Here is a 72,089-nt window from a genome sequence, read left to right as displayed (position 1 = left end):
TTTCTGAGGTCCTTTTGATCTCTAAATCTGTGGTCCCATCATCACAATACTCATAGTTGGAGGCAAACTGAGAGGTTGTCTAGTCTTCCCTGGTCATTTCACTGAAGACTAACCAGTTCATATTAATTGTACCATTGCTGTTGGCCATTCATTGTGTTTTTATCTATATCTTTGATTTCATCATATCACTTACAATTACACAGTAATTTCATTAATTTACAATAATAGTAATATTTAGTGCTCACTCAGGGAGTGTATTTTTCTTCAGTGGTTTCAGTTGTGTCTGACTCTTTGTGACCCCATTTGGGGTTTCTTGGCAGAGATACTATAAGTGGTTTGCCATTTCCTTCTCCAAATCATTTGATGTATGTGGAAACTGAGGCAAACAGGGTGAAGTGACTTGCCCAGGGTCACACAGTTAGTGAGTATCTAAGACCAAATTTGAACTCAAGGCCCAGAGCTCTATCCACTGTACCACCTAGCTGCCCCTTGGGAGTATAACCAGAACCCTAATTCATATATTTGCTCATTGGTCTTCTCTCAAGAACACATTCTCTAGCATCTAGGCTTTACTTGTGAGACCTCTCTCAAATAGATAGGATCTAATTCAGAGAGGGAATGGTAGCCAATATCTGAATGCTAGGAAGAAGCTGCTAAGAGGATTTTAGATGTCAGGATGGTGTAGGTATTACACCGTTAGCAACATTGTGCAACAGGATGTCTCCTTCAGTTCTTGTACACATTGATTGAAAAATAAACTAGAAAGTCTAGAAAGCAGAATGAATCAAAGATGAAGGTGGCGTTCAGTAGCCAGCCATCCCGCTCACCCCCAGGCTCTAGCTTGCTTCCCTGAAATGAAGTGAAAAATGAGAGGTTTGTGCTAATGAGTCATATTGCTCAAACTGACAAGGGAGAGATGGAATGCTCTGTTGCTTACCCCTGGGTGGTCAAAGTGGGAGACCTGAAGGGTTTCTCTAAGGGATTTAGTGACAGGTGCGCAGCCCTTGGAATCTGGAGATCTGCATTCACATCTTGCCTCAGGCACCAGTTGGAGGACCCAGGCAAGGTCTTCGACTTTGCCAAGCCAGATTTCCTCATCTGTTAAATGGGAATTATATTTGCACTACCCTCCTCCATATGGTTATAGCAAAGAAAACATTTTGTTAACTGAAGTGTTATATAAATTGTCAGCAATTTTCATTACTGCATTCTCATCTTTTTCTATGATGATGAAAATTAATTTCATAATTCATTAGGTGAAGTCATGTGCCCTAGGCAAACAACCCTAGGTCTTGCCACATCTGGGCATTAAGCTGCCCCCTGGGAAAATTACACCACCTGGATTTCATGGTCATTGAACCACAGGCTGCCCTATGTGAAGGTCTATTTCATTCACTACTTCCCTTTTCAAATTTACAGCACACTATTCCAGGAGAGAGCCATATTAGCTTTTGAGCCCCTTAAGCGTTTCTAATGTATTTTCTGTTGCCAATTTACCTTGAGTGGTTCAGAAGACCATGGATTGTCTATGGTGGATTAGCCAGTTTGAAACCTCAGCCTGAATATTGCAACAGCTTTTTTTTTTTTCTGGAAGCTAGAGAATACATTGTTTCTAGCAGGCGTCTTAATTGATAATCTCAGGACATCTACGTCAATAAGATTTCCAGGGGCAGCTAGGTGGTGCAGTGGATAGAGCTCCAGCCTTGGAGTCAGGAAGACACGAGTTCAAATGTGTCCTCAGACACTTGACACTTACTAGCTGTGTAACCCTGGGCAAGTCACTTAACCCCTGATTGCCTAGCCAAAGAAAAAAAAAAACAAGATTTCTAGTAAAAATCTATGTATAGATCTACCTATCTATATAAACACATGCATACACTCAGTATATGTATATATATAATTATATATTATTTTCAAAATATGTGTATATAGTTTTATATAATTCAGTTTGAGATACTTCTTTACATGTTTATAGTTATACATATAATACTTATGTGTGTATTAAGAAACACATAGGTAATATATGCTTGTTAAATACATATGTGTCTACATACACACATGCATATATACAGACACACATATATATGTGTATATATACATATATATGTGTATATAGAATATGTATATATGTGTATATATATATACACACACACATATATATATATATACACACACACACACATATATATGGAGAGAAAGAGAGAGAGAGAGAGAGAGAGAGAGAGAGAGAGAGAGAGAGAGACAGGAGAGAGAGAGAGAGAGAGAGAGAGAGAGAGAGAGAGAGAGAGAGAGAGAGAGAGAGAGAAAGTAGCTACACGGCAGAAAGTACATACCTAGGTGGATAGTGCTGGGCCTGGAGTCAGGAAGAACTGAATCCAAATCTGACCTCAGATATTTGCTAGCTATGTGACCTGGGCAAGTCACTTAACCCTGTTTGCCTCACTTTCCTCATTTATAAAATGAGCAGGAGAAGGAAATTGCAAACCACTGTAGTATCTTTGCTGAGAAAACCCCAAATAGGGTCATAAAGAGTAAAACATCATTGAAAAACAATAGAACAACAATTCTCTCTCTGTCTCTGTCTCTGTCTCTGTCTCTGTCTCTCTTTCTCTCTCTCTCCATATATATATAATTTTATATACACATACATGCACACACTTATACATACATGCATATTCACACATATGTATTACAGTGTAGTTTAGTTGATATCTCTGGCTAATTAATCAGACTTGAATCAAAGATTCATCATTTTTTACACATACTGGTTTTATGATCTCTATTTTGACATTGATTTTGATTATCTTTTAAAAAAAGATAAGAAAAAGTTAGTGAAATTAACAACTAACATTTCTATGACATTTTAATCTTTAGCATCCCAGGTAATTCTCAGATTTTAGGTGGCCAAGTAGTTGAAAATTTGAGTAGCTAAAGGAAGTTCACCAAATAAATGAATTGGATGTCTTGTAGGTATCTGAAACTCAAAATATCTGCGTCTGAAATTATCTTTCCTCCTTAAACCCTGTCTCCTTAAGTCTTTCATTGCTATAAAGTATTTTACGTACACCACAATTTTGTTCCTAGTTAAACTTCCAAGTTGATTTCCTATCATTCCTTGTGTGTGTGTGTGTGTGTGTGTGTGTGTGTGTGAAATGGAGTTAAGTGATTTACCCAGAGTTGTATAGCTAGCAAGTGTTACATGTCTGAGGCTGCATTTGAACTCAGGTCCTCCTGACTCTAGGGCTAGTGCTCTATCCCCTGCACCACCTAGTTGTCCCATATAATTTCTTTTCATACAGTCTATGGTCCAATCAGGGCAGCTAGGTGGTTCCATAATGCCTAGCATCAGGAAGACTCCTCTTCCTGAGTTTCAGTCTGGCCTCAGACACTTACTAGGTGGGTCACCCTGGGCAAGTCATTTAACCCCAATTGTCTCAGTCTCCTCATCTGTAAAATGAGCTGGAGAAGGAAATGGAACACCACCTCAGTATCTCTACCAAGAAAACTGCCGGTGGGGTCACGGTGATTCAGATATGACTGCTCAATGTCTGAACAGCAACAAATTGTCCAATGACGCCATATTACTCATTATCAGAGCATCAAGGAATCAATCATTCTGACTTTTTGTTCATTCTGGCTTCTTATTCTATGTTTGCTAACATGTATCATCCTTTTAACACTTTTTCTAGGATTTTCTCAGGACTCAGTCATACTCATTGACTTTTCATTTTCAGATTCTATTCTTTGTCTATCTGTCTCTTTCTCTCTCCTTTTCTCACTTTTTATGTCTGTCTCTCTCTCCTCCCTCTCTGTGTCTTTGTCTGTCTTTGTGTTTGTCTCCATCTCTGTCTCTCTCTCCATTTCTCTGTCTCTCTTTCTCCTCTCTCTCTGTCTCTTTTCTCCCGACTGTCTCTCTCTCTCTGTCTCTCTTTTTCTATCTTTCCCTCTGTCTGTCTCTGTCTCTGTTTCTCTGTCTCTGTCTCTTTCTCTGTCTCTATTTCCTAGAGGTTTTCTTTCTTTTCTCCTGCTATAACTGACCTCTTCTTCCAGATCATTCAAATACAGTATATCCCCAAAATTTTAAGTTTAATAGGTAAAACTGCATTAAGACTCCCTACGTAACTGATGGAGACTCAGCAATCTCTCGCCAAAGATACATTTTGTTCCAGGACTCCTTGATACTCTTTTTTCTGTCTCCTTAACTTCAGTGTTGGCTTTGTATTATCTTTTTTTATTCTGTCATTTCCATTGAAAAGTTGGTTCTTCTTAACATTATAAATGGAGGCTGGGGAAAGGGAGCAAACATTTATTAAGTGCCTACTACATATCAGACACTATGCTAAGCATTTTATAAATATTATCTTATTTTATCCTCATAACAACTCTGTGAAGTAGGTGTTCTTATCTGCATGTCACATTTGAAGAAACTGAGGGAAGCTGAGGTTGTGAGTTGTCCAGGGTCATACATCTTGTAAGTGTAGGAGGCTGGATTTGAAACTCAAGACTTCCTGATCCCAAATTCAGTATTCTACCCACTGCAACACCAAGGTGCTTCTCTCAGAACTAAAGGTGGAAAGAAAGAGATGAAGAGTGGTAGATAGAGGCAAAGTAAGATTCGAACAGCTTGGTCTTTTCTCTGATGTCAGTTATCATGATCCCATCCACCCCACGCAGCAGTCACATCCTTCTTCTTTTTTTCCCCCACCAAACAACTTCTTCTTGTTGGTAGTGGTGTCCTTAGCTTCCCTCACCAGCTATATCTTATTCTGAGCTATTGTAACCTTGGAATATTTTACACAATCATTCCATGCTCAAATGAATTCTGTTACCTATCCTTGCTTCTATCTACTTGTGTCTCATGAACTTTTAGTTGCTTCAAATTCCATTTTTCTTTCTTTGTTGAAGCTACTCTGTATGATATCCAGTTTGGCTGTTATAGACAGTCAAATTTTCTCCTTCAATCCTTTCTAATTAAAAAAAATATATACTTTTACTAGAAAATCATATCCATCCAGCTTAAATCCCACCTCCCTCATTCAATTCAATTCAATTCAATACATAATTTAGGGCCTATTATGTGTCAAACACAATACTAGATGTTAGGAATTAAAAAAAAAACTTGTCCCCATTTTTAAGACATTTATATTCTGCTGGAGGGATACTGCGTATATGCAGATAAGTATTAAATATATAATTAGTAAATGAAAAGCAATAATAGAAGACTGAATAAGGATGGGTTTCTTGTGAGAGATTACATAAGCTGAACCTTGAAAGTAAGTGTGATTCCAAGAGGCAGAGTTAAGAAGAGAGAGCCTTCTAGGTGTAGCAACCTTCTGAGTGTGAATGTAGCATCCTTTGGGTTACCAAAGGAATATACATCCTGGAGACTAATGCTGGTGGTAAAGATAGAAATTTCCATAGCATCCTTCTTCTTGGGCCCCAAAAGATTGCTTCATGAGTATGGATGATTGATGGCATGGACATGAGAGATGACATACTGTAGATAGTGTAGCAAGTAGGTAGGCCTATTTTTTTAGGGGTGGGACTTAATTATGCTTTAATTAATTAAGATTTTTAAAAAGGAGCCCCATGATCTCCTTAATTACAGGAGAAATATGGTAAGAGCTTTGCTTTAGGACATCAATTTGGTATCTGTGTGAAAGATGGATCAAAGAAGGGAGAGGCTGGATTGAGACTAGTTGTAAGAGTGTTGCAGTAGTCCAGCTGAGAAGTGGTGATGACTTGACCTAGGCTTTGTAAATAGAGAGAAGGTGATAGGTATAAGGGATACATATTCCAAATACTGTGCACTGAATACTGGGAATATAACTAGTAAAGTAGGAGTGTCCTTGCCCTCAGGGAGCTTGTATTCTAATTGAGGAGATCAGAATATAAATGAATGATGAACAGAGAAGCATATTTTGGTCAGGAAACCACGGTGATGATGAGTAGAGTTGCAAAACAATTGAACATGCCTTTCCTGGAGTGGTAGTGTTGATTTGATTATTGTTCCCAGACCCAGAGGTAGAAACAGAGATGGGGATGTTCTAGGTTGTGCACCTAGGGTAGCATAATGTGAAAATGGCGAGTAGTAGGACTCTGGGTGTTTGGGCTAGGCTAGAAATAGTTATGGCTTACTAATTAGAAGCTGAGTGAAGCAAGGCAGTTTAGTGGAGTCAAGAATGCAAGAATGAACCCATGAAGGCTCCCTGATTCCCAAGACCTTCCGACCCTCAGTGAAATTGAGCCTTCTTCTTCCTCAAATGATCTTGGTTACACAATTGCAGAACATTCTCTTTGTATCTCTATTTTATTCTCTATCTTTTGTTAAAGCCATTTGTGTATTTAGAATACCTCTTTTTGGCCAAAGTTTCTTTGTTTTGTTTTCTCTTGGCTCCTAGCACAGTGCTTTATACACAGTGAGAACTTAATAAATATTAGTTAAGTGTGTTTGTTAAATGATACTTGTTATAAGAGAATGTGAAAAGGTTTTTTTTTTTAAGTCATTTCTGGGAAAGGAGGCATAACGCAGGTGGATAGAGTGCAGTTAAAAATTTGTGCAATTATGCCTCCCTATGTTTTAAACTAATTGGATAAATGTGTCAATCTAATTTTGAAAGTAGAGTACTACATTAAGTCTTTTAAAATATTTTATCAATGCCTTTTGTTTTTATATCAGAATAATCTCTGGAAATGCACCCAACCCCCACTCAAAAAAAAAAGCCACCTTGTTGTAAAGAAAAAATCAAATAGTCCCATTCCATGATTATATGAGTAAATGTATAACCCATCTCACCTTGGTTGTCCCCTATTTCCCTTATGAACAAAAGAAGGTTTATTTTGTTATCTGTTCTCTGGAAACATTATTTGTTTTTCCTTGCTCAGAGTCTGACTTCTTTTCAAATGTTCCTTCTATTTATACCATTGTAGTCATTATATACGATTTTCCTTTTTTTCTGCTTATTGCATTCTGCATCAATTCATGGGTTCTTACATAATAGGTCTGAAGGGTAGCATGAAGGCCAACAATATATAGTAGGAAAGAAAACTGGATCATAATCAGCTCTCTGGGTTCCATTTTGTGTAGTGTTGCTTCCTAGTTATGTGGCTTTTAAGCAAGTAATTTACCTGCAAGTTCCCCTGTGAAAAATGGGAATGATTCTACTTGAACCTCCTGCTTTACAGACTTGTGGATCAAATGTTATAAAATATGGCAATGAGTAATGTTGCAAAGCCAAAATAGAAAAGTATTAGAGGCAGCTTCACCAGAACACTGCACTGACTGGGAAGAGACCTAGACAATGGACTTGAATCCCATCCAACTCCTCCATTTTTTTCTCCCCAATCCATTCTCCATATAGCTACCAAATCATCTTATATATAGCTCTGACACTGCTCAGAAAGTATCTTTGGCTCCCCATTACCTCTAGGATAACGTACAAAATTTTCAGTCTGGTCTTTAAATTCCTCCATGATCTGGCTCTCACTTGGCCTTATGATGTATTCCTACCATCCATCTATTCTTCATTACAACCAAACTGACCTGTGAGCTGTTCTACAGAGACTGTGCCCTTGAAGAGGCTCCCTGCATGCCTGAAATACCCTCTCCATTGAATTCAGCCTCTCAAGATCTTTCTCTTCCTTCAATGCTTCTTCTCTTGGAAATTTCTACTCACCTCCTCTGGTTGTTAATGTCTCTTTTTTCCATGTATTTATTTAACTGTGTATATGTTTCTTCCCTTCAGTGGAATGCAAGGTTCTTAATTACAGAGACTATTTCTCATTTCTGTCCTCCTATCCTTAGGGTGTCTACACTGTGTTGTATACTGTTGGCTCTTCTTAATCAATATTTGTTGAACTGAATTGTTGGACTGAATGAGCTTAGCTGGATAAACTCCAGAAAACCGCTTCTATTACTTGCTTACTATGTACTAGGCACTGAGCTTAGGGCTGAGAAACAAAGAAAGGTAAACTCATGATTACTGCCCTCAAGTAGCTCACATTGTTATGGGAGGAGAAACCATACAAATACTTACATATGTGCAAGATGTATATGGTATAAATGGAAAGTAATCTCAGAGGGAAGACACGTAACTATTACATGGCAGAGGTATCTGATTCGCACCTTGTCCCCTATTTTTGAAAGGCATTCCTTCTGTATCTCTGCCTCATATTGTCCTTAGCTTCCTCCAGGGTTTAGTCCTTGGGCCACCTCCTGAAGGTTTTCCTCATTCCCTTAGATAGTTGTCATATCACCCTGCTCCCTAAATTAAGACTTACCTATGTCTCTATTTACATGCTGCTTCTACATAGGTTAACACAATGTCCTTGAGCCCGGAAACTTTTCTTCATTTTATCCTTATATTCCCAGTGTCCATCACAGTTCCTCATACATAGTAGGCACTTTAAATGCTTTTTGGATTGGGTAGACTATTACTGGTTAATGTTGAAATTTTGGGATTAAGTTTCACATGATCATAATATTTTGCATATTTAAAACACAGATTTTGGAGACTACTACTTAATTCTCCCCGAGTGATTGTGAGAATAAAACATTTGTAAAGTACCTTACAAACTTTAAAGTGCTTTGAAACGCTGTTATTAGTATTATTTGTCATTGTCTAGTTGTTGTGGCCATATCCAAGTCTTTGTGATTCCATTTGGGGTTTCCTTAGCAAAGATACTGGAGTGGTTTGCCATTTCCTTCTCCAGCACATTTTGCAGTTAAGGAAACTGAGGCAAACTGGGTTAAGTGGCTTGCCCAGGGTCTCATAGCTAGGAAGTGCCTAGCTTGGAGTCTTCCTGACTCCAAGGCTAGCACTCTATCCTCTCTGCCACCTAGCTATCATCGTCATCATCATCATCACCATTATTATTGTTTATAAAACTACATATACATCTTCCTGGTGAGCTAGAAGCATCACTCTCACTCATAGTCAGCAGAGTATGCACCTTTATTATGGTTACTTTTCTGTAGTCGTGCTAATTTCTTTAAGTAGTTCTCAGTTGACTCCTCCAGTGCCTGGGATTCATAGGTTTGGCTGGTATTTAATATGACTCATTGTTTTCCCATCAGTTTCCTGTATGCCAGCAATACTCAGACTAGGTTCCTAGGAGGTTACACAATCACAGTAGCTAGCTTTTCTTTTGTTCAATTTTTCAATGGATCTGTAAGAGCGTTGATGGTGATCCTCTCACCAACAGTGAGGTCCTAACCCAGCCATACTTTATCAACATTTGCTGCTGCTGCCCATGTTAAATGAGAAGAGTGGGTGGCCTTAATGATTGATTCCCACAATTCCTTCTAGGTCTTGATCCTATAACTCAATAGTTATTTCCCTGAAAGTCACAGTAACACACTGGATGGCTTCCTCTGAATCCTTTATCATTCTGTGGGGAGCAGTACAAAACTGGGGCTGTCCATCTGTTATCCATCACTCATGCTTCCTGACGGGCTTGCCTCCTTTTCCAATCCTATATCTCCTGTATTATATGGCATAAAATTGTTGTTTGTCCTTCCTTCTCGAAGAGGATCATGATATCAGGAAGGTAATGCTGTGACATGTGAGTGAAATGGATTTAAGTGAGGGAGAGCTGTGCAAAGTCACCAGCCTCACTTTCTCCTCCTGAGCCATCTGGGTCTAGTGGCAAGATATAGCTCAGAATGACTGGAGATGGCCCTTGATGAGTATAAAATAAGCTTAATATGGAAGAATGCCAGATGTGGACTCAAAGGAGCTGGGTATAAATTCTAGCTATGCCCCTTACTGGGAGGCCATGAGTAAATCATTTCATATTTAATATCCCCACGTGTCAGTTTTGTGATCTATAAAATGAAGGAGTTGGACAAGATAATCTCTAAATACTGTTCTAGCTCTAAAGCTACGACCCCATCATCATCATCAGTATCATCACCACCACCACCATCATTATCATTATTATCATAGCGATAAAAAAAAAAACTAATGTGTTTTAATTTCATGTCATGTCTGACTTTCTGTCCCCCTTTTTAGGGTTTTCTTGGCAAAGATCCTAAAGTGATTTCCCATTTTCTTTTCCAGCTTATTTTACAGATGAGAAAACTGAGGCAAATAGGGTTAAGCAACTTACCCAGGGTCACACAAGTGTTTGAGTCCAGATTTGAACACACAAAGACGAATCTTCCTGACTTCAGGCCCAGAGATCTTTCCACCAGCTGCCCCAATACTAATAAATAGCTACCATTTGTATAATAAATAAAAACTGAAAATTACTTTACATATCATCTCATTTGATTAATGTAACAGTCCTTCAGAGACAGATGCTATCTCTGTTTCATAGATCTGATGCTCAGAGAGAAGTGACTTTCTTATATTCACATAGCTAGTGTCTGAGGGATAATTCAGACCCACATCTTCCTGATCCTAAGTACCAAGTTCTCTCCACTGTGCAGTCCAGCTGCCCCACAATCATGAATCCCTCTGCTTATATGTAAGCATCTTACTGAATAAAATGCAGGGTGAGGTGGGGCAGAATTACATTCTAGACAGCTTTGAGCAGCGAGTATTATTTTAAATCTTGACAGGGTAAGATGCAAAACTTTGAAAGTAATCAGGGGGTTTAATTAAAAAGAAGTGATGAAAACACATATGAAAATATCAGACTTTATTTAGTGTTTCCATAGCAGAAGTATGTTGAACAAACAGGTATTTTTCCCCAAAACAAAGGACAAAAAGTATGTAAGCAGTTCCTTAATGAGATGCAGACAATGTGCAAAGCTGCACTTAAATGAGTCAGATCTACCCTTTCAGGCCCTGTTTCCAGATGGTTTCATTGTAATGGCACTGAAAGATCACTGGGTGTGTCTATAGGCACAAAGGCTATGGCCTCACAGTCAGGAATTTCTAAATTTGAATCCCACCTATCTGTTTGACCCCCAAAAGAACGTGAGCTCTGTAAAGACAGAGGATGTTTCACTTTTTTCTTTGGATCCCCAGGGCTTAACAGAGTGCCTGGCAAATAGTAGGCACTTAATCAATCCTTGTTGAATAGATGATTGATTGACCCTATGGGAGTCATTTTATTCCTTGGAGTCTCAGTTTCCCTATCAGTAGAAAAAGAATAAATTATCATCTATCTCTTAGCTTGTTGTGAGGGTCAGATGAGATAGTAAAGTTAAAGTGCTTTACAAAAATTAAAACACTATGGAAATGCCAGCTTACAGTTATCATTATTATAATTATAATTGCTATTAGGAAAAGGAGTAGAAAAAAGGAATAGTAATAATAGTAATCATATGGAAAATGTTATCCCCACGCAGAAAAAGAACTATGGAGTCTGAATGCAGATCGAAGCATACTGTTTGCTCTCTCTTTCTCTCTCTCTCTCTCTCTCTCTCTCTCTCTCTCTCTCTCTCTCTCTCTTTCTCTCTCTCTCTCTCTCTTTTGTTTCTTCTTTATCATGGTTCCTCCCATTGGTTCTAATTCTTCTTTACAAAATGACTAATGTGAAAATGTGTTTAATAGGAATGTGTATCTTGCAGGTAGTCTTGGGGAGCAAGGAGGCAAGGAAGGGGGAGAAAATTTGTAACTCAAAATCTTATAGAAGTGAATGTTGAAAAATAAAAAGAATAAATTTAAAAAAAATAATAGGAATCATAGAAGTTGAGATAATATTAGTGCTACTACTTAAAGCCGTGCCACCTTTTATAAATCATATGCTCTGAATTAATCTCAGTTTCCTCATCTGTTAAATGGAGATAATAACACCATGAAGAGTTGTAATGGAGCAAATATTTTGTACACAAATATGAGTCTTTAGGATCAAAGTTATTTCTGCTGTAACGTGGATTGTGTCATTAACTTGATACTGACAGAATCAAGTGCCAGGTTTGATATTTGGCTTAGGTGGTTTCAATGAGCCATTTTCTTTTGTGCCCATGAGTCTCCATTCACCTATTTCAAATCTTTGGACTGAAAGTGGTCAGGTTTTTCCCTTGACTGGGTCTACATTCCCACTTTGAAATGCTGAGGCCTAGTCATAGTTTAAAAAGCAAATGGAGCTCTCCAGATCTCTTTGTAGTTATGGAAACAAATCAGAAATTCCCATAACTTGATCTAGTCCCTTTTCCCCTCCAGGAATCCCAGAATTGCTTCAGGCAACAAAATGCTTCCTGAAAAACAAAGCCACTTGTAAACCCAAAGTCACCTACAAACTTCATTCTCCTGCAGGCTGCACGGCTGACTTACCTCCACAGGACTTTCTTCACCATGCCAAAAAAACTTCACTCTGGAAGTTCACTCCAACCTTGCAATTCTCAAACTAGAAGGAACCTGTGCCCCTATGGAGCCTCCTATTGATTGAATGGCTCCTTCTCAAACCTCTGTTTTTAAGATGCCTAGGTCAGCCATCTTTTCATTCCTCTCCTGGCTACATTATGGACTTTCTCCACCATCCCCTTGTATAGATGCCTGTTCGGTTACCTCCCCTCACCATTTTCAGTTTTCTTTAGTGTGTTATCCTTTCCCATTAGAATATAAAATCCTTGAGGGCAGAGACTATCTTTCTTCCAGTTTTGATTTGTGTTCCCAGGGATTTTCAAAGTGTCTGGCATATACTAAAATGCTTAGTAAATGCTTGTTTAGTTGATGTTAACATATCTTGGTCAGCTTTGATTATCATGCTTCTATGTTCTACCGTTGGCCATATAAATTAAGGCTCAGATCTGGAGTTAGAGGAACTGGGTTCAAATTATAACCTTGTCTCTTGCAGTCTATGTGATCTTGGGCAAGTCAACTTCCCTGTAACTCACTTTGCTCCTCTGAAAAATGAAGGGGTTGAAACCAGATGGCTTCCGAGTTCCACTGAAACTTCAGACCTAGCCCGAATGTATGGAACATCGGAAACTTTGCTAGTGTAGACAACTCTACCTAGAGAGGCAGTTGGTGATGCAGCATTGGCTAATGTGGAATTGATCATGTAGACATTAAGTGACTTGATCACATTCATGTAGCTAACAAATGGCAGAGATAGGTTTTGAGCTGAGATCTTCCTGATGCCAAGCTCATCACTCTATCTATCCTGCCTCTATCAAGACCCATCACTTTGACATTCAACAAGTCTAACTAGAGGGAGAATCCCCATTCATGGCTGAATCTGGTTTGACTGATTCATGTGCTCATCAGCTTCGGTGCTTCCTCCCACAGCACAGGTAGCTACTTATCTGCACTTTCTCATCCTGGATGACTCTTGGTTCTGTCCCCCCATTAAATCCTGCACAGGAAACCCACCTCATATGTAGAGACTCTCTCTTCTAGTGCTCTTGTAAATATGTGAATACCAACAGAGTACATGGAGTTCAAATCATGAAATGTATATAGATTAGGTTGTTTTCAAAAGTACTAACAACAGAGTGGAGTCAAAGACAAGTTCACTTAAAAATTTCCACTTTATCGAATAAAAAGAGGTTCAGTTTAAAAGGAATTGCATTACTGAAAGGAAACGTTAATGGTATTAAGGAACACAAGTAATATGGCTTTACTGACTTAATAGTTTTAAAAAGAATTCAGATTTTGAATTCAATAAAGATATTTTAGAATAAATTTGCTTTTAAATTTGTTAAGCACTGAAATGAACTGTTCTCTGTATGGTTCCTGTCTGTTAATTTGCAAATGGACAAAATTACTCACATTTAGATGATTTCCATATAGGTCCTAATACAATGTGTAATACTATTTGAATTGAATTTCCCTCTGGAGATGCAAAATTTGCTAGAGCTTTAGGACAAGCAAGATAATTAGATATTATTTTGTCCAACCTCCTCATTTTCTCAAATAGAGAAATGAAACTCACAAAGCTAGTATGTAATATAGCCTAGAATAGAGCATAGCGTGAGAGAAAATAAGTGATATAGCAAATGGAACCCTGAATTTGAAGTCAGAATATTTAAGTTAGAATCTTAGACTTGACACTTACTATTTGATCTTGGGTAAAATCATTTCTCTTCTCTTGGCACTTCCTCAATCATAAAATGAAATGTTTGGGGTGGATCTCTGTGTTCGAATCCATTCAATTAAATAAAAAGTTATGAAGTGTCTACTATATGAAAGACCCACATCTGTGTGCTAGGAATATTAAAACAAAAAGAAAATGGAACTTACTGGGTAGAGATGGAGTGGGAACAGGTGGCCACGTATATGAATAAGAAATCCAATGTATATTTAAAGAAATACAAACAATTTCAAGGGAGGTAGAGTAATAACAACCAAGTGGGTGAGAAGCAGAAAAAGTATGGAATAGAAAGGGATGTCTCAGGTGTATTTTATAGGAACCTGGGAATTCTCTTCATGCCCTCTAATTCCTTATCGATGTATTTGCTTTTTCTTAGAGTAGTAGAGGGACCCCAACATCATTAGGAAGGAACCTGTTCCGTTCTATAACTAAGAAGCTAAAAACATACTGCTAGATAACATCATTGAATTTGAGTTGATCTAAAGTGAATGTTTTCGAACTGTTCTATGGCACTCATGCCCGTGAATTTTCCATGACTTTTGTGGATCTTCACAGAGCTGGAGAAAATAGTGAAGTCAGCTCATGAGCCTTTGATTTACTTTGCAGTAAGAGCCATTAAGGAAGCTTCTGTCTGGAATAGTCTTGGCAAACAAATATTTTGAAATAAAGCCAAGGCTGTAGACTTAACCATGCCATAGTCAATCTGCTGGGATCCGCATTCAACTTAAACCAATTAGCTATTAGTAAACACCTATTGTGTAGATCTGGAGATACGAAGTATAGACAAAATATAGACCCTGTTCTCAGGGTACCTATAGTTTATTGGGATGGGGAAGGATAATCAATTCATGCAGACAAGTACATACAAGAAAATTTGAGGAGGGAGAAAATGTCTGGCTTAAACCACTTGGGAGGGGTGAGAAAAGGTATTTCATAGCATAGGGATCCCTGAGCTTAGCCTTGAAAGACACTAAGAATTTTAAGAGGTAAGGAGGGAGTGAATTCCAGTCATGAAGTATAGCCTATTAAAAGGCATGGAGGTAAAAAACAAGAAGGCCGACTTTGAGAAACAAGAAAACAAGTAATCCAGTTGGGCTGAACCATAGAGTGAGGGAAAGGGCTCTGTGCTAGGTAAGTTTGAAGAAGGAGTCAAAGAGCCAAACCCCAAAGGTCTGTACATGCCAACTGAGACGTTTGTATTTTCTCTTCAGCACAGTAAAAAACCATGGAAGATTCTCAAGCTGTGGAATGATATCATCACACTTGTACTTTAGGAAGATTATTCTAGCAATTGTGTGGATAATTGGATTCTGAAGGGGAGAGACTGGAAGCCAGGAGATGAACTGGGATGCTCTTGAAATAGTTCTTCACTTGGGGGTCACAAACTTTTGAAAAGAAAGTTTTGATAACTGTATCTCAATGTAATTGGCTTCCATTACAACCCTATGTATTTTATTTTATGAACTTAAAATCATGATTCTGAGAAGAGGTCTGTCTATTGGCTCATTCAGACTGCCAAATGGGTCCATGAAAAGCAACAGGTGAAAAATCTCTTGCTAGATGAAAGGTTCTAAGTCCAGAACAACAGTGATAGCCACGTGAGTGGAGAGAAGGGGACTGTTTTTAAGAAATCTGATCATATGTTTTAAGACTAACAATGATCATTCCATTAACAGATACCATCGCTTTGAATCCATTGCTTAATCGTGTAGGCCTCAAAGTTACATATACAGGAAAAAAGTGCATTTTTACATGGTTATGAACCTCAGTTTCTCCATCTTTTAAATGTGCAGATAATATTTAGACTATATTGTGCAAAGGGTAGTTGCAAGGAAAATATACTGTTAACAAGTAGAAGCTATTAGTATGATTATTACTACTATCATATTTGGATTGATTGATTTATTTTGGTGGAGTTCAGATAGAAGTAGTCCTGAGACAAATCACTATTTTCTTGTGCATTTTATATTTAATCATCAGTGAATTATTACGGAGGTGCATAAAATAACTGCTTCTTATAATTGAGTAAAAACATATGGACATGGGCTCATTTCATGTAGACTCATTGAAAGTAGTTTCTGGACATTCTAATAGAAGATAGGAGGATGGGGATGATACTTGCCTTATTCTGTTCCCATATCATTTAGAATTCCATAGTTAGGTCTTTTTATTTTGACCTTTCATTTCACATAGCTTGGAGATTATGTGTATTCTGTATGATGAAATCTTTTACAGTTTTGTAGAATTATGTTATGTCTGAGGAATTATAGGCAATGGTTTCATATGTGAAAATAATAGAGTTCTAATAGAATTTGTTCAATTCTTATGGATAATTATAATTGGGATTTGTCATATCTTAGTTTATCATTATACCGCTGTGGAGGGTAGGCACATGGCATACTCGTAATTCTGAACTTGAAGTCAAAAACATTTTGGTTCAAATGTTATTTCTGACACATACTATCTATGTTACTATGGATGAATCTTTTAAGCCTTCTGTGGCTAGGATAGCTCCCTAGGGCCATTAGTTATAGATGGGTTGTCATCTGCATCAGATAGATAAAATTCCCACAGAGATGATGTATTGACCATTTTGAAGCAACCATACCTTCTCATTTGGTTGTTGTTTTTAACCTCCTTCCATGTCACTCTACCCCTCCTCTCCCTCAAGGCCCCAGTCTCTCAAACAGCAGCCTTAACACAAGATATGAGAATAGCACATTTCTGATTCATAATGATGGCATTTTAGAGCACATCTCTCCCATCTGAGATACTTTTAAACGCTGAGATAACCCAGGAGAGGGAATTGTCTTCTACTTCGGGTAGATATGGAAGAAGTCACCAAATGAAGAAAAAAGGGCTTTCCCCAATATTCTTCTCTTTAATTAGAAGAGGTATTTTGGTGGATTGTAAAAGAAAATTGGAATTCTAGTCAGAGCCCTCAGTTAGAAACCTAATTTTCACACTTATTATATATGTCACCTTGGGCAAATCATTCAACATCTCTGGGCCTCAATTTCCTAAAATGTAAAAATGAGGGCTTTAGGCTAGATTATGTTTGAGGTGTCATTCAACTCAAAATCGACCACTCTACCAAACTTAGAGTATGGAGCACATTAGCATGCAGGACTGGGTTTGAAATCTTCCTGGAAAAAAAATATGATATAAATCAAAAGACCTAAATAAATTGAATTAAAAAATCTCACTATGATTCCAAGGAGAGGTATGGAGAGAAAAGATCAAACTACTTGCTACCACAGATCCATAGGAAGCCACTACTATGCTTGAGTTTCTGGATAAGGGTTCTCAGACCTCCTATTTTTGAGCACACAGATAGATAGGAAATTTTGGATTCTAAAGAAGCTCTAATCAAGAGTATTGGTCTCCTTGGAATGCTCATTCACCAAGCGAGTACATGACATCACTGTCCAAAGTTAGAGTCATCAGAATGACTTCAATACCCATAGGAAGCAATCCGTGCATTAACAGCCACCAATATAGAGGCCCTGACTCTATTTTTATTGGAATTTTCATACTCAGGGACATGATTTCCTAGAAAGAGTCATGGCCTAGGTATCAAAATGCTTGTGTTTAGGGTCAGGTTCTGCTTGGGACTTTCTGGATGATTGGGGACAAGTCTCTTCATATCTTTGTGCGACAGTTTTCTTATGTGAAAAATGAAAGGGTTAATCTAGAGGATCTCTAAAATCTTTTCCAATTCTGATTCACAGAATCTCAAAGTTTGAAAGGATCTTTTAAAAAATTACAAACAGAAAATGAACAATAAAACTTCTTGACAGAATTTTGTTGTTCAGGCTTTTCAGTCACGTCTCACTCTGTGATCCCATTTGGGGTTTTCTTGGAAAAGATCACGGAGTAATTTGCCATTTTCTTCTCCATCTCATTTTACAGATGAGGAAACCGAGGCAAAAAGGGTTAAGCGACTTACCCAGGGTCACACAACTAATTAGTGTCTGAGCCTGGATTCGAACTCAGAAAGATGAGTTTTCCTGACTTCAGGTCCAAGGCTCTTTCCACTAAGCCACCTAGCCATCTCTTTATAGAATATTGGTGAGTAATTATACAATTCTTACTGTTCATCTCTTTTAAGGTCCCTTCACTTAGACAGCCCATTATATAAGATCGCTTATGCATCTAATAATCCATTGTCTTTGGTTTTGAAAAATGTTAGAGTAACTTGGCCAACATCAATATTGCAACTGACTCGTTGGTATTGTAGTCTCATGATCCCCAGCAGACAGTGAGGCAGCTAGATGGAACATTAATTAGCATATACTAGACACCGTGCAGAGTACTAAAATATAAGTTTAAGCAAAGCAAACAAAGCCCAAACCAAAACCAAACCCTGCCCTCATGGAACTTACATCAGAACAGAAAATGACAACATATAAAAGGGAGCCAGGAAAGGGGACAGGTAAATGGTACCTGCATGGAGGCAAGGCTCCTGGGAAGGATGTGAAAAAATCAAGAATGAAGAATAGAGGGGAGATGAAGGGAACACGACTTGTGCATGTCATAACGTGGCAGGCCTGGCACTCACAGCCAGAAGAGGGCCACAGAAAGCAGGCATCTCCAGGGTGAGAAGGTAGCTGGCAAGGAAGTAGAAAAGGTCACAAGGTAAGGAGCAGAGGTGGGAGTGAAATGACTATGCCCTAGGCACTCATGAAGTCTCAGAGTTCTCTCCTATTACCTGGATGCCCAGCGGAATGATTCCAGAAGAGTTAGAACATTCTCACTTTATATGTACAATCCTAGGCCATCTGACATATCTTGAGCTTTTCTTGTAAAATTGTGCATGACATCTCTAGCAGCAAGGAGAAAAGCAGTTAGCATTATTTTGGCAAATGTGAAAAATTAACGATTTGCCAGTTATTACAAAGTACTGACACATTCATAAAAGCTTAAAAGAGTCATTGCTGGAATAGGCAGTGAATTTATTATTGGCCTATGCTGATTTGAATTCACTTTTCATCCATTTTTATTTTTTTTTTCTGCTTGGCAAGTTTTCTTTTTCTTTTCCCCCCCTCCCCTGCCGCTTACTTGACAGATATATATGTCTTTTAGAAACATTATTGTGTGTATTGTCAAAAGGTTAATTGTCTTAGTTATCAATTATTTTGAAGTTGTTAAAGGTTTGCAAATACCTTGCCAATGTATAAGTCATAACCTCTTTTAAGGCAGGTGTAAGATCTAGTCTTTATGGCCTAGAAAATTAGAATAGTGTTATGTACTCTGTACTGCCTAATAATGATAATAATTGAAGTAGTAATAATGATAAATGTGAATGCTTATGGATGTACACATGTTTATTTGTGTGTATATGTATGTATTGATGAGAATGTGTCTGTACGATCAGGTGGAGCTTTGCTGGATGCTGTCTAGGAGATGTGATTAGATGAGAAAAAAATACGTGAATTTTCATCTCACTGCTACTGGCTCATTTCATTGTTTAATCGATCTCTGGGATCAAAGAAACAGTCAAGGGTGTGAGTCTCTGGGTTCAAAAATAGTCTAGGGTATAAGTAAATAAATGGATAAAGTGTTTATTAAGCACTGTGTGAAAAGCATTGTGCTAAGTACTAGAGACACAAATTAAAAAAGTGAAACAGTTGCTGCTTGCAGTTAGCTCATATTTTAATGAAAGAGGCAATAAATATGGACGTTTGCAGCTGCAAATCAAATAGATAAAAAAGCCACAAGGGGCAGTGGCAAAGCAGAAGGTAATGCGTCTTCTTTATTGTCATATTCACTAATAAAAATTATATTGGTTTCTAATTTCGAAGCATTTGACAGTGTCAAAGAATTTGGTGCAAGAAATTTCTTTTCTGGGACTTCAGTAGCCATGGCTGCAGTACTTGCCAGGCTACAATAATGCTAACCTTCATCTCCACATGGGAGGATTCCGAGTGTGATGGCTGGGGACACCAGGCTAGAAGCACTGATTTTCCCAAGGCTCGTGGATTCAGGGTACTGGGCTGTTTCCGTCAGGTACAAGGGAAGATGTTGGGTCAAGGTGACAATGTTTATGGTTTGACTTGACCAACATAAATTACCTTTTATCTCTCCCTCAGAGTGTTTCACTGTTTCAGCTAGACTTGCTTGTCTGCCCTATGTGTGGCAGTTGGGTAATGATTAATGGGGTTGAATGATGACCCGTTCTTTATGGGATTCATTTCTCAGATGATGCCTGTAAAGGCTGAGCTGGAAGCAAGACTAGTGATATTGGGCATGCACACATACATTTACATATACATCCATGCATACGTGTATAGATATAAACATACACACACTTACATACATATAGTCAAAAATTTACAGCTCTAAGGATGTGATTATGTGTTTGTGTGAGTGTGTGTGTATATTTTGTGTCATAGCAACTAGTTAATGTTCCTTATTTACTTTCCTAGGAGCCTTTGGTATCACTTTCCAGATGCAAACATGATTATGGCCTAATTCAGAATGTGAGTTCTATATATCAGTGGATATGATTTTTAATTCCAAGAGGTTCAGAATTTTTCTTGGCTAAATTGCCATCTACAGAGCTCTGCCTATGGGTAGACTCAAATAGAAATCTCAGGTAGTCTTTAGCAATCATAATCACAGCAGCAACTTACTGTGATTCTCTGGGGCCAGCTCTTGAAATACGTGCAAGTTTATAAATTACTTTTACATACATGGTCTCATTTGGGCTCTCCAAAATCCTGCAAGGTAGGGATCCTAGGTGATTTTATCTCTGTTTTTTATATAAGGAAACAGATTCAGAGAGGTTAGTTAAATGACTTAACAGATACTATAGAGTCAGAAGCCAGGTTTGAGCTAAAAGTCCAGACACCATCAACTTGTCTGTCTAGGCTAGTCGACTGCTTTATTCTCTTTAGTGTGGGGTGTCGTGTTTTGGGAATTACATTATTGATGCTAGAGAGGGTCCAGAGTAGGAAAACTCATACTTTCTGAGTAGCCTTCCCAATAAGATGCAGAATAATGTGAATTAACCTTGGGAGCAGTCAACACAGCTCTGCATCATTTCAGGTTTACTGGCCCTAGAAGATCTGTAACTTGGGCAGCAGCAAAGAGATTTTCATAGTGCATACTAAAACATCATGATTGAAGGACTAATTTTGCCCAATCTGCTAAAAGCCAGTAAATTGGGCTACTATTCACATATGAGGGTCACAATGGGCAGAATGATAGAAGAGCATCTTGATAGCATGGAGTCCATGGACCCTAAAAGAGTCCATAGATAGACTTCAAGAGTTCTTTGCAGGTTTCAGAGGAATGAATCACAGGCAGTTGTGGCACTTTCCAGACTCCTCAGTCCACGAATGTCAAAGACAACTTAGAAGGTCAGTGGGAAAAGTCTGTTTCTGTGGTGCTGAGAGAGGAGCTAGGTTAGAGCCAGCTCCAGAGCTCAGAGCTCAGAGAGCGGCTCCTGGGCAGTGGTTGCGTTCTGAGCTTCTGGCCCACAGACTTAGGGGGAATCAAGTGGCTGATCAGAGGGGGACTGCAGGGATCTCTTTGCTGGTGCTGAGGCAGGAATCTCTTGCTTTGCCTGTGTCTGGATCTGGGTCACAGTTCAGGGCGGTGGTCCTGGGGTGAGGAGGAGCGCCGGCATGGTAGAGCTTGCAGTGGCGGTGGAGAGAAACCCCCCTCACAATTCCAAGAGAGAAAAGACTGCTTGTGGCCAGTCACTCAAAGACCAGACCACAGTCGAGGAAAAGAGTAAACACCTCGACCCTTATCGTACCACCTTGGAAGAACCGAAAATTTACAGGTCCCTAGAAGTATCTCTGAAAACAGCTGTGTAAACCCCTGAAGCTTGGGACAGTACATTCTTCACATTGGAAGCACACTTCTACCTTAAAATGGGATCATGAGCAGACCTCACAAAAACAGTCATACTATATTATCTTACTTTGGTGACAAAGAAGATGAAAACATACAACCAGAAGAAGACAACAAAGTCAAAGCTCCTACATCCAAAGCCTCCAAGAAAAATATGAATCAGTCCCAGGCCTTGGAAGAGCTCAAAAGGGATTTTGAGAAGCAAGTAAGAGAAGTAGAGGAAAAACTGGGAAGAGAAATGAAAGTGATGCAAGAAAATCATGAAAAACAAGTCAACAGCTTGCTAAATGAGACCCAAAAAAATACTGAAGAAAATAACATCTTAAAAAATAGCTTATCCAAATGGCAAAAGAGGTCAAAAAAGCCAATGAGGAGAAGAATGCCCTAAAAAGCAAAATTGGCCAAATGGAAAAGGAAGTCCAAAAGCTTACTGAAGAAAATACTTCCTTAAAAATTAGAATAGAGCAATTGGAAGATAGTGACTTTATGAGAAATCAAGACACAGTAGAACAAATCCAAAAGAATGAAAAATTAGAAAACAATGTGAAATATCTCATTGGAAAAACAACTGACCTGGAAAATAGATCCAGGAGAGAGAATTTAAAAATTATTGGACTATCTGAAAGCCATGATCAAAAAAAGAGCCTAGACATCATCTTTCAAGAAATTATCAAGGAAAACTGCCCTGATATTTTAGAACCAGAGGGCAAAATAGAAATTGAAAGAATCCACGATCTCCCCTGAAAGAGATCCCCAAAGGAAAACTCCTAGGAATATTGTAGCCAAATTCCAGAGTTCCCAGGTCAAGGAGAAAATATTACAAGCAGCCAGAAAGAAACAATTCAAGTATGGTCAGGATAACACAAGATTTAGCAGCTTCTACATTAAAGGACCACAGGGCATGGAATATAATATTCCGGAGGGCAAAGGAGATAGGATTACAACCAAGAATCACCTACCCAGCAAAACTGAGTATAATCCTTCAGGGGAAAAAATGGTCATTCAGTGAAATAGAGGACTTTCAAGCATTCTTGATGAAAAGACCAGAGCTGAATAGAAAATTTGACTTTCAAATACAAGACTCAAGTGGAACATGAAGAGGTAAACAGGAAAGAGAAATCATAAGAGACTTATTAAGGTTGAACTGTTTACATTCCTGCATGGAAAGATGATATTTATAACTCATGAGACCTTTGTCAGTATTAGGGTAGTGGGAGGGGAAAAAATTATATGTATGTACAGATAGATAGATAGATAGATAGATAGATAGAGGGCACAGGGTGAGTTGAAGATGAAGGGTGATATCTGGAGAATAAAATTAAGGGTGAGAGAGGATATACTAAGGGAGAAAGGGAGAGGTAGAATGGGGTACATTATCTCACACAAAACAGACAATAAGGGGTTCTTACAGTGGAGGGGAAACAGTGGAAGGTGAGAGGAAATGAGGGAATCTTCTTCTCATAGGATTTGACTTAAAGAGGGAATAATATACACATTCAGCTGGGTATGGAAATCTGTCTTTCCCTACAGGAAAATAGGGGAGGAAGGGGACAAGAGAGCAGGGGATGATAGAGAAGGGCAGATTGGGAAAGGGGTAATCAGAAGGAAGTACTTCTGAGGAGGGACAGGGTCAAAAGAAAGAATACGATAGATGGGGGGCAGGATAGGATTAAGGGATATAGAGTTAGTTTTTTACAACATGTCTACTACGTATGGCCTGTATTGAGTTGCTTGCCTTTTCAATGAGGGTGGGTGGGGTGGAAGGAAGGGAGAAAGTTTTGAACCCGGAGTTTTAGAAACACATGTTTAAAAAAAATGTTTCCACATGCAACTGGGAAATAAGAAATACAGGAAATGGGTACAGAAATCTATCCTGCCCTACAGGAAAATAGAAGGGGAAGGGGATAAGAGAAGTGGGGGGAGAGATAGAAGGGAGGGCAGACTGGGGGAAGGGGTATTCAGAATGCATGCCATCTTGGGATGGGGGAGGGGCAAGATGGGTTGAAAATTTGGAATTCAAAATCTTATGGAAGTAAATGTTGAAAACTAAAAAAGAATAAATTTATATAGAAGCAAAAAGAAATTAAATCGGAAATGTAGTCCAACAATAAAGTTTTTTTTTTCAAACCGCATTTACTTTATACTGAGAAATGATCAGGTTATAATTATTCTTGATTATGTTTTGTTGTTCAGTAATTGTTTCCTGTTTAAGGGCAAGTTGAAGTGAATGAGCCAGCTTGTAAAATGAGGAGGTGGGGCAGGGCTACACAATGTATTGGTTGCACATCGAAGAGTGAAGAATAGTAAGAAAATCTTTTGGAATAATATTCCACCCTTGTTGACTAATGTGAGAAAAAGCAAAGGCATAAATGGAGGAAATCAGGCACAGAAACTTAAAAGAAGGTCAACCAAGTTGAAGAATAGGTAGACATATTAGACGAAAGCCAGAAATACACAGGGATGCAATATAATGTCTATTGTTTCAATAGGAAAAAATAAGAAGTGGAATAATTTTGTCGCTCTGCGTATTTCATGTTGTTTGTCCTTTGTTTGCGAAGAGGACCAGTGACATCTCAGCGAGATACCCTGACTCATTCATGAATTGGATTTAAGTGAGGGCATGTTTGATAGTCTCTAAGACATGTGGTAGGACTACTTTGGGCCCTACTGAAAAGAAGTGAGAGCATAGCCAACCTCCTTCTAATTCAGGATTTCAAATTCTGCCAAAGTCTTAGAACACCTTGAAACCAAGAGGTCTCCTTTGATGAGGATGGAGTTGCTCTCTAAGCCCAAATCAGGCAGCGTGCTTTATTTCTATTGCATCTACATAGCACCTTGTACGCCTCCAATACCTAATTCAGTTTCTGAGACATAATACACATTTAATAAATTCAGATCAATTGACTGAAGATACTAAATAATGAAAAAATACTTGTTGAATTGAGTCAAATTCAATTCAGCTGATTTCTTTTCTCTACCCACCCAATATGAGTACATGGCTATTTCTGCCTGTCTTTTTGTGTACTTATGTAGGGGGTGGGAGGCAGGGTGGGAGGGTTTCTTATTTTTATCTCTTTTTTAAATTAATTCAAAGCTTCTTATAGGAAAGGACTGTTTTCTTTTTCTATTTATTGACTCTGCAGTGTCAACGTCTTGTGAGCACTCAAAGATGAACAGATGTTGACAAACTTTCTGAATTAAAATATGCTCGTGCATGCATATGTTTACACTTATAAAACTTTGTAGTCAGGAATCTGCTTTGATTGCTCCCATGCTAATTAAAAATTAATACGCCACTTCATTATACAATCTTAGTTTTTTCAGCTATTTTTCTATTTGCATTTATAATTTTATCCTTTGATGGCTCCATGACTCTTATCAATTTAGGGATTCCCTCTCCCTTAGAGATTATAGCCTTCAAAAGGTTCTCATCTTATATCATTCTCTGTGTGTGTGTGTGCCTCTTTTGATAAATCCTCCTTAGACTACCATCAATAGTTAAATTAATATATGTAATCAGTCTAAGGATTGTGTGATTCTTAGGACCCTCTGTTCCTTTCTCTACTATTTTATCACTCTGAAAAAATAGAAATTGACTACATAGGACCAAGGGTAAATTCATATTTTTTGTCAGCTTCATGGATCACTGTGGTCAAAAAAGAAACAAAAATCATCATCCAGTGGCCAATCTCTTGGTGATTGACAAAAACTGCACGTCCTTTGTAGAAAGCCTCAGGCAGTTCAGAAAACCCCATACTGGGATTGACGCTTTCTGAGATCGATATGCCTGTTTATTGCCAATGTAGCCTTTTTTATAGCTAAGCTGGAGAGATGCAGAAAGATTTTTCAATCACTAAAATGGCAGCATTGAAAGAACCCTAAAGAATACCATTTAGGGAGGTGTTTTCTTGTTTTTAATTCCATTATGTCTTCCCTCCATCCCATCTGCCTGTCACTTAAAGCAATTCAGATATCAACAAAGATTTAATCTTGACTGGGGTTCTCTAAGCAGTTGTTAAGATGAATGAAAGAAATTTAGTTCATTTCAGCCAGGAACTTGAGAATTACTTCAAAGCAACATTATTCTGTTGGAGTTTGCACTATATTTTAAATGATCAACTGTGACCCCCAAAGGGAAGCAGAATGGGAACAGTGGGAAGAGCACATACTGGATTTATGGTCAAGAGGAAATGGGTTCAAATCTTGGCTCTTTACTTTGTATCTGTATAACCAAGTTGTTTCCATGCTCTGAGCCTATTTACTTATGTGTAAAATGAAGAAGGCTCCCTTTACTCCACTCCAGCTACAGGTCTATGGCAATAAGTAATTTTGCCCATCTGGGTCTGTTTTCTCACCTGTCAAATCAAAATGGTTTCATTAGATGTCTTTTAAGGTTCCTTCTGGTTCTAGAACAATGCTGTCATGCTTCGAAGGCTATATGATTATTTTGTTTTCTAGAAATATTCTGACAATATCTTTTAAGCAAGCATTTCAGGCTATTTTAACAATGTCAGTTATTCCTGTCAACTAACCAGAACATTTGAGAAATTATTTGAAATTTATTAGCATCTCTTCTGTACAGGCACCATGATTAAGCATAAAGAATTGTGCAGTGGCATTCAGGAGACCTGACTTCTGAAATCATCTCTGATCACAGGCTGGCGCAGTAAAAGTATGCTGGATTTGAAAGCAGATAAACCATGTTCAAAATGACAACTTAGCTATTATCTATCTGTGTCATGTTATGCAACTAATTTCATTTCTTTAGACCTCAGGTTTCTCACTAATAAAATGTTAGGATTTGGATTAGATGACCTTGAAGGTCCCTGACGGTTATGAATCTAGGGGTCTTCTAAGAGCTACATATTTCTACGATCTTGAGCAAGCAATTCCATTATTTGCTCTGTGCCTCTGTTTCCTGTCCTGTAAGGAGAAGCCTAGGACTAGATGATATCTTAGACAACTTTGACATTCTTTGATTCAATATTTCAATTTGGTTTCATAGAATGTCTTCTTGTATATGTATATGTATATGTATATGTATATGTATATGTATATGTATATGTATATGTATATGTATATGTATATGTATATGTATGTGTATGTGTATGTGTATGTGTATGTGTATGTGTATGTGTATGTTATGTGTATGTGTGTATGTGTATGTGTATGTGCATGTGCATGTGCATGTGCATGTGTATGTGTATGTGTATGTGTATGTGTATGTGTATGTGTATGTGTATATGTATATGTATATGTATATGTATATGTATATGTATGTGTATATGTATGTGTATATGTATATGTATATGTATATGTATATGTATATGTATATGTATATGTATATGTATATGTATATGTATATGTATATGTATATGTATATGTATATGTATATGTATATGTATATGTATAAGTATTTTTCAATCAATGTAATTAAGCCCTTACTTTGGGCTGGACATTTTGTTATGGGCTGGAGATACAACAAAAGACAAAAACAGTAGCTGACCTTGAAGAGATTATATTCAAATGGTAGAGATAGCAGGCATATACATAAAAGCATAATTGGAAGTAAATGGAAGGTAACCATAGAGAGGAAGACTGTAGTAGTTGGGAGAAACTGGGCAAGGCCTCCTGCAGAAAGTGATTTTTATTGAGATTAAAGTCTTGAGAATTTTCTGGGGCATTGAAAAGTTAACTGACTTGGCCAGGATCACAAAATCAATATGTCTCAGGCAAGACTTACACTTACATCTTCTACTCTTTAAATCAGACTCTGTTTATTGTATGACATTTAATTTCTTATGAACCGTATTGGGCCCATTCAAATGTATTGAAAACCATTGAGAAGTAAAGGTAGAATAGAGAATATGTGTAATGTTGACAAAGTCTTCTCGTTTATTACTTTCCAGGTGAATGGCATCGGCAGGCAAAGCACTGGGGTGTGAGCATGGGATGGAATTTTACATTAAAAATATGAGTCTCAGAGTTAGTTTGCTTGCATGTGCTCCACCTTACCCCAATCCAGTAATGCACCATCTCAGTCAAATTTAAACAGTAACCAGAAGCAAATGGGTATGTTTCCAGAGCAATGATACAAACCAGAATATGTGTGTCTTCTGATAAATCCTGGAGGTAATTCAGGAGATTCAATAGAATTAATAAAATTCACAGAATCCTACAACTGAACAGACTGAGGCTTAGAGAGGCAAATGACTTTCCCAAGGTCACACAGCGAATTATTGGTAGAGAAGGGCTGTGAACCTAGGTTTCCTGATTGATAAATTAGTCAATCAGCAATCATTTACTAATCTCCTACTGTGTGCCAGATGTTCTGATATGCAATGAGGATACAGAGAAAAAATAATAACAATGAAGCAGCAAAACTGTCCCATTCCTCATGGAGTTTGTATCTTTTTAGGGAAGACAGTATGGTTGTTGCTGTGCCTATTGTCTGTCCTTTGTTGTAAAAACAAGAGGGTTCAACTTATGGGAGCCCATACATTCGTAAAATCTTATGGTTCTTATGAAATGAGCAATACCCATGGTATACAATTAAAAGAGCAAGAATATTTCTGTGTGGGCAAATGAGAATATGTCATCTGCAAAGACTTAAGTAAATATTGTTTTCTTCTTAGCCCTGGTAAGTTGCTTTTGACTATGCCACAGGAGATACAGACAATTTTCCAAATTTCCGCAGCAAGTGCGAAGGAGAACATATTGATATTTTTCTCTAACTTTGTCCTAAGAATACATGTTGTGGAACTGTTTTTGGTGAACCAATGTTATGACAAGATTGTCAGGTATTTCTAATAATAAAACTTGTTGGATAGGGCCAAAAACAAACTACTTGAGATGGAATTCTGTAGCAACGAGAGAAATCCATTTAGGAAGGTTCCAGTGTAAGTCTAAAACTGTGGGGATTGTGATGATAGATTGTGAAATAGAAATAAATATTATTATGTGCTAAGTCTCATGAAAAGATAAGAATTTGGAGGTGGTGTGGTAGAATGGATAGAACACTGGGCATGGAGTTAGAGCACCTGAGTAAGAGTCTTAGATTTTCTAACTACTACTTTTATGACCTGGGACCAGTCACTTTCTCTGCCATAGGTTCATCATCTATAAATGGACTCAGTGACCCCAGAAGGCCACCTAATGCTTTAAGTTTATAGGTAAAATACCCTGATAATTCATTCTGAATTCATCCAAGATCTTTTATTCAGCGACTGAATCAAATGGGGTGAAATGGGCTATTACTTATTTTAAAAACCAATTTGTATATTCATGAGTGAGTGGTTTTTCTTAGCTTTTTCCAAATACATCCACTCAAGTCCAACTCTGGCACTTTATCACATTTTGGAAGTGACCTTGGGTTTTCCACTCTGCGTCTGCTACCCAGTCTGTTTTCAGAACCGGATGTCCCTCCCAAGATAAGTCCATCACTTCTACATTCACCACCACCCTGCTAACTCAAGCCTTAACTGACTCCATCTCCCTTAGCTTCCTAGCTAGAGAGTAGAGTACTAAATTCCTCCCAATACTTTCCTTTATAAAGGGCAGAAACTGGACTCAGTTCACTCAACTCTGCACATGCTGCCCTGTCTGGTTTCAACTCCACGGAACAAGATAACTGTCCCAGGTATCTTGGTGTCTTATTCCCCACCTTCCATCTCCGGTTTTCCCATCTCCTTTTGTGTGTTCTTTCCACCTCTAGATTATAAGCTCCTTGAAGGCAGAGGCAGGCTTTTTACATTTCTTTTCATTAATTGTATCCCCAGAACTTAGCACAGTGCCTGGCCCAAAGTAGGTGGCTAATAAATGTTTATTGGATTGGAAATGAAGGTTATGAAAGTGGTACTCAAACTCTATTAGGTCTTACTAAGTTGGAAATCATTTGAATGACATATGTCTATCACCTGAAGCTAAATTCAAGATGCTCATCAGCTCTCATAAAGGTGAACTGTTAAGATGAGGACTTGTATTTTTGCATCAGCAGAGGGCCTACTTCCTACAATCAAATCTTGTAGTTTTATTTATTTATTTTTTAAGTATTAAAGTTAGGATTATAATATGACAGACTTATAGCTGAAAGGGAACTTAGAGGTCTTTGACTGAACTTTATTCATTTTACTCAAGAGGAAAACTGAGGACCAGGTCACACTCAACTAGCAAGAGGTGGAGTTGGGATTTGAATTAAGGTCCTGGGTTCAGCACTACTTGCACTATACCACAAGAGGGCCAGACTTACTTAAGAGTCACGGGAGGAGTAAGTGGTGCAGCTGAGATTTCAAGCCAAGTCTTCTGACTCTAAAGCCAATTTGCTTTCCACTTACTGTTCAGTCATTCAGTTGTGTCAGACTCTTCATGATCCCATTGCGGGTTTTCTTGGCAGGGATACAGGAGTGGTTTGCTATTTCATTCTCCAACTCATTTTACAGATGAAGAAACTGGGGCAAACAGGGTGAAGTGACTTGGTCTGGGTCACACAGCTAGCTAGTGTCTGAGGCTGGATTTGAATTCAGAAAGAGGAGTCTTCCTGACTCCAGATCTGACAGTCTCATTGACTGAGCCACCTAGCTGCCCACTTTCCACTACATTATAGTATTACACCAACACATTTATTAATATAATATTTTTGCCTCCCAAAAATCCCCAACAAGGAAAACTTTAAGAATATGTTTATGTCCAGATGAAAAACTTAATATGTATATTATCCTCACATACTGTGATTTATTGTCTATGTACACAAACGTGCATACATTTATACATTCTATACGTATATGTGTTTATGTATGTACAGTATAGTTACGTACCTCATCCATTTGTGAGAGACGATCTGTCAGAAGCGAAGCCTCCTCAAAGGGTCATTAGTTCTTGTTAACGGTTCTGGTATTGTTGCTTTTGAGTGGCACGTGTGGACCAACACTAAGTGAAGACCCCTCAGAATACAAGACCCCCTCCCCTAGCCTTCTCCCTCCGCTGCTCTTAGATAGTGGTTGCAGAAATTCCTGAGCCAAAAGAGCCTTCTGTCTATCTCATCCTCTATCTAGTTATACGACCTTGGGTAAAAGGCTGCTGAGACTGTGAGGCCCTGAAAAGGGGAACATGCTAACATCATTTCTATACCTCTTTGTTCTCTCTGTCACTGGGGTAGTTTTTACTCGAATAGATTGTACACCTCAGGCTCAGCCAACGAGCCGACAGGAGAGGGGTTAGGGTGGGCTGCTGTGTTAGGGTCTACATGATCTTGCCTTAAACAAAGAGCACCCACACTCCTGGGGCAGCTCAGGCATCATGGGGGAGCCCTTTCTCGAGAAAGTCAATGAAAAGATTTATCCTTTTGCAAACTTTTGTCAAGGCTCTGGTTTTTAATTTGGGTAGGTGGTCCCTGTCCCACACACATTCTTCTATCTATCTATCTACCTATGATCTGTTAATTTTTTTTTGTCTGGCCTTCTGTCTATATTACCCTTATCCTTGCTGGTAGATGATAGCATTAAATGGAAAGAAAGCTGAGAAACTTCACCCCCAGTGGGGTCTTCATGGTGTAATTCAGCTTTATTACTTGATCTGCAATTCAGCAGAGTGGCTTTGGGGCTGACTCATAGCGTATGTCACAGGCCGCCTTCACGCAAGCCTGGAGCCCTCCCTGCAGGTTTAGCATAGGGTGTGGGAGGCGTGATATCACTACTGCTGGCTCTGCTCCCTGTATGACCGAGGCTAAGACGATTTCACCTCTTAGTGCTTCAATTTCTTCATCTGTAAAATGATTAGGCTGGATGACAGCAGATAAAAGCACTAGAAATGGTGTCAGGAAGGCCTGGATTCAAATCCTACCTGACACATTTGCTAGCCTTGTGATTTTGGGCAAGTCACGTTAACATAATTGTGCCTCAGTTTGTCTCATGTGTACAATTCAGGAGTTCTTAATCTGGCTTCTGTGCACTTACTGTTTTCTTTACTATTTTGGTAACTAAATGTTGCTATGTTTCCTTGTATATAATTGTAAAATATATATTCATATATATATATATATATATATATATATATATATATACACATATATGTATATATGTATACATATGTATATACACACATATCCATACATATATGCATACATGCATACATATACATATACACACATATTTTATTTAAAAGTATTATTCTGAGAACAAATCTATAGATTTCATGAGACTGCAAAAGGGTCAATAACACTAAAATGTTAAGAACCTCAGGGAGTGGGTTGGGCTAGGTAAGGGTGGAGAACCTGTGGCCTCGAGGCCACATGTGGCCCTGTAGGTCCTCAAGTGTGGCCCTTTAGCTGAATCCAAACTTCACAGAACAAATCTCCTTAATAAAAGGATTTGTTCTGTAAAACTTGGACTCAAAAAAAAAATTGGCCTCTGTCAAAAGGCCTCACTTGAGAATTTAGAAGGCCACATGTGGCCTTGAGAATGAAGGTTCCCCCCCTGGGCTAGACAGTGTTTGCAATTCATTCCAGATCAAAATCGAAGATCCTATGATCCTTCTAGTTCTAAACATCCTAAGATTGAGAGGTTGCACACTATAGAGAGGCCAACGGCCTGCTTGCATTCATACTAGCTATGCAACCGCAAAGATGCCCCCTTTGCAGAATTAGCCCCTCTGAACTTTAGCTTCTTTCTCTGTAAAAAGAGGTCAAGAATATTTGACCAAGGCACCTCAGAGGACTTCTGTAAATTCAGACCTTTTTGAACTATAAAAGGTTATAGGAATGTGACCTATTGTTATTTTTATTACTACTTTAGTTGTTATTTCATAATTAAGTTTTAGCTAATCTTGCTACACTAATTCTGTTTTTTCCCCCAGACAAACTACCAGAAAGGGGGGGATGAAGTAATTTAGGACAAAATGAAAGGGAATAATATACTGCTGATGTGAAAACATTTGCCAGGAATTGGGCAAGTGTGTGCAATCCTTTCCTCTTGGCTTATAGCACAAAATAAGCCTAATTTGGGCCTTCTTTCACTACTGTTGAACATACAGTATTTTTAACCCACAATTGAGAAGTGGTTGAATAGCCAAAATATGACATTTGACCCAACTCCAGGGAGGCTAGGCTGGCTAAAGAGTGTGGGCTCATTATGGGGATTCTCTGATGTCATTGGGCAAAGCAAGACATGTATAGTGGTTGTTTTATACTATTGCTTTTGTGAGATTTCAGATACCAAGGTAATCCATCATTATCACTGAGACATTAGAATCAGCTCTATCACCTACTCTTCCTACACTTTACATTTCTTGACCTGCAGTTCATCACAGAGGCAAAAGAAGACTGCCTTTGGAATCAGTGATCAGTAGGGCTACAACTAAGGTGAGGCAACTGTAACTTTCCTTGTGGAAAATTTAGAGGGGTGCCAATTGGAACATCTTGGAGCATACTTCCTGCCCTCCTCAGTTCTAACTCCATCCCATCAGTGCCCTCCTGAAATCTCACCCTAAGCTACACTAAATATATTATTCCCCAGTCATGGGAAATTTCATGTGGAAAAATTGCTACTTAGAGCTGTGGCTAACAGTTGAAGGAGGTCTATTTCTCTCTCCGTCTCTCAACCTACCCACGACTGCCCATGATGGCTTGCTATCATTTATTTATTCATTTACATATGAATAGTGACTTAGATGGTTATTAGATGGTGATGTCTCCTGTGTAGACAGAAGAAAGAAAGGTCACGCTCTCAGGGAGCTCAGACTGTAACGGAGTAGACATCATGCAAGAAACTAGGTACAAATAAGATATTGGCAGGACAAATGGACATGATCACAGGCTCAGAGATGATAAATGAGTCTCCAAGAGTCACACGACTTGAAAGTGTCAAAGATATGAGTTAAATCCAGGTCTCTATTGGCTTCTAAATCCTGTCGTCTCTTCACCACACCGTGGAGTGAGAAATAGTCTGAGTTTTCAACCATGATCACAATAAATTGATGAGTGTATGTGTTTCCATGAATAATAATAATAATAATGATAGTGAAGATGTATTTAAAGCAGTATTGCTTTAAAGTGTATATAATACGTTACCAATTTTTTCTCATTTTATCATCACATCTACCCTGGGAGATAAGTGCTATTATTATCACCCTCACTTTACTGATGAGGAGGATGAAATAGACAATGGCTAAGTGACTTGCTCATGCTCGCATAGCTAATACGTGTCTGACGTATGAATTGAATCTAGGTCCTCCAGACTCGGGGTGCGTGTTTCTCTAACACATGAAACCATGTCTAAATATAACAGCATTAAAACACATTATATTTGTTGATGACTTGGGTACAAAGCAAGGTATGAAGAACTAAATTGCTATGCATCTTTCTTACTCTTAACTGAGAATCCCTTTTGAAGTAGGTGAAATGCACATTACAGGCATTTTGGATAAGCAGTGACTAGGTGGTAAGGATGGTGGGAGTGAGATAGGAATGGGAAAGGCAGGCTTAATTGTCTCTTGGGTTTTGGAGGTGGGGCAGAGGGGTAGAGACCAGAGTTGGTAGCATAAAACTGTGGCTCTGCCTGGGGGGCTTAGGATTAAGGCATCCTGGTTCGAAGATGCAGTTCTTTCAGTACATCAGCAATGCCCATCAAGGTCCACCTCACCTCATGTCCTGCTAATCTGGTAGAATGAACAGCTCAGGGACCAAAGGATCAAAGAGCCCAATGACCACCACTGGTTGAGAGGTGTATGCGTGGGGGTGGGGGGTGGGAGGAAGTGTTGTACTTTGTATAAGACAAGGCAGATGAAGGAGCTAGTCCCTGAGCCTCTGCTGAAGGTTCATGCATTCCCTGATATTCCTCTCTTTCCAAGATCTCAGTAATCTGTTCTTTCATTGGAATCTTTGACCTCCCAAACTACACACATACTGTTCCCAAGGAAGGGCTGGGATAAACTAATGACCAGGTTAAATTGGGAAGGAACCAAGCTTATCCCTCTCCCACTACCTACCTCCCTTCTCCATGACTATCTGCTGCTTATCCTTAGGTACAAAATCAGGGACAACTACTCTGGAAGGTCCTGCATCCCTGTCAAAGGCCACATCTCAACCACCTGAATGAAAGAGTGCTAGATAAGGAACCAGGAAGCTTTGGTTTCAGTCTATGTACCATGGTGCTAACCTGTCTCTTCTTATAAAATAAGGGCATTACCCAAGGTGATCTCGAACTGTCCTTTCAGCTCTAGTTTGTGAGTCTCAGGGATTTGGTCTCATTTTAGTCACAATTTTAGTGAGAGATGAAAGGACCTTCTCTAGTAACCTTACACACAGGTCACTAACTTTCAAGCCTCATTTTTCTCCTTTGTAAAATGAAAGAGCTGTTGAGAATTACCACCCAATCCATAAAAGTTTATTAACCATCTGTTATGTGTTCAGCATTGTACTAAGTGCTGGGGGTACAAAGAGAGGCAAAAGATAGTCCCTGCCCTTAAGGAGCTTACAATCCAATGGGGGAAACAATACACAAGCAGAAATATATCAAATAAGTGGCATACGGGATGAATAGGAACTAATGAACAGAGGGAAGTCTGTAGAATTTTAATAGTGTATATTTTTTTCCAATTACCTGTAAAGATAGTTTTCAACATTCACTTTTGTAAGATTTTGATTTTCAAATTTTTCTCCCTCCTTCCCTTTCCTCCCCCCTCCCCAAGACAGTAAACAATTTGAAATGGTTTATACATGTACAATCATGGTAAACATATTTCCACATTCGCTGTGTTATAAAAGAAGAATGAGAAGTAAAGGGAAAAAAATGAGAAAGAAAAACAACCCCCTCATGTGAAAAATAATATACTTCGATCTGTATTCAGACTCCATTGTTCTTTCTCTGGACGTGGTTAGCATTTTCCATCACAAATCTTTTGGAATTGTCTTGAATCATTGTATTGCCGAGAAGAGCTAAATCTATCATAGCTGATCGTTGTACAATGTTGCTGTTGTTGCATACAATGTTCTCGTGGTTCTTCTCACTTCATTTAGCATCAGTTCATGCAAAGTCTTTCCAGGTTTTTCTGAAATTTGCTTGCTCATTTCTTTGGTTTAGCACAATGGTATTCCATTACATTCATATACCACAACCTGAGTGATAGATATTCCCTCAATTTTTACTTCTTTGCTACCACAAAAAAGAGCTGCTGTAAGTATTTTTGAATCTATTTCCTTCTTTTATGATATCTTTAGGATGCAGACCTAGCAGTGGTATTGCTGGGTCAAAGGATATGCACAGCTTAATAGCCCTTTTGGCATAATTCCAAATTGCTCTCCAGAATGGTTGGATCAGTTCACAATTCACAATGCATTAGTGTTTCAACTTTCCCACATATTTTTCAACATTTATCATTTTCCTTTGCTGCCATATTAGTCAATGTGATAGGTGTGAGGTGGTACCTCAGACTTGTTTTAATTTGCATTTTTCTGGTCAATAGTGATTTAGAGCATTTTTTCTCATATGAATATAGATAGCTTGAATTTCTACATCTGAAAATTGCCTGTTCATTTCCTTTCACCATTTATCAATTGGAGAATGACTTGTGCTCTAATAAATTTGATTTAGTTAGCTCTCTACATGTTTTAGAAATGAGCCCTTTATCAGAAACCCTGGTTGTAAAAAAACAAAACAAAACAAATGTTTCCCAGTTTTCTGCTTTCCTTCTAATCCTGGTCGCACTGATTTTGTTTGTTCAACACTTTTTTTTAAATTTAGTGTAATCAAAATTATCCATTTTGGATTTCACAATGTTCTCTATTTCTTGTTAAGTCATAAATTCTTTCCTTCTTCATAGATTTGACAGATAAATTATCCCTCGCTCTCCTAATATGCTTATGGTATCACCTATTTGGAATCATGTACCCATTTTGACCTCATCTTAGTGTAGAGTGTGAGATGTTGGTCTATGCCTAGTTTCTGCCATACTATTTTCCAGTTTTCCCAGGAGTTTTTGTTAAATAGCTAATTCTTACCCTAGAAGCTGGAGTCTTTGGATTTACCAAACAGTAGAATACTGTAGTCTTTCACTACTGTATCTTGTGTACCTAACTCCACTGATCTACCACTCTATTTCTTGGCCAGTACCAAATAGTTTTGTTGATTGCCACTTTATAGTATAGTTTTACATCTGGTACAGCTAGGCAATCTTTCTTTGCATTTTTTTTTTCATTAATTCCCTTTATATTCTTAACCTTTTGTTCTTCCATATAAATTTTATTATTTTTTCTAGCTCCATAAAATATTTTTTGGCAATTTGATTGATATGACACTGAATAAGTAAATTAATTTAGGTAGAATTATCATTTTTATTATGTTAGCTCAGCCTACCCATTGACATTTTCCCCATTGTTCAGATCTGATTTTATTTGAATGAGAAGTGTTTTGTAATTGTGTTAATTTAGTTCCTGGGTTTGTCTTGTCAGGTAGATTTTCAAATATTTTATATTGTATACAGTTATTTTAAATGGAATTTCTTTTTCTATCTCTTACTACTGGGCTTTGTGGAAGTCTGTAGAATTAAGAGGGGTCAGGTAAGGCTTCCTGTAGGTGTGGTTTGTTTGGGACTTAAGAGGAGGCCAGAGTTCCCTTAGCAACTGGATTTAGGGCTAGAAATACCAATAAGACATAGGATTTCAGTGGTATAGAGAACTCCAAGAGGAAAAAGCATCCCTTTATCAATGCAGGTTGGAATCTTCTCTGCAATTAAGCTTTGGAGAGTTGCCTAGAGAATTGAAGGATCAAGTGACTTTTCCAGGGTCACAGAGACAGTATGTGGCAGGAGTTGAACTCACAGCTTCTTGGCTTTAAAACAACCTCTCCATTCATATATACCATTCTGCTTCAAAGCAATTAGAAATGACCATTACTGTTAAAGATTTGTACTCTTTTTCAAATGGATTGTGCTATATATTGTAGATCCAGAGTATAGTTTCTCAGGAATGATTCATAAAAGAGATTGTGAATTATAGATAGAACCAATTATTAGCCTGACAGGCTGTGAAGGTATGAAATCGAGGAACTGAGGAAGATTCTGAACCTCCAGCTATTAGTGCCTTCTATTAATTTTACTCTGTAATTACTTTGCCCACTTTATGCGTCTGACAATATTTCATCTTATAGAATAGAAGCACCTTGAGGACAAGAATAGTTTATTTTTGTCTTTGTAACCCAATACCTAGTATATCCTGGCAAATTATAAGCACAATAATTGTTGAATAGTTAACAGTTCATTGATCAAACTTCTCTAGCAGGCTAGCACAAGTGGGATGCCCCAAATGCCACAGATTAGTGTTTTATCCCCTTTGCCTTAAGACTATGATCTGGGTTGAAATTTAAAGAGTATTAGGGAGATGAATTGAACTATTATTAACCATTTAGATGCCAATGTAAATGAAGTCCTGAAATCAAAGTTTTGTTAGAGAAGGAGGTGCAGATGTATAGAATGAGGAGAACATTAAAAGAAAAGAAGACATTCTAAGAGGTAGGTAAATAAAGGGATTAGAACAGAAAGAATAGGGAAAGAGGAAATGTTCATTTTTTGATTTTCTGTTTTTTTGGGGTTTTTTTTTGGGGGGGTAGTTTGCAGAATTTCACCTAGAGCTTTCTCTGGGCAGAACAGAAAAAGAGAAAGCCATTTCAGTGGGTACAGTGCTGACTTTATTGATAGTAAAGAATACAGGGCTCAATGCTTTCCCCCTCTACTAAGTGGGGGTCGACTACCTCGGAGTGAGAACTGTTGTTGTAGGGAAGTGAATTTAGCATAGGAACACCTAGGCTCCAGAACACTTTTGCTTTATCTTGAAGATCCACAGCTTCCTTGAATTATTCCCTGGAGGACATATAGACAATGAGATCCAACATACGGTTACTATAACCAAATTCATTATCATACCAGGCAATAAGCTTGACAAAATAATCATTGAGGGCAATCCCAGCTTCAGCATCAAAAGTGGAGGAGTTGATGTCACCAGTGAAATCAGTGGATACAACTTGGTCCTCTGTGTAGCCAAGGATATTTCTCATATGTCCCTCAGATGCTTGTCTCATAATCCTCTTGATGTCTTCATATTTGGCAGGTCTCGCCAGGCGGCAGGTCAGATCCACCACTGACACATTGGGAACAGGGACTCGAAAGGCCATGCCGGTGAGTTTGCCATTAAGGTCAGGGATGACTTTGCCTACAGCACTGGCAGCCCCTGTGGAAGCAGGAATGATGTTCTGGCCAGCTCCACGACCATCACGCCACTGTTTGCCACTAGGGCCATCTACAGTCTTCTGGGTAGCAGTAGTGGCATGGATTGTAGTCATGAGTCCTTCTACAATGCCAAAGTTTTCATGGATGACCTTGGCTAGAGGGGCCAAGCAGTTGGTGGTACACGAGGCATTACTAACTACTGTATAGGAATTATTATAGCTCTCATGGTTTACTCCCATCACAAACATGGGGGCATCAGCTGAAGGAGCAGAGATGATGACTCGTCTACAGCCCCCTTTCAAGTGAGCCCCAGCCTTCTCCATGGTGGTGAAAATACCGGTAGATTCTATGACATATTCAGCACCAACATTTCCCCATCTGATATTGGCAGGATCCTTTTCCTGGGAGACAGTAATAGCTCTTCCATTTATCACCAGCCTGTCACAGTCAGCTCTGACAGAGCCCTGAAATTTTCCATGAGTAGAATCATATTTGAACAGGTAAACCATATAGTTTATATCAATGAAAGGATCATTAATGGCCACAATATCTACTTTGCCTGTTTGAAACGCAGCCCTGGTTACGAGACGCCCAATGCGGCCAAATCCATTGATTCCAACCCTCACCATCCTGCTTTGGGAACACTTCTACTGGCAGTGAGCTAGGGAGAGAAACAGAGAGACAATTTATTTATAAGCAACCTTTAAACACAAAACTGAGCCAAGGTTTAAAACAAATTTGATTTAGCACATCACAGTAGTCAAAATACAGCATATGATGCTGTTATCATAAATTCTTAGTTTTAGAAGGGACTTCAGAGATTATCTAGTCACAAAGATCATAAAATCACAGAATGAGAGCTGGAAAGGAACTTTGAGGTCATCTAATCCAATCCCCTCATTTTACAGTTGAGGAAACTGAGGACAAGCAAGGTTATGTTATTTGTATAATGAATACACAAGGAAAACAAGGAAGAACTTGTTTGAACCTGGTCCTTTGGCTCCCAATCCAGCAATTATTTATTCCTCTATGTAACCCCGTCTCCACATTCCTAAGTGATTTCGTACAGATGAGAAACCAAGCACCAGTTGCCAAAAGTTGTTCAGTAATATAGTAGCAGAGCACAGATCAGAACTCAGGTCTCTTGACTCCCAGACTAGGGGAGTCTACATACTAGGTAGTCATCCATAATATAGGATAATATGACTATCTATGTAACTGGACTCTTTGAGGTCATTATTGAGCATATGCTATGCCTCTACTACACTCAAATCCTATTCTAATGCCTCATATCTTCATGTGAATTTGGCCCTTGGTTCTCCAAAACTGCAAGTGTGATCTCTGGGCTACTTATGTGGTGATGGTGTATTTGTTATCTGAAGACTATTCTCATCACCAGCAAGAATGACAGAGCGCTGACATTTTTTTTCATTGATCATAAATGCTGAAGCTATAATAGGGCTATGGACTAGTTGGACTGAAGAGAGTACTTACACCAATGGAAGCCTAGGCTTTTGAAACGTTATAATATTGGGGAAGCCTGTATGCTTATCTGTATGCAGAAGAAATATTTGACCATCTTTCTACAGGGCTATGGATTCTTGCTGTTTCCTCTTTTTTTTTTAACCCCAAGTTATTATGTAAGATATAGCCTAGTATGTGTTAAGTACCTTCTGTAATTTCTCTGGGAGAGAGTGAATTATGGTCCATATTTGCCATACCAACTCATAGATGATCATGGATAGAGCTCTAGAACCCTTACATAGGAGGCTGATGAAAAGGAGAAAGGGAGGACAGAGGGGAAAGACTGGGATAAGTGAAACTTTCCTTGACCAATCTAATTTTACCCTGGATAAAATGTTGTGTTTTGAGGGGGAGAGGAGAGAAATGATAGTTTCCTGTGTTTGAGGGCACAACTATGGAAGAGTGATTAGCTTTGTTCTATTTGGTCTCAGAGAAGAGAATTTGGATCAATGGGTTAAAGTGACAGAGGCACATTTCAGCTCAGTATAACAAAGATTTTCCAGCAATTAGAGACAGAGGTAGCTAGGTGGTGCAGTAGATAGAGCACTGGGCCCTGAGTTCAAATCTGTTCTCAGATACTTACTAGCTGTGTGACACTGGGCAAGTCACTTAACCTTTTTTTGCCTCAATTTCCCCAATTGGTAATAATAGCACCTATGTTCTAGTATTGTCATGAGGATCAAATGAAGATCACGGTGCTTAGTATAATGCCTGGCACATGGTAGATGCTTAATAAATGTTTCCGTCCTTCCCAAAGTCAAAGAGGTAACTCTGGAGGTTCAGTGTTCCTCCTCTTTGGACATCATGGGTCAAAAGGGCTACTTCATGTGAAGTGTTTAAAACATAATTTTTCTTCCAATATAGATTAGATGAGACAGCCAAGGAAATTCAGTCCAACTCTGAAAACTTTCAGGTCTGTAACTGAAGAAAATCCCTTGACCAAAGCTCTGTATTTCAAGACAAGAGGGGAAATGTAGCTGAGCAATTGGCATATATGAGCCCCCAAGTATATTGAGGAGTTGGTTAGACTCCATGTGGGCTAGGAAATCCTAGGACAGTGAAATTTGTTGCTGAGGATAATAGCACATTAGGGAACTAGGATGAGTTAGTTAAGCCAAGATGGGTCAAGGAGAAACTTATCTCTCTTCAGAGATAAACATTTAGATGTATCTTTTTATTTGACCTAATTATTCTTACCATGTGTTGTTTCTTAGTTGTTTCTAGACTAATAAAGGACAGCAAGTGCTGTCAGCACCCTTTAAATTTAATTGTCCTTGATCACAGGCCTGAAGCTACCCTTCCTCCAATCCCTTGCTGCACCCAACTATAGCTATTACCTTAACAGATTTTTGAGAAGAATTTCCTTTCCACACAAGAAAGAGGAAAATAATCAGAGTATCGTAAATTCAGTTGTAGTGGGGGCCCTTAGAGGTAAACATTTATTTCTGTGTTTCAGGTACTTCATTACAATCTGGGTTGACATGGATTCCCTAAAAAGGAATTTCTGACCTTGAAGAAGTTTCCATTGTGCCACATGAGGAAACTGAAGACCAAAGAGATTGATCTTCTTAAGGTCTAATTGGAACTTGGAAAACCAGACTCTCTGTTCACTCCACTTTACATCTGCTCCCCTGCCTGATTTGAATTCCAGGGACCAAGATGCCCCTCCCAGGATAAGCTCATCATCTCTACATTCACCACCATGCTGCTAAAGCTCTAGTCTTGATTGATAACACCTCCCTCAGCTTCCTCTCCCATCTGATTGGAGGGCTGGAGGGACGAGGACCAAACTTTTCCCAGTGCCTTCCTTTACGTAGGGCAGAAAGTAGACTTAGCTCACACCACTGAGCATCTGCTGCTCTTCCATGTTTCATCTTCATGGAACAAGATGCCCTTGAGCCAGGTACACCCCTCCCTGTTTCCTGCCTTCTTTTGTGTTTTGCCTCTCCCCTTAGACTGTAAGCTTCATGAGGACAAGGACTGCCTTTATTTGTATTAATTGTATCCCCAGTCCTTAGAGCAGCAAGGTGGAGCCACAGTGCACAGAGTGCCATGTCTAGAGGCAGAAAGACTCATCTTCCCGTGTTTAAATCTGGCCTCAGACACTTACTAGCTGTGTGTCCCAGGGGAAGTCATTTCACCCTGTTTCCTCAGTTTCCTTATCTGTCAAATGAGCTGGAGAAGGAAATGGCAAACCACTCCAGTGTCTCTGCCATGAAAACCCCAAATGGGGTCACAAACAGTCAGACAGGACTGAAAAATCCCCAACTTTTAGCACAGTGCCTGGCATATAATGAATACTTAATGCATATTTATTGGAATATTGGTCTAACAGGTAGAAGGTTGCAAGCTGAGTTTTGAATCCAGGTCACATGAGCACTAAGTATATTCTCATTCTTCTTCTTCCTTAATCTTGGTTATATAAAACCTGAGTATGGCCTATAATTAACATTTTATTTTGCTATTTGCTGACAAGCAGGTAGCTGGTATCTATAGGCTTTGACAAAAATAACTTTTATGGCCGGGATGTGTTATATTTAAATGAGAGGAAGCAGAAAGCCTCCAAAGTGATTGCTGCAAAGAAAGAGGGTGAATTGTAGCCCAGCTTGTAGTCTGCTGACACCACCATTCTCTCTGAAGTCAGAAGGAGTTTATTCGGATCAGAGATTAGAGACAGAAGGGACGATAGACGTTGCCTGGTTCAGTGGTTCCCAATGTTTTTGTGTTCTGTCAACCCCTAACAACATCAGCATCAACATCAGCCACCACCACCACATTGTGAACTTCTAGGGCAATTTAATATAATATTATTTACAATTCAATTGATTGTTTTTGGTTCAACTAAATAATTTTTCCACAAACTCTTTGGATTATTGTCATGAATCACCAAGTGTTTTGTGAACCAAATAACCATCAATTAATCAATAAACATCTATTAAACTCCTACTATGTGCCAGGCACTGTGCTAAATTAGTACACAAAAAAAGACAAAGACGGGTTCTGACCTCAAGGAGCTTTCAATCTAATGGAAAAGACAACATGCAAAGACACATACATATATGTTATACACAAATATATATATAATAGACTAAATGCACTTGAATTAAGAGGGGTTGGGGAAGGCTAGGGATGGGACAGCTAGGTGGAATAGTAGATAAATTGCATGACCTAGAGTCAGGAAGACTCATTTTTTGAATTCAAATCTAGCTTCAGATACTTATTAACTGTGTGACCCTAGGCAAGTCCATTAGCCATGTTTATCTCAGTTCCTCATCTGTAAATGAGAAGGAAGAGAAAATGGCAAACCACTTCAGTATCTTGGCCAAGAAAACCTTGAGTGAGGTCACAAAGAGTTGGACACAACTGAAATGAACTGAACGTAGAAAAGAGCATTTTACGCAAAATGAGTAATTCTGATTACATTAAATTGAAAAGTTTTTGCACAAACAAAGCCAATATAACCAAAATTAGAAGGAAAGTAGAAAATTAGGAATTTTTACAACCAGTGTCTCTGATAAGGGCCTCATTTCTAAAATATATAGAGAATTAAGTCAAATTTATAAGAATATAAGTCATTCCCCAATTCATAAATGGTCAAAGAATATGACTAGGCACTTTTCAGATGAAGAAATTAAAGCCATCTACAGTCATATGAAAAAATGCTCTACATCACTATTGATCAGAGAAATGCAAATCAAAACAACTCTGAGGTACCACATCACACCTATTAGTTTGGCCAACATGACAAAACAGGAAAATGACAAATGTTGGAAGATGTGGGAAAATTGGAACACGAATGCATTGTTGGTGGAGTTGTGAATGTCCAACCATTTGGAGAACAATTTGGAACTATGCCCAAAAGGCTATAAATATGTGCATACCCTTTGACCTAAGCAATAGCACTTCTAGGGCCATATCCCAAAGAGATCATACAAATGGGAAAAAGACCCACATGTACAAAAATATTTATAGCAGCTCTTTTTGTGGTGGCAAAGAATTGGAAATGAGAGCCCATCCATTGGGGAATGGCTGAACAAGTTGTGGTATATGAATGTAATGGAATACCATTGTGCTATGAGAAATGATGAACAGGCAAACTTCAGAAAAATCTAGAAAGACTTGTATGGACTGATGCTGAGTGAAGTGAGCAGAACCAGAAAAACATTGTACACAGTAACAGCCACGTTGTACAATGACTAATATTGATAGACTTAGCCCTTCTCAGCGATGCAAGGATCCAAGACATCTCAAAGGTCCCATGATGGAAAATGCTATCCATATCCAAAGAAAGAACTATGGAGTTTGAATGCAGATGGAAGCATTCTATTTACTATTTTTTTCCTTCTGTTCTGTTTTCTCTTTCTTGTGGTTCCTCCTGTTGGTTCTAATTCTTCCTTACACTAATGTGAAAATATGTTTAATAGGAATGTATATCTATAGCTTATATCAGATTGTGCATCATCTTGGGGAGGGAGGCGGGGAGGAAAGGGGAGAAAAATTTAAAACTGAAAAGCTTATAGCAGTGATTGTTGATAAATCAAAAAAATTAATAATTTTTTTTTAAAAGAGTAGGAAAAAAGCATTTTAGTTGAGATTTAAAAGAAAGCCAGGAAGGTCAATAGTCAGAGTTGAGGAGGGAGAACTTTCCAGGCCTGGGGGTGGGGCAGCCAGAGAAAATGTCCATAGCCAAGGGATACAGTGTTTTGTTTGCAGAACAGCCAGGAGGCCAATGTGTTGGATCAAAGAATATGTGTCAGGCAGTAAGGTGTAAGAAGACTAGAAAGGTAGCAGGGGCCTGGCTTACAAAGGGCCTTGGTTAGAAGAGCATTTTTTTATTTGATCCTGGAGGCAATAGGGAGCCATTGGAGTTTATCGACTAGAGCCATGTGTGACATGGTCAGACCTGCACTTTAGGAAAATCACTTTAGTGGCTGAATGGGGGATGGATTAGAGTGGGAAAAGACTTGATGCTGGCAGACCCACCAGCGGCTATTGCAATGGCCAGGTGAGAGGGGGTAAGTACCTTCACTGGGCTAAGGGCACTATCAGAGGAGAGTAGGAGACATATTCAAGAGATGGCGCACAGGTGAACGACAGGACTTGGCAGCCACTTGGATATGGAAGGTGAATAATAGTGAAGAGTCCAGGATGACTCCTAGCTTGTGAGCCTGAGGGACTCGGAGGATGGTAGTATCCTCTACGGTAATAGGGAAAGTAGAAGGGGGCAAAAGTGTATAGAGAAAGATAATGAGTTCTATTTTGCACATATTGAGTTTAAGAGTTCTAAAAGGCAATTGGAGATGTACCACTTCATCGGAACCAACAATCTAATCCAACTCCCTCATTATATAATTGAAGAAATTAAGGCCCAGAGGGGTTAAGTCACCAAGATTATAAAGTAACAAATTTAGAGCAAGAACTCAAACCTCTTTGTTTACCTCTTTTGGTTATGAATGGAAACTCTGAGGCCAAGAGATTTTAAGTAAATCAACCAATGTTACACACAGAATGGCAGGGTCAGAATTTGAATCTAGGTCTTGTGACTCCAATTCAGGACTCATTCAACCAAACTTTCTGCTTCCAAGGGATATCACTTCTCCTTCTCCTCCTCTCTTTCTCCTGCTCCTCTTTTCCTGCTCCTTCTCTCTTTGTCCTTCTTTTTCTCTATTTCTCCTTCTCTCTTCCTTCTCTCCTCCTCTTCCTCCTCTTCCTCTTCTCCTCTTCCTCCTCTTCCTCTTTTTCTTTTCTCCTCTTTCTCTTTTTCTTTTTAATTTGGAAATGATTAGTATTGGTGGGTCCCTATGTACATCTATTTTCCTCATTTCTTTATATCAGTTTTTAGGTGAGGAAGTTTGTGATACAGAATCAGCTCAAACCAAAGACTACCCAAAGCCTTTAAAAATAATAATAAAATAAAAGCCTAAGATGATAAACAAGATAGTGTAATATAAAGCTATCACTGTAGCAATATTTTCTGGGGGGTGTGTTGCAGTAATGGTGATGGACCATGATGGTGGGGAATGCTGATCTGGGATAGAAAGGAAACACACACTGGTATGCTCAGAGGATTCTATCCTGCGGAATGTTTGACCATCTGAGGGAAGAAGTGCTGCTTCCATTCCAGGAGGAGTTGGGTAGCGTGAGAAAGGGAAGAATTTTAGGTTAACCAAAAGTAATCATGCTATCACTTCCTGGAGTAGAACAGGCAGAGGAGAAAGAGATCCACAGTAAAAAAGACTGCTTTTGCCTCTATGGATAGGGTCTTTGTGGCAAGGAAGTTCTAGGCAGGAAGGTGGTAACCCAGAGCCCTCAACATTTTCTGCCCTAAGACAGAGATCTGTCTTCCCTGACCTAGTTGGGGATCTGGGGAGGAGGTTATAAATTAAACAAAAAGGTTCTAGAGTCTACAGCTAAAATAATTTTTCAGCTTCCAACTATAGCAGGGTTGCTGTTTATCTCATTTGTCTGAGTCTAGCATTGCAACATTACAACTTCCTCTACCACTTCTTCTCCGAGAAAGAAAAGAACTAACAAGGAAGATCACCTGATAGCTTGAGGCATAAGTAAATGCATTTTAAAGCTGCGGTTAAACCACTGTGACAAGTGTTATGTGCAGAGGAGACACTGCCAGGGAATCCAGCTGGGGAAATTAAATGTTTAGTGTAGCCAGCACTCAGTCACCTCTTTGCTATGGTTGATGGAAATGATTAATTTATCCTCCCTGGAAGTGGGCTGTGCTTTGGAATCCTTCACTCTATGGAAAGTGTAGAAATCCATATTCTGGCAATTCCAGCTGAGTGGGCAGCAGGAAACATAAGACGTGCCTTTATAGCAACTGGAAATAAATAAACGCATTAGTAGAACAGTTGTCCATAGTGGGCTGACCTTGAGTCATGGCGGCAAATTCAAATTCACCCAAAATACACAATCTATGAAACAGTAGACCAAACAAAGTGAGAAAAAAATAAAGCATATGCTCTACCTCTGGTTTGAATCCCTCGTTATTATTATTATTTTGGCTTTCCCCATGACCCCTTTCTTTGTGACTCTGGGATCCAACCTTCTTGGTTTCTAAACCTTGGTTTCCTTCTTCCCTTCTTTTGACTCTCAGGATTAAGACTTTAGTTCAGGTGCGCATCACTTGCACCCAGCTTGTTGCAAAAAATTCTTCATGTTTAGTCTCTCCTCATTAAAATTCATCCTCCATAGAACTATCAAAGTGATTTTCTTGGAGTGCAGATCTGATCAGGTCACTCCTACACTCAGTAAGCTTCGGGGCTCCCAATTGCCTCCATGCTAAAAAAAAAAATACTCCTCTGTTTAGTTACTTAAAACTCTTCACAACCTGGGTCCAGTCCACTTTCCAGACTTGTTACACTTCACACACACTCCACACCAGTCAAATTCACTTTCTTGATGTCCCTCAAACATGATGCTACATCCCACAGCACAGGCCAACTGTCTGTGCTTGAAATGCTCTTTCATCTTCATTTGCCTCTTAGAAGCCTTTGCTTTCTTTCAAATTGATTTCTTGAAGGACATATTCATTCATTTTAGTTCAGTAAACACTTATTAAGACCCTACTGTGAGCCAGATCCTCTAGTGGGCTCTGGGGATACACAGAAAATGAAAGTAATTCTTGCCCCATAGGTAACCTACACTCCAGTGGAGAATATAGCATTGCTTATACCTAAGGATATAATGTAGAGTTAAGTAAAATATTGTTATGGCCATCACACCCTGACTCTCCCCTCCCCCCAGTACCTTCTCATCTAAGGCAGTTCGTTCTCCATTTTTGCCTCAATCCTCCAAAGAGAAGTTCAATGACAACTTGGTGGCTTTCCTCTCCTTTGGTCTTTTTGTGGAAACCAGTAACAAGATGGCTAGAGGAGAACAGGACCTCTAACAGCAAGTTCAGTGAGGAAAGGCTTCACAACAAGAGGAAGTCTCACTCTGTGCTGAGCCTTGAAAGAAGCTAACTAGGCTTACAGAAAAAAAAATAACTTTTGTAGGTGAGATTTTTTCTTGTTGTTTAGTCATTTTTCAGTTGCATTCAACTCTTCATGACCTCATTTTTTTTTTTTTTGCCAGAGATCCTGGAGTGGTTTGTCATTTCCTTCTCCAGTTCATTTTAAAGATAAGGAAATTGAGGCAAACAGGGTTAAAACACTTGCCAGGGTCACCCAGCTAGTAAGTGTCTAAGGCCACATTTGAACTCAGGAAGATAAGTCTGCTGGACCCCGAACCCAAGACTCTCTCCACTGCACCACCTAGGTTTCTCTGTTGATGAGATTACATGTTTATCAGTTGATGCTTTCTAAAGAATTTTTTAAAAAAAGGTTAATAACAATGAGGAAAAAGTAACTTAAATGCTTCCAGAGGACCTCAAAATTATATCAATGTATCAGTTTTTGTTTACCTTAACCTTATACTTTTTTTTTTGGCTAGGCAATGGGGTTAAGTGACTTGCCCAGGGTCACACTGCTAGTTAAGTGCTATGTGCCTGAGGCCGGATTTGAACTCGGGTCCTCCTGAATCCTAGGCCAGTGCTCTATCCACTCTGCCACCTTATACTTGTGAATGCTGTACTGTGCCCAGCTCAGTGTCTGGCACAAGTATATGGAAATACTTATTGTTCATCAGGGTACTTCTTACATTCTAGTTGCTGATGAAATCAGGTGATAAGCAAGCACTCCCTAGGGATGGGGATGGCACCACTATGGGGTGCTAAGAACAATGCCGTAGGCTGAAGTGGTGTGTTTGGCATTGGAAATCCCAGGTGCAAGTCTTGGGTCTGCCATTCACTACTGAGAGAAGCATGGGGAGATTCCTCAGCTCCTTCGTACTTCTTCATCTATAAATTGACAGATAGGGTGGACTAGATTGATTGCAAAAGGTCTCTTCTAGGTCAAAATCCTGTGGTTTTCTCTGTCCAGTACTAGATTCTGTCTTTCACCCAGGCTCCTTAGTGCAGATTGCAATCCTTCCCCCAACCCTGACTTCTACCCTACACTTCACTTCTAAAACAGTTCTTTCTAAATTTTCAATAAATGCTTTACAGAGAAGCTCACTGACCAGTTAGGAGTCTTCCTTTCCTTTGATCTTTGTGTGGAAATTTGTTGGGTCCCCAGATTTGCCCTTATGATGGCATCCTCCTTAAGATTATATGACCAGCCTACCACTGGAATCCTGTGTCTGGAATTCAAGCTCCCTTATCTAGTGCTACCCCTCCATTTTCACCCTCTTTCCATGCTACCACTCCCTCCAGGTGCCCCAGGCTTTGGCAAAATTGGTCTATTCCTTGACTCTCCAAATCCCTTGTACTTGGGCACAAGTATGATAGAAGGGGGAATAGAAGAGGTCAGCTTTGAGGTTAGGAAGACTTGAGTTCAATTTCTGACTCTGATATGCACTAGCGACATGATGCTAAAGGGCTGGATCTCCCAGTGCTGCCAGGAGATTTTCTGAGACTATGAGTTGCACAGAAGGTGTTGGTCACCACATAGAGGAAATTCCTCATTAGAAGCTCTCCATGATGATGAAGCAAACAAACAAACAAAAAAAACCATGCATACACGTATGTATACACATGTATATTTTAAGTGTGTACGTATCTATACATTTGTGTGTATACCTATTTCTCTCCATATAATACATGTCAGCTAATATTTCACTCTTTTCTCAAAGTACATGGTTTCCAACCCAGCAGTCTACCCCTCATCTCTGTGCTTATTTTTTTCTTTTTCTCTCCAGCTGGCCCCTGTAACTGGAATGGGCGCCTTCCTCAGGCCAGCATTTTAGAAACCATAGCTTCCTTCAAAACTTAGTGTAAATGTTACCTCTCATATACGGTGTTTTCAGTGTATTCCCTCCCATTCTCATTCTCCCCACCGTCTCCCTGGCTGGTGCCTTTCTAAAAACTTTAATTGGATTTACTTTGTCCATAATTCACATACTTTTGAATATACACATGTTTCTTCTTATAGAATGTAAGTTCATTGAGGGAAATTTCATTTCATTGAGGGTTTCATTTTTTTTTCTTTTAATCCTCAAGGCCTAAAAGTACCTGGTACAAAGTAGGTACTTTGCAGATTCAATGTTTAGTGATTCACTGATTGGTTGTGTTCTCACGTGGTATTAGTACAGCATTTTGTAAGAAAGAGGTTGGAGAAGATTTAAATGAAAGGTCAGTAATGGGTTCACTCTGCCTCAAATATTTAATAATTTGTGTTCTCAGAAAACAAAACAAAACTGATAAACTGATCTTATTTTTGGATCTTGACAGGCAATGGCTTTAAGTGAATTTAACCTCATAGTCACCCTTAAGTACAGTATATTTACCAAGCATCTCAAGTACACACACACACACACACACACACACACACACACACACACACACATCACACTCACACACTCTCACACACTTGACAATAATCATTTCCGTTCCCTTCCCCCCACCTGCAGGTCATTAGTCTAAGTCTTGTAGAGACCAATTATGACATGAAAGTTTTTGCCTAAGCTTGTCCAATGAATGAACAGCTTATGGCGATCATACTATTTGGGGAACACTTCCCTCTCTTTAATTGCTGTTAGGAAAAAGAACCTGGAAAACAACGGACTTTGAAATGCCCTTTTGATGTCATGTTTCACTAAGTCAACATTCTGACAGTTCAGGATTACTTTAAGTGCAAGGAAAGCTATTTCTTTGCTATCATCCATGAAGATTCATGGGACAGCTAGGTGGCATAGTCGATAGAGTGCTGGGCTTGCAATCAGAAAGATTCATTCTCCTGAGTTCAAATCTGCCCTCAGATACTTACTAGGTGTGGACCCTGGGCAAGGCACTTAAGCTTGTTTGCTTCAGTTTCCTCATCTGTAAAATGATCTGGAGAAGGAAATGACAAGCTACTCCAGTATCTCTGCCAAGAAAACTCCAAATGGGGTCACGAAGAGTCAGACATGACTTGTCCAGGATGGAGGAAGTTATGGTCTCACTGGTCTCTGGTGTTGTCTTCAAGATGCCATTCAGAGTACTGTCTTCAGTTCTCAATGCCTCAGTTTAAGAAAGGAATTCTATTGCATTGAACACTACTGAGAGAAGAAAGCATACTCAATATTCCAAGCCCATTGCTTCCTACCTCTGTATAAAAGGGAGAGAGATCAGGACAACACATTAGAAAGGCCACTGATTAATCAGGGTATATCCAGAATAGGATGACTAAGAATAAAGATATGCATAAAGACTGGAGCTGTGAATTCCTGTATGAAAAACTCTCTCAAGGCAGACTGGCAACTTTTCTTCAACTTCATATTAGAGAGTTGCCTTAGAAATCTCACATACTTTTCACAATGGAAAGGAGCCTTGAAGCCACCTTTTCGCACTTCTTCACAAGGGGAGAAAACAATCTCTTTATAATCCGCCAACAGGGTTTGTTTCAAGACCTCAGGAGAAGGAACCCACTACATGCAGAGACAATACACTCTACTTAGGGAAAACTCAAATTGTTGTTTCCTAAAACCTGACTTGCCCTCTTTACAGCTTATATTCACAGCCCCAGATTTTTTTTCCCTCTTGGATCAATCCAAACAAAGATAATTTCCTCTTTTCATGTGAGAGTCCTTCAAACATTTGAACATGCTTATCTTGTCCCATCAAAGACTTTTCTCCTCCAGGCTAAACACTGTCAAATCTTCCACATGATCCTATGTGGTCTATGATCTTGAGATTGCCCTTACCTGCAAGATGTGACCACCTTTGTCACTCACCACTGGACAACTTCTTATCAATGTCTTTCCTATAATATTCACAACTAAATACAACACTTCACATGTGGACTGATCAGACATAAGTTATAGTGTTATATGCATCCTAAATTTACATCAATTTTTAAAAAATGTTGTTCAATCATGTCTAACTTTTCACAACCCTATTTGGGGTTTTCTTGGCAGAGATACTGGAGTAGTTTGACATTTCCTTCTCCAGATCATTTTACAAATAAGGAAACTGAGGCAAACAGAGTTAAGTGACTTGCCTAAGCTCGAGTAAGTACCTGAAATCAGATTTTAACTCGGATCCTTTTGATTACAGGCCTGGCATTCTATCCACTGTGCCACCTAGCTAGCCTGTATCACATAATAATATCACCTTATACCTTGATTTTGGTCTTCTTAAAAAAAAGAAAAATCATCTTTTTTTCCTTATAAAACTGTTACTTAGCCATATACTCCTCATCTTTTAATTGTAAAGGTATCCAAAGCCTTTGCGTTGGCCAGTATTGAATTTAATCTAGTTAGATTCAGCCCAATGCCCTAGCTGGCCCAGCATCCTTTTAGATCCTGCCACTTGTGAGCCATTGTGTTAGCTGCCCTTTCCTAACATCTATAGATTAGATAACCATTCCATCCAAGATTTTTAAAAAGTTGTAGATTTCAAAAATTCAAAAAACATCTATTTTTTCCTTTCAATTAAGTCCCAGTTCTCACAATTAGTTTCTTTTCATGAGCCAAGATGCAATTGGACATGTCTTTTCCTCTTCTTTTCTCTCAATTTTCATCTCCTTTTCCAAATGTCTTCTCCTGTAATTGATCTCCGTGCCCACTGATAATAGTACCTATGTCGTTTTCTTCTGCGCATATCTTCTTCACATGCATAGTATTCATTTTTACTGTAGAGTATGTCCCATGAAGAAGGCCAAAGACATCTATCTATCTATACATTTTTTATTTTCCTGGGCTGTACAAACTTCTACATAACCCTCATTTATAAATGAAACTCTTATGTGGAATAATCTCTTCTCTTTACTGATTCAGATGCCATTTTTAATGAGCATTCTGATTTGGTCAAGGCTATGGAATTCATGGTGGACCTGCATTATCAGGAACAAAGGGACAAAGGTGCATGAAGTTTAAAATATGATTAAGAACACTCAACAGCTAGCCAGCCTGATCCATCTACCAGTTGATGATCTCAAGAACAATGACAACCTGTCTTCACCAATAGGGTTTTTTTTTCTTGTTTTGTATATTAACTATCAAGTATTTTTAAGGGAATGGAATCTGATACTCACCCTGAAGCAGTGAGCAACTCTACCAAAGGATTGGTAGTTTACAATCACTTTTTTTAGGTGACCAGCTTGAACCTCATACAGCTCAATTATGACACAAATGTCTGGTCAAAGTTTGTTGTCCAATAAATGAAGAGATCATAAAAACCTTGGCAACAGAGAGAAGTTAATCCTCCCCCCTCCCCCATTTTAATTGCATTTAGCAAAAAAGCTCTTGGAAAGAGAGAGATCTTAGAGAAATTGTTAGGATGACATTTTCTAGCTAAGGTAATCTGTGTTATGCAAAGTGTGAGGGAAGCCTTTTTACTGCTGCTATACATAATGAGTCATAAATTCTCAGTCAGTCAGTCAACACACATTTATCAAACACTCATTATCGGCCAAGAAATTGTGCCAAGCACCGGGAGTACACAGAAAGGCAAAAACATGGTTTCTGCCCTCAAGGTACTCATACTTTAATGGGGCAGACAATATGTGAATTGTTATGTATATAGGAGGTATAGCCAATATAAATTTAAGGGGCTTTCAGAGGGGTGGCAGAGGATAGGGCAAGGGCAATGTCTCTTACAGAAGATAGGATTTAAGTTGACTTTTTTCCCCTTAGGCAATGGGGCTAAGTGACTTGCCCAAGGTCATACAGCTAGTAGGTGTTATATGTCTGAAGCCGGATTTGAACTCAGGTCCTCCTGGATCCAGGGTCGCTGCTCTATCTACTGCACCACCTAGTTGCCCTTTTAAGTTGAGTTTTGAAGGAAGCAAGGGAAGCCAAGAGTTGGAGCAGGTGAAGAGAGGAAACATTCCAGGCATGTAGGTCAGACAGCGACAAAGTCCAGAGATGGAGTGTCAACTGTGAAGGACAGTTAAGTAGGCAAGTGTGGTTGAATCATAGAGTGTGCGAAAGGAATGAAGTATTCATTAGGCTGAAAAGGCAGGAAAAGGCCGGATTGTGGAAGTCTTTAAATGCCTAAACAGAAGATTTTATATTTGGTCAAGGATGTAATAGGGAGTTTACTGGGGGGAAAGGGAAAAAGGATCCGTTTGGCTCTTTAGGAAAATCACTCTGGCAGCTGAGGGAAAGACAGCTTGATTTGGAAGGGGGAAAAATGAGGTGGGGAGAGCAATTAAAATGATAGACCAGGAAAGAGGCAATGAAGGTTTGTACTTGGTAAGGGGCTGTGTGAGTGAAGAGCTGAGGATATATATGAAATCTGTCGGTTAGGTAGAAATGATGAAATCTGAAAATGGATTAGATAGATGTATGAGATGACTTTGAATAAGGAGTCAAGATTGTAAGCCTGTGTGACTGGTTTGCTGCTGTTCGCTAGTGTCTGACCTTTTGTGTCCCCATATGGGGCTTTCTTGACAGGTACTAGAGTGGTTTGCCATTTCTTTCTCCAGCTTATTTTACAGATGAGGAAACTGAGGCAAACAGTGTTAAATGACTTGTTCAGGGTCACACCACTAGTAAGTATCTGAGGGCAGATTTGAACACAGAAAGATGATAAGCCCTCCTGACTCTGAGCCCCATACTCTATTCCCTGTGCCACCAACTCACTGGTAGAAATGGTAATTCTTTCGACAGTGCTAGGAAAGTTGGGAAGAGGGGAACATTTAAAAGAAATAACAATATTTTTGTTTTATTTTATTTATTTTTTTTTATCATGCTGAGTTTAAGATGCCTATGGGACATCCAATTCAGTATGTCTTTAAAGCTGTTGGTGAATCAAGGCTGGAGCTCAGGAGAGAGAGATTAAGCCTGAGTATTTAGGTCTGGGACCCATAAGCATAGAAATGACAATCGGTTGGAAGGGATGTTACTGGCTATTAAAACAGACTTTGGAGAGATGGTTTTCTTTGAGGACAAAGGAGCTGATAGCCCCAGTGTGCTCTGACCTATATAGTATGTCATATCTGCAATAATGTATTGAAATCTTAGGACCATAGTTAAAATCGAACATTAATTTTATTAGCATATTGTCTTTTAAAATCACCTTAATAATAGATATTTGTTATAAAAATATTAATAAAAGCCTCATTTCTCCAACATATAGAGAACTGAGTCAAATTTATAGGAACAGGAGTCATTCCACAATTGATAGATGGTCAAAGGGTATGAACAGGCAGTTTTCCGAGTTCAAATCTGAACTCTGATTTGAGTTTCCTCAGTTTCCTCATCTGTAAAATGAGCTGGAGAAGGAAATGTCAAACTGCTCCAGTGTCTTTGCCAAGAAAACCCCCAGCAGGGTCACGGTGAGTTGTACACAACACAACAGCAACGATAGAGGCACTCGTAGAGCTCTGCATCCACTAAGAGAGGGAGGATTAAGTGAGACATATTGTCCAGGATGGAAGCATCTAGGTGGCTCAGTGGATAGGGAGTTGGGCCTGGAGTCAGGAAGACCCGAGTTAAACTCAGACACTTACTGGCTGTGTGACCCTGGGTAAGTCACTTAACCTGTATTTGCCGCAGTTGCCTCATGTGTAAAATGAGCTGGAGAAGGAAATGGTAAAGCACTCCAGTATCTTTGGCAAGAAAACCCCAAATGGAGTCATGAGGAGTCAGACACGACTGAACAGCAAAACAAAATTTTTAAAAATTTCTCATTTTAGATAAAGAAAGCTACCAGATTTGTTGAGAAAAACGCCATAACTGAAGTACTTCTTCTTTATGTAACTAATTAGAGGAAGATATATATAGATTTTCTTCGGGGGGGGGAGCAAGAGAGGTTATGGGAATGAAGATCATTTCATTGGTTTACCAAACAGAATTAATGCAGTGTCTCAAAGAGCATAACACGCTTCAGGAGCAGAACATGCTTTAGAAACATTTAACGCTGAGTTAAGATGCTTTGGCATCGAGTTTGCAGGCCTAGATGACACCATTCTGCATCTCCTTTTGAGAGCCCTGTACCCTGGAAAGTTTCCACTCTTCCATGTAAATTCTTTATTTTCTCCTTTAAAGACACTGTTCTTTTTGGCTTTCCCTGCCTTCAACTTGGATAGACTTAATTTCTCAATTGATTTTAATTAAAGTGCTCCTACATTCCCCAACTGTGTCTAATTTAATTCGTCAATGTATTTATTTTGTCAAAAAGGTTAACTTTTCCATCCTGTTGTTGTTATATGCATCTACAGAATTGATACATATAAAACCAAGGACTCTTGGTTGCAGATGAAATGACATTTAAAAGGCCTGAGTCCCTCTCACTGTAATCATCTATGCCTACAAATGTTCCTATGAGTAGGATGACCACCACAGAAGATGATTTAGGCATATTAAAATTTTCCTTTAGTCCACGATGGCAAATACCAAAAAATGCCCCTTTTAAGGAAAACAATAATGAAATTGATTTCTATGTTTGAAAACATCACTGAATCCTATTTAAATGTGATTTTGCATCTTATGATATAATCTGAGATTTTTGTAATTTCTTTTTTTTTTTCTTTTAAGAAAACAGTTTGTATCTAAACTTGAGCTAGTTGCTATGGTAATGAGTAAATGTAAATTTTGCTTCACACAACACTCAGCTGAAGTATTCATGAGAGGCAGTGGGAGAAGCTTAGAACAACTTAGCAAAGCAGTTGATAAGTCCTTTTCTGGATGGGGAAAACACAAAACTTAAGGGCTAGTGTTATTATATGACCAAATAACTAGTTTTACTCTTTGGCAGCTTGGTGGACAGAGAAGCAAGGAAAATAATGAGTTGGGTGCCAGACAGCAGAGAACATTTTTATCTTCTGGAATAGCTGTAAGTTATTCACATTAACAAGGCAGCTTGTGGCTCAGCAGATAGAGCACTGGGCCAGGAGTGAAGAAGACCTGGGTTCAAATCCAGCCTCAAACACTTCCTAACTGTGTGATTCCAGGTAAGTCACTTAACCTCTGATTGCCTGACAAAATGGATCCACTGAAGAAGGAAATTGCAAACCATTCTGGTATCTTTGCCATGAAAATCCCAAATAAGGTCACAAAGAGTTGGACATGATTGAAACTACTGAGCAATGACAACATTCATGTAAGCTGTTATAAGGAAAGAACAGGATTTAGAAAAAGCAAAGTAACATTTAACTTTTGTTTAAGTGTTATTTCCCTTTCACTAAATTGAAGGACATTTGTTTTTTAGGCATAAACTGAAGTGTCACGTGCATAACACGAGAAGATTTTGTTTGAAAGTTATATAAGGTATTTGAAAATGACATTTTCTCCTCAAGCCATATGGCCAAATCAGTGCTAGATTAATCAGTGATTCAACATGCAGTAGTTATAGCTAAGGAATGGTGAGTAAGGTACCAAAGTATATGTGTATGTGTGTGTGTGTGTGTGTGTGTATGTGTGTACACACACATACATATATGTCTATATATGTATGTGTATGTAGATGTAGATGTATACGTACATATATATATATATACATATGTAGATCTATTTGCATTAAAATTCAATTACAAAAATATGCTTCTCAATTTATTCTTATGATATGTCATTCTAATGGCCTCTTTTCATTTAAAAAAATGGATAGGAAAAAAAAGAAGCTGTGGTTTTCTTTCTTTTTCATTTCTATAGACACTAGCTGTCTGATGATGATATCAGGAAGGATTTGTCAGGGTTCTGGTATTATCATATCCTGACTGCCATTCAAGTATCAAAAAGATAAAGAAAAATCTTGTTTCCGACTTTTTGCTCGGTGGTTTCAGTCATGTCTGACTCTTTGTGACCCCATGTGGAGACTCTTGGGCAAAGATCCTTGAGTGGTTTGCCATTTCTTTTTCTAGCTCATTTTACAGTTGAGGAAACTGAGGCAAAAAAAGTTAAGTGCCTTTCCCAGGCTCAGACAGCTACTAAGTGTCTGAGGCCAGGTTTGGACTCGGGAAGAGGAGTCTTCTTGACTCCACACCCAAAGCTCTATCTATTGTGTCACCTAACTACCCCCTATTTTGGTTTTCGACTCACTAAATCTTTAAAATGAAGTAGTTCCATAATGTCTGAGCCCTTATGTTTATGTTAAGCCATTTGGGTAATGAGAAACGTGAGATGTTTCATAGGGCATGATATTTTTGCCAACAAGATGGAGAGATAATTAGAAGATTAGCCTCAGATAATAATGATAAGTTGATTAGAAATACGAATTAATTTCAATTGACTATTGATGGGAAATTCATTGAGTATATCAGAGCTATGGAGCAATTATAGCTCATGAAAATTCTTGAGTTCACATAATATGAGTACCATTTGTAGAAAGTAGGGATATGTAGACTAAAGATGATAGTAGACATGATTGCTGTCTTCAAACATTTGGAAAAAGAAGGTTTGGACTTGTGTTGGAACTCAGAGGGCAGAACTATGAGCAACTGGGAAAAAAAAATGAAAAGAAGAAAACCTAGGTTTTATGCCTAGTGGAGGAAAATGGGGTGGGGAGGGAGGAAATCTTCCCAACAATTAGAACTTCTCAAACATGGAATGGGATGCTTCAGGAAGTTATGTGTCTTCTCTTATTGGAAGGACTTGGACCCAAGCTACATGGCCATTTCTCAGGCAGTTGTGGAAGGGGACGACGTTTCTGAAGGGCTAAGTTCGACTGGGTTGTCTCATATATTCATGGTACTCTTCAGACTCTGAAATTCCATGATTTTTATTCTTCTGTGAAATATCTGAAAGATTTTCATGTTCCCCAGCTATTGGTGGGATGAAATGAACAGATGATATTATGGGGCTACTCTGAAAATTTCAATATTGCTTTCTAGAATAATTCAATGTGGTTTCTACCTTCCCTCTAGGTTAGGAAGATTGTCTTTAGTACTGGCTTTAAGTTGTGTCTGCTTGATCTAGGACTATAAAACTGAAATATCTTGAGTTGTGGTGTTTAAAAAGTTTCAAAAGACATAATTAGTAATTTAATCATTTTGTTAATAAGGCCAGCATGTTTATTATTAAAAAGGATGGTTATTTTGTCATCTCTGTCAGACCAAAGACCCTTAATTTTGTTGGGCTCACAATTTATATGCCCTTGGAAAAAGAGGTGTTCCTGAGGATAGCAATCATCTCTGATTGGTTAACAATTATTGAGAGAATGAATATTACAATGAGAGGGTGGGATATATTACAATGATGGTCTTGGTGTACAATGATTTGGATCACCAAGATCTTGGTCAAAGAGAGTTATCCAATTCCATGATCACTTGTCTGACAAAAGGGACAATCTACATTTTCCCAGACCTGTCTGAGTAAATGCAATGAGTAGAAATGCACCCATTAGTTCAAACTAAGAATTTATTTTACTGTCTTTGATTAGATCTTAGCCATCCTGGCTGGGTATGTGTTAGAAAGATTTCCCCACCCCAGGTGATTTCTTGATGAGGAAGGAGAAAAGAGGAAAAACTTTGGTTCACATTCAATAATTAATCATTAATCAAGAGAGAAAAAATCATTTATTACAGAATAGAATTTCATAATTCAATATATTATCCCCCCAACTAAATGGCCAATTTCATGCCTGCATTTGATTCAGTATTGTTTTCATTAAAAAAAAATAATTAAGAATTTAGCAATGATCAACAGACACAAACATTTCGATATACCCCCCCCTAAAAAAATTAAAAGGAATAAGAGAGAGGCTAATATGTATAAGAAAACATAAATGTCTTTTATGTACACTTTGAATTTTGATGAAAGATTTAATGTTCTTACTTAGTTGACATGCAACATGGTATAGTGGATAAAGAGCTGGCATCAGAGTCAGGAAGACCCTGGGTTCAAGTCACTTCTGATCCTTCTAGCTGTGTGACATTTTAAGGTCTCAAGGTTCTAGGGAACTCTCTAAGATTAGAAGTCACAGAAAAGAAACACATCTGCTAATGATCTCATAACTGCCATTTCCAATGGCTTTTTCTTGATCCTCATTCTCCTTGACCTCTTTATAGCTTTTGATGCTGGTGATCACTCTCTCCTCCTTTAAACTTTCTTCTCTCTTGTTTTTTGGGACACCACTCTCTCCTACCTATCTAATCACTCTTTATGTTTTCTTAGCTGAATCTTCCTGCAGATCACACCCTCTAACTGTAGGTATCCCTCAGGGTTCTGTCCTGGGCCCTGTTCTGTTCTCCTTCTATAGAACTTTACTTGGTGATCTCATCAGCCACCATAGATTTCATTACTATCTCAATTCTGATGATTCTCTCAGCTGTGGACGTTTCCTCTGGCCACCCCTTATGCCTGGAACATTCTCCCTGCTCCACTCTGACTACTGACCTTTCTGGCTTCCTTTAAGTTCCAACTAAAATTTCACCTTTTACAGGAAGCCTTCTCAAATTCTTAAGTCCAGTGCCTTCCCTCTGTCTTATCCTATTTTTTTTTGTATATAGTTTACTTTGTATATATTTTGATGTTGTCTCTCTTATCACACTGTAAGCTCCATGGAGGTAGAGACCGTCTTGTCTCTTTTTGTATCCTTACTTAGCACAGTGCCTGGTACATAGTAAGCACTTAGTAAATATTGATTGATTGATTGTAAGTTCCCTGGACCAATGGAATACAGATCCAGTCCATATCTATTATTCAAGAAACTAAATGTAATAGAGTAGTACCAGCAATATTCTATTCGTGTGCCATTCTATTTTTTTTGTTTATATTTGTGCATTGCTTAACATAGATTTTTGAAATTTTCTTTATCTATCATTAGCCATTAAACTTAGCCCCTACTCCCTACTTTCTTAAGTAGAAACCTTCTCTTCTAACAAAGATATAAATTTAAAAAATAATAAATCAATGCATTGGCCAGCCTGTTGAATCTGTTATCTCTCGAGCAGGTACATTTTATCTCGGGTCTTAAAATTACTGTTGTTTGCTACTTTGACCAGAATTCTGAGGTCTTTCAGAGCTATTTTTCTTCCTCTTATTCCTATTGTCATAATATAAATTGTTATCTTTGTCTTGTTTATTTTATGTTGCATTAGTTTGAATGTCTTTCTATGTTCCTCCAAATCCAGAATTTTGAATTACACAATAATATTCCATTACATTCGCATAACACAATCTGTTTGGCTGTGGCCCAATTATAGACACCTATTTTGTTTCTAATTCTTAGATACAACAAAGAATGCTGCTATAAATATGCTTGTACTCCTGAATCCTTTTCCTCTACTTGTAATGTCCTTAGGATATATGCTTAAGAGTATTATTGCTGAATCGAAGAGTATATAGAAGTTAATGATTTTTTGAGTTGAATTCGGACATTTTCCCAAATAACTGAGCCAATTCATAACTTCACCAACAATGTGTAATTATGCCTAATTTCCCACAATTACTCCAAAGTTTATTATTTTCCTTTTTTCTCATCTTTTGCCAAGCTGTAGGGTAGCTACTGGAAGTAAATTCTGCATTAATGAAGGATTATGCATTAAGAGAGAGGCAAAGTGGTAAAGTAGAGAATAGGGCCAGTCTTATACTCAGGAAGGCCTGAGTTCAAATCCTGTTGTATGGAATTGCCCATGGAACAATGCAGTCTGTTACTTATATTCTTAGTGTTTCAGGTAACTCGCTAAGGCAGATGAGCTATAATAATCTGAATAGGTGGCTGATGTTTCCATACTGGAAGTTCCTTCCACTGACTAAATAACAGATTGTCACATTGTCCACACCTACCTTTCTTCTCCCCATGGAAACAGTAATGGTCCTAAATAGATATCTTACATAAATTCTTATAACAATATTTCTATGACCTGGCAACCAATCTTTTCTTGCCTTAACCTAGCTACACAGAGGTCAAAAAAAATTTACTAGAATCACACTTGTACTAAACTCGATTAAGAATAAGCATTTATCAAAATGATAAACTGAGAACTCATGGAAGATACAGATTCTTTTTTACCCAAGGCTTGAATCTAGATGCCAATTAATCATATGAACTATAATAAACAGAACTTATTGGCTTCCCTGTTGCAATATACAAGTGAAAAATAGAAAACAGGCCACAGATCATCTAATGGGGTCTATTTTTAAATCTTCTTCTAGAGTACAAGTTGATTGAACACCTAAGGATATTATTGGCCATGAATTGTTTCATCCTAATGTTATCCCTAAGGCCCTTTCCATCCCTAAATTATATTTCCCACTTTTCCCAAACAAAAACAAGGCCCTTTCCATCCCTAAATTATATTTCCTGCTTTTCCCAAACAAAAACAAACTTCACAGCCTACCCTGATTTGTAGTACTTATGGGATCAAAGGGTTATGAACTGGAAGTGGCTTTAATAAACAACCATCAGTTTGAAAATCCTTCATTTTACTGACGGTTCCTCCTATTGGTTTTAATTTTTACTTACAACTTCACTAATGTGAAAATATGTTTAATGGGTATGTAAATGTAAAGTCTATGTCAGATTGTGCGCCGTCTTGGGGAGGGTGGGGTGGGGAGAAAAAGGGAGAAAAAATTTTCAACTCAAAAGCATATGGAAAAAAAAAATAATAAAACTAAAAATAAAATGAAGGAGCTGAACTAAAAAAAAAATAAAAGTAATTTATAAAAAAAAAACGAAAATCCTTCATTTTACAGATGAGAAAACTGAGGCACAGAAAGGAGCAATGTTTTGTTCAAGATTACACAGGCAGTAAAGAGCATAGTTGGAATTTGAATGATTGACTTTTGTAGCATAGAATGGCATTTACCATCCTCCCTTCTTAGACACTCTATATGACATAGTTTTTGTTTGTTTTTGTTTATGACATTGCCCTCTTTGGTTCCTCCTTCTGCCTGGCCACACTTCCCAGTCTTCATTTGGTGGACCATCATTTATGTCCATCGCAGATGCACTGGCTTTGTCCTGGGCCCTCTTATCTTCTCTCAATATGCAGTCTCTTTCTCTTGGTGACCTAATTGACTCCCATGGAATCAGCTATCAATCATGTCTGTGCATAGACCATTGGACTTGGAGTCATGGAAAGACATGAGTTTTCATCCATCCTCAAACACTAGCTGTATGGCCTGGTCACACAGGTTCTACCTCTCTTCTAGAGTCTTCCTTTACTTCTGGTGACTATGGCCAGGATGCAGACAATCAGAGGGACATGAGTGTTGACAGTGGTGGTGTTCAGACCACCACATGAAATCGTCCCAGGATTTTGGCACCTACAACATAGCCATAAATTTTTCATCAAGGTCACATTGTAGTAAACGGAAGAACTAAGATTCATTTCCACGTCTTCTAATCTCAAATTCAGTACCCTCTCTACTGTGTCATGCCGCCTTCTTTGGAGTGCCATCTTTCTTTGGCATCCTCTCTGGCAACATGTGAAAAGCACAATTATACTTCATCTGTATTTTAAATTACATTTGTTTGATCAGTCATCAAATATCACTTCTCTAATACTGAAAATTCAAAAGACTTCATTATACTATGCAGACAGTAGCGCCCTTTGTTTCCTTAAAACTTAGTCTTTATATTCCCTTAAGTAACACGGCAATTTAAAAAAATCCTCTTTCAAATGAATGGACTTCTTGTTATACATGTGTGAGCTAGCATGTGAGGGGAGAGAGAAACAGCACATTTTCCTTTTGTCTCGATACCTCTCAGAGACACTCATTGAAACATAATTAGGGGTCATGCATGCAAAGAGCAATGAACAATTAAAGAAAACTGATCCATTGGAGCACCCAATCTCAGTTTGGAGCTGAGAAATGTCCTCCAAATTCCATATTTTCCATTAGTGCCTTCACCTTCTTTGGGAGGCCCTTTCCAAAGAGCTGTGAACAGTATTGACCTGCAGCCCAATGAATCTTCTTCAGCCAATATTTTTTTTTTAAACACTCAAGCTGTGTAAGTGGAAACTTCTCATTCAACCAGGAAAATAAGCCTTGATCATGTCCAAGAATACCCATTTACTTTTGGATGCATTTTGTAAGGGAATGGTTTTGTTTTCTGGATCTTACTGAATATTGCAGAAGTGAATTTGAGTAGGACAATGAAGGGTGGGAAGGAGCAGGAAAATATTAGGCTTCAACAAACAAAAATTTACATGGGTGAAGTGACATAAAAGGATGTCAGACAGCTAATAAACATGGGTGTCCTCATTTCATTTTATGAATGAAAATAAATATGGGTTACAGAGCTAGAGGTAACCAATGGATAGGCTACCTTAATTGTTCTGTTAGTAGTATCCTTGCAATTCTAAGAGAATGAGAAAGGTTCTCCAGAAATTTGAATGGACCCCCTATGACAAATTTATGAGAAGGAACTAATTAATTTTTCATGTTATGGGTAGGCATGGATTGATTACAATCTGTATCCTTGGAAGGAACATTTGTGTTCATAACATCACAGATCAAAGGATCAAAGAATCTATGGGCAACATAGAAAGAAAAAGTTATATGCCAATATATGCTAGAATGGAAAGAAAGAGATGTGGAGGCAAAGTTCCTGGATTTAAATCCTTCATTGACTATTGCTACCTATGTAACCTTGGAAGAGTTAAGCCCTTTGGGCCTCAGTTTTGTCATCTCCAAAATGAAGCAATTGGACACTTTAGGGCACAGGATCATAGGGTATACTATTCAAAATGGCACTGTCTTATCAAGCCAATGATGAAAAGGTTGATTTACCCCTTTGTCCCTATGTTACAGAAAACTAATAAGTTGTTTGTGTTTATGGTAATGGCATTTGGATTCCATGCCTTTGAGCTACATGGTGAACAGAGACAATGACAATAGGATTTGAAATACTCTTATCATTAAAAACACAGCTAATTAGATCAGTTTTCAAGATAGCTACCTGCATTACTATATGTATGACTCAGGAAGGAGATAGACTGGTCATGTACTGAGGATGATAAAAGCAGATCAGCAAAATGTTATATTAGAACTTTTGAAATATTAAAACAGCAAAAATCAAACAAACAAAAAGAAGCAAAAAGGAAGGATTCTAACACACTGGCTGGATCCTCTATAGATCATAAAAGATGTAAAGGCATTAGAGATATTACAAAACACATCTGTCGAAGGCATAGGCAAGCTAGATTACAACCCCCCACACAGCTGTCAGTAGATTCTCCTCAAAATGACCTTCTATTTATTTTGAATATATTTTGTATAGCAATATATTCCCCCCCCCCATTAGAATGTAAGATTCTTGGAGGAAGAGACTACATATTATCCAATATTATTCAAAAAACCTGAGCACTATTCCTGAAATATTTAGACACTAATAAAATCCTTATTGATTTATAGCTATTAGAGATTATCATTGTCTATTCAATGATCGTAAGTCAACAAGCATTTACTAAGCACCTACTATATGCCAGGCACTGTACTGGGCACTGGGAGTATAAAGAAAAGCCAACAATAGCAATAACAACAAAATAGAAAAAAAATGTCAGAAATAAAAAAAAATGTCCTCTCTAAGAGGCAAAGTCTGCTGAGGAGACCGTACGCAAACAATATGCAAAAATGTGCTCTATGTAGGAGAAACTGAAGATAATAATGAAAGGAAGACATTAGCTTTAAGGGGAATGGGAAAAGATTCTTATACTAGGGGAGATTTTAGCTGGGACTGGAAGGAAGCCAAGGAAGCCAAAAATTAGAGATGAGAAGTGAGAGAATTCCAATCATTTGGGACAGCTTGTAAAAATGTAAAGAATCAGAAGGTGGAGTGTTTTGTCTGAGGAACACAAGGTCACTGTATTGAAGAGTATGTTAATGGAAATAAGATGTAGAAGGCCTGGAAAGATGGGAAGGTGTCAGGTTATGAAGGACTTTAAATACCTCACATATATCTGTTACTAGGACTTAAAGTCTTCTTCCAAATCATGCTGGTTTCTTGATGGTTATGTCAATGGAGTGTAACTTCTGTCTGGTTCTACTAAGCTAGGCAGAATTCACATATCCGCAGTGATGGCCTTTTTTTTTTTTTAACCCTCAATCTACCCTTGCCCAACTCATGGGACCAAGAATGTTTTTTCTTGCTTCCCAAAGCTACTTTTATACACTTTCTTAGCCCATATTACTCATCTATGGAAATGTCAGTTATTGTTGTTGACTTTATTGGTTGTGGGATTCAGGTCAGAAGTCTGGTGCAAATAATGATGAAAAAGAAGGGATAAAAAGTGACTAATCAATAAATATTTATTAAGCACCTAGTATGGGCCAGACCCTGTGCTAAGCTCCAAAGTTACAAAAGAGGCAAAAATAAGTCCCTGATCTGGAGGAACTTAGAGTAATAAAGAAGACCAAATGCAAACTAATATATGCAGATAAAACTATATAGGATAAGTAAGAAGTAATTAACAGAGGGAAGGCATTCCAATTAACAAGGGTTACAGAAAAAGAAAGGATTTTAGTTGTGATTGAAGGGAAGCTAAGGAGAACAGCGGGCAGAGTGAAGTAGGGAAAATGTTGCAAGTGTGGGGAATGGCCAGAAAAAAATATTTGGAGCTAGAATATGAATCACCTTACTTGTGGAATGGCCAGGAGGTCAGTGTTGCTTGACTGAAGAGCCTGTGGAGATAAGGTGTAAGAAAAATGGAAAGGTAGGAAGGGGTTTGAATGCCAAATGTAGCATTTTTTATTTGATCCTGGAGGCTATAGAGAGAAACCGGAATTTATTGAATAGGATGGGGGGTGGGCTGGGGTGACATGACTGGGCCTGTGTTTTAGGAAAATAACTTCATTTATTTATGTATTTGTTATTAATTTATTTTGAGTTATCAACAATCAGTTCCATAAGCTTTTGGTTTTTAAATTTTTCTCCCCTTCTCTCCCCAAGATGGCAGACAATCTGATATAGCCTCTCTATAAATACATTCCTATTAAGTATATTTTCACATTAGTCATGTTGTAAGGAAGAATTAGAACCAATAGGAGGAACCATAAGAAAGAGGAAACAAAACAAAATGGAAGGAAAAAAAGAGCAAATAGTAGGCTTTGAATCTACATTCAAACTCCATAGTTCCTTCTTTGGATGTGGATAGCATTTTCCATCATAAGACTTTTGGAGATGTCTTAGATCCTTGCATTGCTGAGAAGGGCTAAGTCTACCAAAGTTAGTCATTGCACAACATGGCTCTTACTGTGCTCAACATTCTTCTGATTCTGCTCACTTCACTCAGCATCTTTCCAGGTTTTTCTGAAGTCTTCTTCCTGTTCATCATTTCTCATAGCACAATAGTATTCTATTACATTCGTGTACCACAACTTGTTCAACCATTCCCCAATTGATGGGCATCCCCTCAATTTCCAATTCTTTGCCACCACAAAAAGAGCTGCTATAAATATTTTTGTACATGTGGATCTTTTTTCTCATTTGTATGATCTCTTTAGGATACAGCCCTAGGAGTGGTATTACTGGGTCAAAGGATATTCACATTTTTATAGCCTTTTGGGCATAATTCCAAATTGCTCTCCAAAATGGTTGGCTCATTTCACAACTCCACCAACAATGCATTAGTGTTCCAATTTTCCCACATCTTCTCCAATATTTATCATTTTCCTGTTTTGTCATGTTGGCCAATCTAATAGGTGTGATGTGGTACCTCAGATTTGTTTTGATTTGCATTTATTTGTTCAATATTGATTTAGAGCATTTTTTTTTGTGTGACTATAGATGGCTTTAATTTCTTCATCTGAGAGCTGCCTGTTCATATCCTTTGACCATTTATCAATTGGGGAATGACTTATCTTCTTATAAATTTGACTTAATTTTCTATATATTTTGGAAATGAGGCCCTTATCAGAGATACTGGTTGTAAAAATTTTTGTCCCAGTTTTCTTCTTCCCTCCTAATCTTGGTTGCATTGGCTTTGTTTATGCAAAAACTTTTCAATTTAATGTAATCAAAATTATCCATTTTGCATATTATAATGTTCTCTATCTCCTGTTTGGTCATAAATTCTTCCATTCTTCATAAATATGACAGGTAAACTATTCCTCGCTTTCCCAGTTTGCTTATAGTATCAGCCTTTATATCTAAATCATGATCCCATTTTGACTTTATTTTGGTATATGGTGTGAAAATTTTGGCCTATGCCTAGTTTCTGCCATACTCTTTTCCAGTGAAAAATTACTTTTGTGGCTAAATGGAGGATTGACTGGAACAGGAAGAAATTTGAGGTGGGCAGATGGCCCTTCCTTCACAAGAGAGTATTGTAACAGCCCAGATGTGATATGATGAGGGTCCACATCAGAAGTGTGACTGTGTCAGAGGAGAGAAGGGTGCATATTGAAGAGATGATGCAAATGTGAGATTGACAGGCTTTGGCAGCAGCTTGTTTGTGAGGGGTAAGAGATAGTGAGGAGTCCAGGATGACTCTTAGGTTGTGAGCCTGAGGGACTGGGAAGATGGCATTGCCCTAGATAATAATGAGAAAGTTATGAAGGTGGAAGAGTATGTAGGAAAGATAATGAGTTCTATTTTGGACATATTAAGTTTAAGGTACATGAAAGGCAGTTGCAGATGTGAGATTGGAGGTCAGCAGAGAGGTTTGTATAGGATAGGTAGTTTTGAGAGTTATCAGTATAGAGACGGTAATTGAATCCTTGGAAACTGATGTGATTATTCCAGGAAGAAGTATGGAGGGAGAAGGGGGCCCTGGACAGAACCCTGAGGAATATCCATATTTACTGGGGAGGAGGCATTCTGGAAGATGATCCAGCAAAGAGATTGAGAAGCAGTGATTAGATAGATAAGAGGAGAACCAGGAAAGAGGGGAGTCTCATAAGCCAAGAGGGTAGAGAGTATGAAAAAAAAGAATGATCTAAAATGTCAAAGGCTTCAGAGAGGTCGAGGAGAATGATTATTGGGGAAAGTCCATTGGATTTGGCAACTAAGAGATGATTATTAAATTTGGAGAGAGAAGTTTTGGTGGAATGATAAGGTTGGAAGTGGATTGTAAAGGCCAAGAAAACAGTAGGAAAAGAGAAAGTGGAGGCATTTGTTGTAGATAATCTTTTCAAGAAATTTAGCTACAAAAGCAGAAAAGATACAGGATGATAGCAGGGATGGAAGAATCAAAGGAAGGTTTTTTTTCAGGATGGGGAAAACATGACATATTTGTAGGCAAAAGAGAATGAACCAGTAAACAGGAAGAGATTGAAAATAAATGAAAAAAAGTGAGAGTGGCAGCATGACTAATATATTGGAGGGGATGAGATGAAATGAGATCAATTAAACAAATAGCCCAGTCAGTGTTGGAAAGAGTAAGGCCACTTCATTATATGAGACAGGAGTGAAGAAGAAGGTAGTAGCAGAAGACATCTGAGTGATGGGAGTTAAGGACAAGAGGAAAAGAGGAAGTTCACAGCAAATGGCCTCATTTTTTTCCTAGAAAATATGAGGCAAAATTCTCAGCTGAGAAGGTGGAGGCAGGGGGCAGGTTATAGAAGGTTTGAGGAGGGATAAAAAGGTGTAGAAGAGCTGATGTGGAGAGTGAGATAGTGACTTGATGAGGAAGGTATCGTAGAATTGACTAGCAGCAGTGAGATCCCACTTGAAGTTGTGTAATTTGCAGTAGACCCAGTCAGAATAACTGTGATATTTTTTTTTTTTTGATTCAACAGCTCATGTGTAAGGGCAAAGGTGGTGAATGGTGGGAGGGATCCAAGGGTGAGGTTTGGCTGGGCATACTCAGTGATATGATGAGAATTAGGGATTCAAGAGAGGAGGACAACCTAAAGTTGGATTAGTTCCCCAAGAGATCGAGATCGAGATGGGGAAAAGAGGAGAAAGTGCCTACTGCAGGGGAGACGGTCTGGGAGAAAATTGAGGGGTCAAGGGACTAGACGTCATGGTACAGACTAATACAGTTTAATAAGGGAAGGCAGAGGGAGAGGTGAAAAAAAACAACAATAAATTCTGCGTTTGATAAAGGGATTTCAGGATTCATGAACATAGAGATTATACATTTGGTACGATGGAAAAATCAAGGGTACGATCATCTTTTGGTATAACTTAGAGTGGAGGAGTAGGTCATGGGAAGTGAATATGTGGAAGAACTGAGTAGCTAAGTTGTTTGAGGGAGAATCATGTATGTTAAGGTCCCCTAGTATGAGAGTAGGAGTTGGGAAGGAGAGAAGAATTGTGAGCCAGGTACCAAACTCATTGATGAAGGAAGGGAAATTTGATTGAGTGGTAGATATGAATAGCATGAACTTTAAGGGAAGAGAGGTTATTGAGTGACGGAGGTAGGTATGGAAGTGGTGACAAGGAGTAAGAAGTAGTTAAATTATCCCTTCTCAATCAGTGAGCCCAGGAGAACGAGTGCAGGTGCAGCCAGTACTAGAAAGGGTCGCCAGGGTGGCTATATCATGGGGGGAGCCAGTAATGCCTAGTGGATGGAAGGAGTGGGAGAAGAAAAGAGTTAAGAGGAAGGGAAGTTTGCCTGTGGATTAAGCATTCCTCAGGGTGCAGTGGAAGGGCTGGATAGAATGTGGTTGAAGCTTTGAGGTGGAATGTATGGTTGAAGATAATGAGAATGAAGAAATGGGAAAGTAGGCCAGAAATCGAACCAAAATCCAAATTGGTTTTAGAGGCTTTGTCTTCTTGCTGGACTCAAGGCAAAAAACAAACAAACAAACAAACCAAAAACCAAAAAAAACAAGTTTAGCATTTCCACTCTTTGATTTTCTCCCTCATAGCCTAAAGGCTACTGGAGTCATTGGCCTTCCTGGATAGTTGTGAAGGATGCAAAGACTAATCTTCAATTTCCAATTTGGAAATACTCCAAAAGCTGAGAACAGAAAGACCTCTGATTGAGAGAATCAGAAACTTATTTACAGGCTTGGACTGAAAAACAGCTGGGAAAGCACCTCAGGCTTAAAGTGTGTGCAGCCTTGACTGGCTGCTTGGGCTGTGTGTGGCATCTTCTGAGTCCCATATTTCTTTTTTATATACAAAATGCTACCTGAGACATTCTTATCTGGGCTTAGTGTCCTTAAATCTACACGGCCACGGTTACCAGTGTACTTGGTGCATGCAAAATTTCCCCCAAAGATCTATAGTGGGCATTTAATGAAGAATTAGGGAGCCAATGAATCCTTGATTAAACACAAGACTGCCTTCATGTAAAAAAAAATTGCTTTTTTTTCATAAAGCAGAAACAGTTAAACTTATGTTCCTCTGATTAATTGCAATGGAAAACAGCCGTTTCTCCTATTTCTCTTAGGAAATCCTTATACGAACAGTTGGAATATTTTCTATTTCAGTAACTGTTCTAGAATGGAATTTTTAAGACTTCAAAGCAGATTTTTTTTTTTTTTTGGCAAATAGCTCCCTCAGTTCTCAAGGTATCTGCTTATCAGAGTGGCTTTCAAAGTGATGAGTTAAATACTGGTACCGAAGGGATTGGCAGAAACAAAGCTTTTAATGTTCAGACAGAATGGGAAATTGTGACCTCGTTGCTGTTTGGAGTAAGTGCTGAACACTAGGGAGTTCAAACTCTACATTTGTTAACCTTGTGCAA

General features: G+C 38.6%; 1 pseudogene across 1 annotated transcript; it reads right to left on the bottom strand.

The window, feature by feature from the left end:
• Positions 1-38,452: 38,452 nt before the first annotated feature.
• On the bottom strand, positions 38,453-53,730 carry LOC110200972 (glyceraldehyde-3-phosphate dehydrogenase pseudogene; annotated as a pseudogene). The gene is made up of 2 exons (XR_013483829.1): positions 53,655-53,730; positions 38,453-39,724 (listed from the first exon to the last, which is right to left on the bottom strand). The product of XR_013483829.1 is annotated as a glyceraldehyde-3-phosphate dehydrogenase pseudogene (transcript).
• Between the last annotated feature and the right edge of the window lie 18,359 nt (positions 53,731-72,089).

This window comes from Phascolarctos cinereus, unplaced genomic scaffold (assembly GCF_003287225.1).
Source record: "Phascolarctos cinereus isolate Bilbo 61053 unplaced genomic scaffold, phaCin_HiC Scaffold_9;HRSCAF=440, whole genome shotgun sequence".
Taxonomy (NCBI): Eukaryota; Metazoa; Chordata; class Mammalia; order Diprotodontia; family Phascolarctidae; genus Phascolarctos; species Phascolarctos cinereus.
This window is presented reverse-complemented; position numbering and strand designations above follow the sequence as displayed.